The sequence below is a fragment of the Salmo salar genome, chromosome 22, assembly GCF_965601325.2.
Source record: "Salmo salar chromosome 22, fSalSal1, whole genome shotgun sequence".
Classification (NCBI taxonomy): domain Eukaryota; kingdom Metazoa; phylum Chordata; class Actinopteri; order Salmoniformes; family Salmonidae; genus Salmo; species Salmo salar.
The window spans coordinates 55646668-55718756 of record NC_138312.1 but is presented as its reverse complement, the minus strand read 5'-3'; the positions used below and the strand labels follow the sequence as shown (position 1 = coordinate 55718756).

The 72089-nt window shown below is 42.7% G+C and overlaps 2 protein-coding genes across 2 annotated transcripts in view; one reads left to right on the top strand and one right to left on the bottom strand.

The window, feature by feature from the left end:
• Positions 1-12199, top strand: part of grip2b (glutamate receptor interacting protein 2b) — a 202976-nt gene extending 190777 nt beyond the window's left edge. Inside the window, 2 exon segments of the mRNA XM_082967512.1 lie at positions 8936-9082; positions 11342-12199. Of these exon segments, the coding sequence (XP_082823638.1) occupies positions 8936-9082; positions 11342-11569 (375 nt within the window). The 3' untranslated portion in view covers positions 11570-12199.
• An 18819-nt stretch (positions 12200-31018) lies between these two features.
• slc6a6b (solute carrier family 6 member 6b) lies at positions 31019-66708 on the bottom strand. Its single transcript, NM_001139800.1, is given in 14 exon segments — positions 31019-31396; positions 32216-32386; positions 34134-34234; positions 34631-34733; positions 37515-37652; positions 40994-41106; positions 43506-43630; positions 43822-43925; positions 44378-44512; positions 45379-45511; positions 47060-47294; positions 49943-50077; positions 51845-52074; positions 66647-66708. Coding segments are annotated over 13 exon segments (1881 nt in total). The 5' UTR covers position 52074; positions 66647-66708; the 3' UTR covers positions 31019-31237.
• Positions 66709-72089: the final 5381 nt, after the last annotated feature.

Here is a 72089-nt window from a genome sequence, read left to right as displayed (position 1 = left end):
CCAGCTATATCCAGCTATATCCAGCTGTCCATCTATGTTAAGCTATGTCCAGCTATATCCAGCTATGCCCAGCTATGTCCAGCTATATCCAGCTATGTCCAGCTATGTCCAGCTATGTTCAATTATGTCCAGCTATGTTCAGCTTTGTTCAGCGATGTCCATCTATGTTGAATTATATCCAGCTATTTCCAGCTGTGTTCAGCATGTCTAGCTACGTTTTTTATTTATTTATTTCACCTTTATTTAACCAGGTAGGCAAGTTGAGAACAAGTTCTCATTTACAATTACGACCTGGCCAAGATAAAGCAAAGCAGTTTGACATCATACAAAAACACAGAGTTACACATGGAGTAAAACAACATACAATCAATGATACAGTAGAAAAAAATAAGACTATATACAATATGAGCAAATGATGTGAGATAAGGGAGGTAAAGGCAAAAAAGACCATGGTGGCAAAGTAAATAAAGTATAGCAAGTAAAACACTGGAATGGTAGATTTGTAATTTGAAGAAAGTTCAAAGTTAAAATATAAATAATGTGGTGCAAAGGAGCAAAATAAATAAATACGGTAGGGGAAGAGGTAGTAGTTTGGGCTAAATTATAGATGGGCTATGTACAGGTGCAGTGATCTGGGAGCTGCTCTGACAGCTGGTGCTTAAAGCTAGTGAGGGAGATAAGTGTTTCCAGTTCCAGAGATTTTTGTAGTTCGTTCCAGTCATTGGCAGCAGAGAACTGGAAGGAGAGACGACCAAAGGAGGCGTTGGCTTTAGGGGTGACCAGAGAGATATACTTGCTGGAGCGCGTGCTACAGGTGGGTGCTGCTATGGTGACCAGTGAGCGGAGATAAGGGGGGACTTTACCTAGCAGGGTCTTGTAGATGACCTGGAGCCAATGTGTTTGGCGACGATTATGAAGCGAAGGCCAGCCAACGAGAGCGTACAGGTCACAGTGGTGGGTAGTATATGGGGCTTTGGTGACAAAACGGATGGCACTGTGATAGACTGCATCCAGCTTGTTGAGTAGGGTATTGGAGGCTATTTTGTAAATGACATCGCCGAAGTCGAGGATTGGTAGGATGGTCAGTTTTACGAGGGTATGTTTGGCAGCATGAGTGAAGGATGCTTTGTTGCGAAATAGGAAGCCAATTCTAGATTTAACTTTGGATTGGAGATGATTGATGTGAATCTGGAAGGAGAGTTTACAGTCTAACCAGACACCTAGGCATTTGTAGTTGTCCACAAATTCTAAGTCAGAACCGTCCAGAGAAGTGTTGCAGGACAGGCGGGCAGGTGCAGGCAGCGATCGGTTGAAGAGCATGCATTTAGTTTTACTTGTATTTAGGAGCAGTTGGAGACCACGGAAGGAGAGTTGTATGGCATTGAAGCTCGTCTGGAGGTTAGTTAACAGTGTCCAAAGAAGGGCCAGAAGTAAACAGAATGGTGTCGTCTGTGTAGAGGTGGATCAGAGATTCACCAGCAGCAAGAGCGACATCATTGATGTATACAGAGAAAAGAGTTGGCCCAAGAATTGAACCCTGTGGCACCCCCATAGAGACTGCCAGAGGTCCGGACAGCAGGCCCTCCGATTTGACACACTGAACTCTATCAGAGAAGTAGTTGGTGAACCAGGCGACGCAATCGTTTGAGAAACCAAGGCTATTGAGTCTGCCGATGAGGATGTGGTGATTAACAGAGTCAAAAGCTTTGGCCAGGTCAATGAATACGGCAGCACAGTATTGTTTCTTATCGATGGCGGTTATGATGTCATTTAGGACCTTGAGCGTGGCTGAGGTGCACCCATGACCAGCTCTGAAACCAGATTGCATAGCGGTGGGATTCGAAATGGTCGGAAATCTGTTTGTTGACTTGGCTTTCGAAGACCTTAGAAAGACAGGGTAGGATGGATATAGGTCTGTAGCAATTTGAGTCAAGAGTGTCACCTCCTTTGAAGAGGGGGATGACAGCAGCTGCTCTCCAATCTATGGGAATCTCAGACGACACGAAAGAGAGGTTGAACAGGCTAGTAATAGGGGTTGCAATAATTTCGTTAGATAATTTTAGAAAGAAAGGGTCCAGATTGTCAAGCCCAGCTGATTTGTAGGGGTCCAGATTTTGCAGCTCTTTCAGAACATCAGCTGAATGGATTTGGGAGAAGGAGAAATGGGGGAGGCTTGGGCGAGTAGCTGTGGGGGGTGCAGTGCTGTTGAATGCAGTAGGGGTAGTTAGGTGGAAAGCATGGCCAGCCGTAGAAAGATGCTTATTGAAATTCTCAATTATAGTGGGCTTATCAGTGGTGACAGAGTTTCCTATCCTCAGTGTAGTGGGCAGTTGGGAGGAGGTGTTCTTATTCTCCATGGACTTTACAATGTCCCAGAACTTTTTAGAGTTTGAGTTGCAGGAAGCAAAGGAAGCAAATTTCTGTTTGAAAAAGCTAGCCTTGGCGTTTCTAACTGCCTTTGTGTATTGGTTTCTAACTTCCCTGAAAAGCTGCATATCGCGGGGGCAGTTCGATGCTAATGCAGAACGCCACAGGATATTTTTGTGTTGGTTAAGGGCAGTCAGGTCTGGGGAGAACCAAGGGCTATATCTGTTCCTGGTTCTAAATTTCTTGAAAGGGGCATGCTTATTTAAGATGGTGAGGAAGGCATTTAAAAAAAATAACCAGGCATCCTCTACTGACGGGATGAGGTCAATATCCTTCCAGGATACCAGGGCCAGGTCGATTAGAAAGGCTTGCTCGTTGAAATGTTTCAGGGAGCGTTTGACAGTGATGAGTGGAGGTCGTTTGACCGCTGACCCATTACGGGTGCGGGCAATGAGGCAGTGATCGCTGAGATCTTGGTTGAAAACAGCAGAGGTGTATTTAGAGGGCACGTTCAGCTGTGTCTAGCTTTATGCAGTTCTATCCAGCTATATCCAGCTATGTTCAGCTATGTCCAGCTATATCCAGATCTATCCAGCTATATCCAGCTATGTCCAGCAATATTCAGTTATATCCAGCAATATTCAGTTATATCCAGCTATATCCAGCTAGATCCAGCAATGTCCAGCTATATCCAGCTATGTCCAGCTATGACCAGCTATGTCTAGCTATATCCAGCTATATCCAGCAATGTCCAGCTATATCCAGCTATATCCAGCTATGATCAGCTATGTCCAGCTATGTCCGGCTATGTCTGGCTATGTCCAGCTATATCCAGTTATGTCCAGCTATATCAAGCTATATCCAGCTATGTCCAGCGGTGTCCAGCTATATCCAGCTATTTCCAGCTATGTCCAGCTATATCCAGATATATTCAGCTATGTCCAGCTATATCCAGCTATATCCAGCAATGTCCAGCTATATCCAGTTATATACATCTATGTCCAGCTATATCCAGCTATATCCAGCTATGTCCAGCTATATCCAGCTATGTCCAGTTATATCCAACTATGTTCAGCTATATGCAGCTATGTCCATCTATGTCCAGTTATGTCCAGCTATGTCCAGCTATGTCCAGCTATATCCAGCTATATCCAGTTATTTCCAACTATGTCCAGCTATGTCCAGCTATATCCAGTTATATCCAGCTATGTCCAGCTATATCAAGCTAGATCCAGCTATGTCCAGCTGTGTCCAGCTAAATCCAGCTATATCCAGCTATGTCCAGCTATTTCCAGCTATGTCCAGCTATATCCAGCTATATCCAGCTATCCAGCTATGTTAAGCTATGACCAGCTATATCCAGCTGTCCAGCTATGTTAAGCTATGTCCAGCCATATCCAGCTATGCCCAGCTATGCCCAGCTATATACAGCTATGTCCATCTATATCTAGTTATGTCCAGCTATGTACAGCTATATCCAGCTATATCCAGGTATATCCAGCTATGTCCAGCTATGTCCAGCTATGTCCAGCTATATCCAGTTATATCCAGCTATGTCCAGCTATATCAAGCTATGTCCAGCTATGTCCAGCTATATCCAGCTATATCCAGCTATGTCCAGCTGTGTCCAGCTATTTCCAGCTATATCCAGCTATGTCCAGCTGTGTCTAGCTATTTTCAGCTATGTCTAGCGATGTTCAGCTGTATCCAGTTATGTCCAGCTATGTTCAATTATGTCCAGCTATGTTCACTTATGTCCAGCTATGTTCAGCTATGTTCAGCTATGGCCAGCTATATCCAGTTATATCCAGCTATGTCTTGCTATATCAAGTTATATCCAGCTATATCCAGCTAGATCCAGCTATGTCCAGCTATATCCAGCTATGTTCAGCTATGTCCAGCTATATCCAGCTTTATCCAGCAATGTCCAGCTATATCCAGGTATATCCAGTTATATCCAGCTATATCCAGCTATTTACATCTATGCCCAGCTATGTCCAGCTATGTCCAGCTATATCCAGCTATGTCCAGCTATATCCAGCTATATCCAGTTATATCCAGCTATGTTCAGCTATATGCAGCTATACCCATCTATTTCCAGTTATGTCCAGCTATGTCCAGCTATATCCAGCTATGTCCAGGTTTATCCAGCTATATCCAGCTATATCCAGCTATGTCCAGCTATGTCCAGCTATATCCAGTTATATCCAGCTATGTCCAGCTATATCCAGCTATGTCCAGATATGTCCAGCTATGTCCAGCTGTGTCCAGCTATATCTAGCTATGTCCAGCTATTTCCAGCTATGTCCAGCTATATCAAGCTATATCCAGCTATGTCCAGCTATGTCCAGCTGTGTCCAGCTATGTCCAGCTATATCCAGCTATATCCAGGTATATCCAGCTATGTCCATCTATATCCAGCTATGTCCAGCTATGTCCAGCTATATCCAGCTATGTCCAGCTGTGTCCAGCTATATCTAGCTATGTCCAGCTATTTCCAGCTATGGCCAGCTGTGTCCAGCTGTATCCAGCTATATCCAGTTATATCCAGCTATGTTCAGCTATATGCAGCTATGTCCATCTATGTCCAGTTATGTCCAGCTATGTCCAGCTATATCCAGCTATATCCAGCTATATCCAGCTATGTCCAGCTATATCCAGCTATGTCCAGCTATGTCCAGCTATATCCAGCTATGTCCAGCTGTGTCCAGCTATATCTAGCTATGTCCAGCTATTTCCAGCTATGTCCAGCTATATCAAGCTATATCCAGCTATGTCCAGCTATGTCCAGCTGTGTCCAGCTATGTCCAGCTATATCCAGCTATATCCAGGTATATCCAGCTATGTCCATCTATATCCAGCTATGTCCAGCTATGTCCAGCTATATCCAGCTGTGTCCAGCTGTGTCCAGCTATATCTAGCTATGTCCAGCTATTTCCAGCTATGTCCAGCTATATCCAGCTGTCCAGCTATGTTAAGCTATGTTAAGCTATGTCCAGCTATATCCAGCTATGCCCAGCTATGCCCAGCTATGCCCAGCTATATCCAGCTATATCCAGCTATCCAGCTATGTTAAGCTATGACCAGCTATATCCAGCTATATCCAGCTGTCCAGCTATGTTAAGCTATGTCCAGCCATATCCAGCTATGCCCAGCTATGCCGAGCTATATACAGCTATGTCCATCTATGTCTAGTTATGTCCAGCTATGTCCAGCTATGTCCAGTTATATCCAGCTATATCAACCTATGTCCAGCTATGTCCAGCTATATCCAGCTATATCCAGCTATGTCCAGCTGTGTCCAGCTATTTCCAGCTATATCCAGCTATGTCCAGCTGTGTCTAGCGATGTTCAGCTGTATCCAGTTATGTCCAGCTATGTTCAATTATGTCCAGCTATGTTCACTTATGTCCAGCTATGTTCAGCTATGTCTTGCTATATCAAGTTATATCCAGCTATATCCAGCTAGATCCAGCTATGTCCAGCTATATCCAGCTATGTTCAGCTATGTCCAGCTATGTCAAGCTATATCCAGCTTTATCCAGCAATGTCCAGCTATATCCAGGTATATCCAGTTATATCCAGCTATGTCCAGCTATTTACATCTATGCCCAGCTATATCCAGCTATGTCCAGCTATATCCAGCTATGTCCAGCTATATCCAGCTATATCCAGTTATATCCAGCTATGTTCAGCTATTGCAGCTATGCCCATCTATTTCCAGTTTTGTCCAGCTATGTCCAGCTATATCCAGCTATATCCAGGTATATCCAGCTATGTCCAGCTATATCCAGCTATGTCCAGCTATGTCCAGCTATATCCAGTTATATCCAGCTATGTCCAGCTATGTCCAGCTATATCAAGCTATATCCAGCTATGGTCAGCTGTGTCCAGCTGTATCCAGCTATATCTAGTTATATCCAGCTATGTTCAGCTATATGCAGCTATGTCCATCTATGTCCAGTTATGTCCAGCTATGTCCAGCTATATCCAGCTATATCCAGGTATATCCAGCTATGTCCAGCTATATCCAGCTATGTCCAGCTATGTCCAGCTATATCCAGCTATGTCCAGCTGTGTCCAGCTGTGTCTAGCTATCTCCAGCTATTTCCAGCTATGTCCAGCTATATCAAGCTATATCCAGCTGTGTCCAGCTATGTCCAGCTATGTCCAGCTGTGTCCAGCTATGTCCAGCTATATCCAGCTATATCCAGCTATGTCCAGCTATATCCAGCTATGTCCAGCTATGTCCAGCTATATCCAGCTATGTCCAGCTGTGTCCAGCTATATCTAGCTATGTCCAGCTATTTCCAGCTATGTCCAGCTATATCCAGCTGTCCAGCTATGTTAAGCTATGTTAAGCTATGTCCAGCTATATCCAGCTATGCCCAGCTATGCCCAGCTATAAACAGCTATATCCAGCTATGTCCAGCTATGTCCTGCTATATCCAGTTATATCCAGCTATGTCCAGCTATATCAAGCTATATCCAGCTATATCAAGCTATGTCCAGCTATTTCCTGCTATGTCCAGCTATATCCAGCTGTCCAGCTATGTTCAGCTATTTCTAGTGATGTTCAGCTATATCCAGTTATGTTCAGCTATTTTCAATTATTTCCAGCTATGTTCACTTATGTCCAGCTATGTTCAGCTATGTTCAGCGATGTCCAGCGATGTTCAATTATGTCCAGCTATGTTCAGCGTGTCCATCTATGTTCAATTATGTCCAGCTCTGTCCAGCTGTGTCCAGCTATGTTAAGCTATGTCCAGCCATATCCAGCTATGCCCAGCTATGCCGAGCTATATACAGCTATGTCCATCTATGTCTAGTTATGTCCAGCTATGTCCAGCTATGTCCAGTTATATCCAGCTATGTCCAGCTATATCAACCTATGTCCAGCTATGTCCAGCTATATCAACCTATGTCCAGCTATGTCCAGCTATATCCAGCTATATCCAGCTATGTCCAGCTGTGTCCAGCTATTTCCAGCTATATCCAGCTATGTCCAGCTGTGTCTAGCGATGTTCAGCTGTATCCAGTTATGTCCAGCTATGTTCAATTATGTCCAGCTATGTTCACTTATGTCCAGCTATGTTCAGCTATGTCTTGCTATATCAAGTTATATCCAGCTATATCCAGCTAGATCCAGCTATGTCCAGCTATATCCAGCTATGTTCAGCTATGTCCAGCTATGTCAAGCTATATCCAGCTTTATCCAGCAATGTCCAGCTATATCCAGGTATATCCAGTTATATCCAGCTATGTCCAGCTATTTACATCTATGCCCAGCTATATCCAGCTATGTCCAGCTATATCCAGCTATATCCAGTTATATCCAGCTATGTTCAGCTATATGCAGCTATGCCCATCTATTTCCAGTTTTGTCCAGCTATGTCCAGCTATATCCAGCTATATCCAGGTATATCCAGCTATGTCCAGCTATATCCAGCTATGTCCAGCTTTGTCCAGCTATATCCAGTTATATCCAGCTATGTCCAGCTATGTCCAGCTATATCAAGCTATATCCAGCTATGGCCAGCTGTGTCCAGCTGTATCCAGCTATATCTAGTTATATCCAGCTATGTTCAGCTATATGCAGCTATGTCCATCTATGTCCAGTTATGTCCAGCTATGTCCAGCTATATCCAGCTATATCCAGGTATATCCAGCTATGTCCAGCTATATCCAGCTATGTCCAGCTATGTCCAGCTATATCCAGCTATGTCCAGCTGTGTCCAGCTATATCTAGCTATCTCCAGCTATTTCCAGCTATGTCCAGCTATATCAAGCTATATCCAGCTGTGTCCAGCTATGTCCAGCTGTGTCCAGCTATGTCCAGCTGTGTCCAGCTATGTCCAGCTATATCCAGCTATATCCAGGTATATCCAGCTATGTCCAGCTATATCCAGCTATGTCCAGCTATGTCCAGCTATATCCAGCTATGTCCAGCTGTGTCCAGCTATATCTAGCTATGTCCAGCTATTTCCAGCTATGTCCAGCTATATCCAGCTGTCCAGCTATGTTAAGCTATGTTAAGCTATGTCCAGCTATATCCAGCTATGCCCAGCTATGCCCAGCTATAAACAGCTATATCCAGCTATGTCCAGCTATGTCCTGCTATATCCAGTTATATCCAGCTATGTCCAGCTATATCAAGCTATATCCAGCTATATCAAGCTATGTCCAGCTATTTCCTGCTATGTCCAGCTATATCCAGCTGTCCAGCTATGTTCAGCTATTTCTAGTGATGTTCAGCTATATCCAGTTATGTTCAGCTATTTTCAATTATTTCCAGCTATGTTCACTTATGTCCAGCTATGTTCAGCTATGTTCAGCGATGTCCAGCGATGTTCAATTATGTCCAGCTATGTTCAGCGTGTCCATCTATGTTCAATTATGTCCAGCTCTGTCCAGCTGTGTCCAGCTATGTCCAGTTATGTCCAGTTTTGCCCAGTTATTTCCTGTTATGTCCAGCTGTGTCCAGCTATGTTCAGTTATGTCCAGCTATGTGTGTGTTGAATCTACTGTATGTGTTTGCAGCACTAAACTATCGGGTTGTATTCCCCAGGTGACGGTGATGAAGGATCCAGAGAGCGATGACTTCGGCTTCAGCGTATCTGACGGGTTCCTAGAGAAAGGTGTTTATGTCAACATGATCCGTCCCGAGGGCCCGGCGGACCGCGCAGGCCTGAAGCCATATGACAGGATCCTACAGGTGCCTACTGCATCTGTAACTACCCATCAGCCTGTATCTGCCCATCAGCCTGTACCTACCCACTAGCCTGTACCTACCCATCAGCCTGTACCTACCCACCATACTGTACAGTAGATAGACGGACGGACGGACGGATGGATAGATGGATAAAAGCGTCTGCTAAATGGCATATATATATTATTACACACAGATACAGACACACAGACACACAGACAGACACACAGCATGGCACTAGCAGTGTTAGTATCTAATGATCATGTCTGTGTTATTTCACTGGGATTTTCTTCAGCTAGCCTGGCGAGTAACACACACACACCCACCCACCCACCCACCCACCCTCTCTCTCTCTCTCTCTCTCTCTCTCTCTCTCTCTCTCTCTCTCTCCCCCCTCTCTCTCTCTCTCTCTCTCAATTCAATTCAATTCAAGGGGCTTTATTGGCATGGGAAACATATGTTAACATTGCCAAAGCAAGTGAATATACAAAAGTGAAATAAACAATAAAAATGAACAGAACAGTAAGCATTACACTCACAGAAGTTCTCTCTCTCCCTCTCTCCCCCCCTGACTCCCTATCCACCCCTCTCTCCTTCTCCCCCACCCTGCCTCCCTCTCCCCCCTGCAAACTGTACACAATCTGGCTCTCAATACAGACCGCTGGCAAGTTAATAAATGATCAGCGTATTAACAGAGAAAACATGGAGAGACAGGTTGGGTTGTGACCACTGGGAGATGGCAATAGCAACCCCACTGGTGGGAATACAGTACAGTTATTATAATATCTACCCTTTCATACCCATGAGACAGAAGAAAATAAATAAAAAAGCAAGACATTTTTAGACCAGAAGAAGTACAGTATCTATTTCAACCTTTAATACCCATGAGACAGAAGAAAAGATGAAGTACATTTTTAGACCAGAATAGGACAATGGGTATGGTTCTGATTAAGCCAAAGCCACAGTTTAATAAAGTCCACTTATTGAAGGTACTTACTATAAAAACTCACATTCAACGTGTACGGACACGCCCAAGATAAAAAGGTAAATATGCACACGGAGCACATATACCAGTGCTCCTAACATCCAGATCTCAGTCACCTAGCTGTCTTCCAAGCCAAGCCTGATTCTCACTATACGGCCAACCCAAGCTGTACTGTGCTTGCTCTGATATTTTCCTTTCACATTGTCCTTCCAGCCTGGTTTCCAACTGCCACGGTGGATGTGTAACCAGGCCAGAGCAGTACAGCACGGCTTGGCTCAGTTTGGTTCGGTTTGGGCCATATAGTGTGAACCAGAAGAAAACACTATACACTGATGTGGTTAGAAAGCGGAATTAACAGTGCTGTTGCTATGTTGCTATTGACTACGGTGTTTGTGGAGTTTATTCCTAGAAATCAGTCCTTGGTTACAGTGTTTTATGGTTTAGAATCTGATCTGTCTGTGAGTAATCTACAGTGATAGCAGAAGTGTCCATATTGTGGCTGGAATAGGACAACTTCTTAATATGGATGGCGTATGTATGTCTATTTTGACACCCTCCATTTACCATCCCTGTTGTAGTGAGTATTATGCAACACATTAATAAACAACTGTTTCAACATGCACATAGGTCTGAATCCTAACTCACACAAATCATCCTACTGAAATCATTGAATGATTAACACAATAGTCAGAGTTGCACGTGCATATCTATAAGTCAGAATGCCACCCACATTGTGACAAATTCTATACTGTCCAAACTCCAAAGTGACTAATTCTACCGACAGTGTCAAATAATGAATGAATCCGCATGTCTTCCCATTAGTTGGGACATGTTATGTGCCATTGTAAATGTCAACAGTTCTGTAAGTCACTTTGTCTGCAAAAGTCTACAAAATTACTCTATTTTAGAGGTTGGTGAGCCACATGCGTACCAGGGACTTTGACTTTTGACTGAACTTCTAGTCTTGACTCCCAAGTTTCATTATTCAATACTTGCCATACCATCCACCGTTTTTAGGAAATTGTGCTGTAATCAACTATGTACTGAACATGAGTCTAATGAATTACTGAATAGGAGGAAAAGTGAATTACTGAATATGAGTTATTCATTATTGAATACGAGGCTAATGAATTACTGAATATGTATGAATATGAGGCTAATGAATTACTGAATAGGAGGAAAAATGAATTACTGAATATGAGTTATTCATTATTGAATACGAGGCTAATGAATTAACCGAATATGAGTCTAATAAATATCCACTTCCCCTGGGGCTGTAGGTGAACCATGTGCGTACCAGAGACTTTGACTGCTGCTTGGCTGTCCCCCTGATCACAGAGGCTGGGGACAAGCTGGAGCTGGTGATCAGCAGGAACCCTCTGGCCCAGCAACTGCACCATGAACAGGACTGTCTGGACCAGGACCAAGGCCTTCTCGTCTCTGCACTGCAGTCCAACAGTAGGGAACACCACCACTATAGCACCACCACCCGAGCCATGGACCTGTGATTACAGACACGCAGTAAAGACACACAGAACCACAGACCAGGACTAAGGACTACTGACTTCTGCACTGCAGTCCAACAGCAGAGACCACCTCTACAACTAGATCCATGGGCCTGTGATTACAGACACAGACTACAGTCCCACCAAGCCACAGACCACTACCATGGAACTGTATCTGAATTTACAACCGCACACAAAACCATGTGTTTACAGACACACTAATGACCTGTGACTTTACAAACAAAAGACACACAGTCAAAGACAAGCGCCATGGACCTATACATACTACAGATACACAGTATAGACATGCAGAGCCGCAGACCACAACTTTGAACCTGTGATTACAGACACACCATGCCTCAGACCTGTAACTACAGACCTGTAACTACAGACCTGTAACCACAGACCTGTAACCACAGACCTGTAACCACAGACCTGTAACCACAGACCTGTAACTAGAGACCTGTAACTACAGACCTGTAACTACAGACCTGTAACTACAGACCTGTAACTACAGACCTGTAACTACAGACCTGTAACCACAGACCTGTAACCACAGACCTGTAACTACAGACCTGCAACTAGAGACCTGTAACTACAGACCTGTAACTACAGACCTGTAACTACAGACCTGTAACTAGAGACCTGTAACCACAGACCTGTAACCACAGACCTGTAACCACAGACCTGTAACTACAGACCTGTAACCACAGACCTGTAACCACAGACCTGTGACCACAGACCTGTAACTACAGACCTGTAACCACAGACCTGTAACTACAGACCTGTGACCACAGACCTGTAACTACAGACCTGTAACTACAGACCTGTAACCACAGACTTGTAACTACAGACCTGTAACCGCAGACATGTAACCACAGACCTGTAACCACAGACCTGTAACTACAGACCTGTAACCACAGACCTGTAACCACAAACCTGTAACCACAAACCTGTAACTACAGACCTGTAACTACAGACCTGTAACCACAGACCTGTAACCACAGACCTGTAACTAGAGACCTGTAACCACAGACCTGTAACTACAGACCTGTAACCACAGACCTGTGACCACAGACCTGTAACTACAGACCTGTGACCACAGACCTGTAACTACAGACCTGTAACCACAGACCTGTAACCACAGACCTGTAACCACAGACCTGTAACCACAGACCTGTAACTACAGACCTGTGACCACAGACCTGTGACCACAGACATGTAACTACAAACCTGTAACCACAGACCTGTAACTACAGACTTGTAACTGCAGACATGTAACTACAGACCTGTAACTGCAGACATGTAACCGCAGACCTGTAACCACAGACCTGTAACCACAGACCTGTAACCACAGACCTGTAACCATAGACCTGTAACTGCAGACCTGTAACTGCAGACCTGTAACTGCAGACCTGTAACTACAGACCTGAAACTGCAGACCTGTAACTACAGACCTGTAACTGCAGACATGTAACTACAGACCTGTAACTACAGACCTGTAACTACAGACCTGTAACTACAGACCTGTAACCACAGACCTGTAACTACAGACCTGTAACCACAGACCTGTAACTACAGACCTGTAACCACAGACCTGTAACTACAGACCTGTAACCACAGACCTGTAACCACAGACCTGTAACTACAGACCTGTAACTACAGACCTGTAACCACAGACCTGTAACTACAGACCTGTAACCACAGACCTGTAACCACAGACCTGTAACTACAGACCTGTAACTACAGCCCTGTAACTACAGACCTGTAACCACATACCTGTAACTACAGACCTGTAACCACAGACACACAGAGACAGAAACACAGACCAGCATCACAGACCTGTGACACTACTATACAGATAAAATTAAAGGTGCACATACAAAGTTGACGTGTTTACTACGTACATCCCTGGACCTGTGACCAGGTGTTCAACTGACACGGAACCACAGACACTACCCGTGGAGGCTGGACTTGTACCAACAGCTACACCGTACAGACTCACAGAACTCTGTCTTCAGCCCTATCAAACACGGTAAAAAAAAATGTTAAGATGTTTTTACAGATTCCTTTTTACCCCAAGTCTCGTGTTTCCTGTGTTGTCATTATGTCAACCCCTTATATAAAAAAAATGAAGAAACAGTTGACCTGTGACCTATTCTGAAACTGCTTTTGTTTGTTTGAGTCTTCAAAAAGCAGAAGCCATTTCGGCATGGAAAAGCACACGCATATGAACACACACACACACACACACACACACACACACACACAGCACACACACACAGCACACACACACACACACACACACACACACACACACACACACACACACACACACACACACACACACACACATACACACACACACTGTTGACAGATGGTGAAGGAGGACAATGCAGAAGCCTGCTGCTATTGGGGGGCTGATGGGGATAATAAAACGAAAGTGTTTGGTCCTTCAGCAAAGACTTTTATATGGACATATTGTGGTCAGTCAGTGGTCAGATGAAAGACGTTTATATGGACATATTGTGGTCAGTCAGTGGTCAGATGAAAGACGTTTATATGGACATATTGTGGTCAGTCAGTGGTCAGATGAGTATTTACACTGCAATCCTTTTTTATTTGTGTGTATTGATTGATGCGCTTTCATATTTCAACGCTTTGGCCAAACGGATTTACGGATGCCCTCAAGCAACAGAGACATAATAGTAATCCAATGAGTAAAACCATTTCCAGGTTATGCTTGTTTATCCTACTGATGTATTCTTCAGTTTGTCCTCCTTTCTGTCCACTCCCTCTGTTTATCTACCCCTCTACCCCTCTGTTCATCTACCCCTTTACCCCTCTATCCCTCTGTTCATCTACCCCTCTATTCCTCTACCCCTCTATCCCTCTATCCCTCTATTCATCTGCCCCTCTATCCTCTAACCCTCTATCCATCTGCCCCTCTATCCCTCTATCCATCTGCCCCTCTATCCCTCTGCCCCTCTATCCATCTACCCCTCTGTCCATCTACCCCTCTACACCTCTATCCATCTACCCCTCTATCCATCTATGCCTCTACCCCTCTGTCCTGGCACCATGTCCCCATGTGCCATATTGGAATTGGAGGGCACATAACATCCTCTCTGAACTAAACTAAAGCCAAGCTGCCACTCCCCCACCTCTACCGGCCAAATATTACAAATGTTTCCCATGATGGAAAATGGCTGGGGCTATTTTAGACTTACAGTTAAACCTGGGCATAATATAGCAGCACCAAACCCTCTTCCAGCACAGTGTCCAGCTCCCAGCATTTTTAGCCTTGCTGTTAAGAAGTTAAAGCACAGAGGACACTGAGGCCTGCTTTCATTTGACCCCCAGGTCAACCTGAAGTAACAACCTCTCTGTTAATAGATTTGGGCTCTATTCAAGCTGTATCCATGAAGCGTTACAGATTCTGTGCTAGTAATTTAAAGGTGATTTCCGATTCAATCAATCAATCAATCAAATGTATTTATAAAGCCCTTCTTACATCAGCTGATGTCACAAAGTGCTGTACAGAAACCCAGCCTAAAACCCCAAACAGCAAGCAATGCAGGTGTAGAAGCACGTTGGCTAGGAAAAACTCCCTAGAAAGGCCAGAACCTGGGAAGAAACCTAGAGAGGAACCAGGCTATGAGGGGTGGCCAGTCCTCTTCTGATTGAGCCGACATATGTGGGAACACTACTACTGTGGGAACATTGCCTTTACATTCCAGTCTTTCTGCAACACTGAATTTCTGCGATACAGATTGAATAGTGTTCTTGGTATTAATAAACTATGTGCCATTGTACTAATGTACTAATGACCAATGGCAGCAAAGTCTTGGTTTTCATTAGGACACACAACAGAAAACATTTTCAAAACGTTTTTTACAACAGAAAACATTTTCAAAACGTTTTAACAACAGAAAACATTTCAAAACTGTTTACAACAGAAAAAAAATTCAAAAACGTTTTACAACAGACAATGAAAAAAGTCCAGCTAGTTTTCTTCTGACCACGACCCTGAGGTAACACCATATCTGCTCAGGCCACCTATTATTAACCCATATAATCAATAACTACTAGGAATATTGGTTATGAAACAGGGCTGGTAAAGAATCGGTCACGTATCATCCTTCCATCTCCTCTATGCGAGGAATCCTTCTGCTTGATTTGATATTAAGGTCGAATTATAGCGAACACTCATTAATCACAAACCAGGGACAAGAGATCAGAGCTCTCTCTCTGTGAAAAAACAACAACATTTAATGGTAGAAAGAAACAGAGAATTGAAGGATTTTTAAATGAATTACAGTACAGTGCCGTCGTCATTATACTGTAGAAAGGTAATGAATGCATGGTCTTACACACTCTCGATTGCAACGATATTTACCATTCTCAAATCTTTACATTGGTGATCTGGTATGCTCCCTTTTACACAGTATTCATCCAGTCTCCCGAAACATTCTGCAGCCCCGAAATAGTTCATATCAGTACTGCATCATATCAGCAACTAGATTAGATATACTTTGGTACAAACTTGATATGACATGTTTAGTCAACCACTCGTTAGAAATTAAGGACTGAGGACGAGGTCTTTGGGTTTCTTGGCTGACAATGCCGCAATGCTTTGAGTTTTACTGGAACTCAGCAACGTCCTTCAGTTTCTCTCGCTGGTAAACATTCTAACCTGGTACCAGTTCTGTTTGTGATGTCTTTAAAAAAATGTTTAAAAAAAACTGTGGTCGTCATGCCAAACAATGACTGTAGGAGTTGGAGCAAGAAAGCAACAAATAGATCCTGGAAGAAGTTAGTAACATTCCTCTCTGTGTTTCGTTACTTTTTTAGGTTCTCAAAAACCAGTTTCAGTACACTGCTTACAATGTGGTCAAGAAAGATAAAATAACATGCACCTTCTAGCATGTCTAGCTAGCAATGCCAGTAACCAATGCCAGTTACCTATGCCAGTTACCTATGCCAGTTACCTATGCCAGTTACCTATGCCAGTTATTAAAGCCAGGCAAGCAGAAAGATGTTTGGAAAAATTAGAAAAGCCACAACTTAGTTTCTATCCAGGCAAACAATAAGCTGTATTATCTTTCTAAGTCATCGGAGTGTATTACATATCAGTGAGTAGTCGACAAGTAAACAAGCATGGCCGTCTCTTTAAGATTTCTCAGAAAACATGTTTGCATGTGGGAAAACGTCTGCCTCCACTAGCTTGTTATTGAGAAAGAGTATATTTAGGACTATTATTAGCCCTTTATCTCTCATGTGGTCAAGAAAATTCCTGCCTTCTCTTTAAAAATCTATTTTTGAAGCTATTTTCTTGGTCCCCAGAGCAGCAACCCCTTGCCAAAACACTTTTTACTCGTAATTATCTGAGGATTACTCCAAATGTTTTCCCTGCCCCAGGATACGTTCCAAATGGCACCCTTCCCTACGTAGTGCACTACTGTTGACCAGGGCCCATAGGGTAGTGCACTACTGTTGACCAGGGCCCATAGGGTGCCATTTGGGACACATATCCAGAGTCCCGTTTATACCCTGTGTTGGAAAGCACCAGTTGGGTCTATGAAGTAGAAAGCACTCATTGTTCCACAAAATTTTAGAGAATTCTCATAAGAACAATCACCGTCTCTGTTCAGGCTTGTATTATTGCCCACGGAACTGGCTCTGGCCACAGAATTATAGACAGTTTCTTTTTCTCCTTTCTCTCTCTCTCTCTCTCTCTCTCTCGCCTTCCCTTTCTTATGTCTCTTTCCTTTCTCATAATTTCACATACCCTCTCTCTCTTTCTCTTTCTCTCTCTGTCTTTCACCTCTCTCTCTCTCTCTCCTCTCTCTCTCTCTCTCTCTCTCTCTCTCTCTCTCTCTCTCTCTCTCAATTCAACTCAATTCAAATGAAGGGGTTTTATTGGCATGGGAAACATATGTTTACATTGTCAAAGCAAGTGAAATGGAAAGTAAACAAATGTGAAATAAACAATAAAAAAACATTAAACGTTACACTCACATTTGAAATGTCATAGGTTCTTTCTCTCCCACTCTCATTTCTCTCTCTCTCTCTCTCTCTCTCTCTCTCTCGCCCACTTTCCTCTCTCTCCCTCTTTCTCTTTCTCTCTCTCTCTCTCTCTCTCTCTCTCTCTCTCTCTCTCTCTCTCTCTCTCTCTCTCTCTCTCCCACTCTCCTCTTTCTTTCTCTCTCTCTCTCTCTCTCTTCCACTCTCTCTCTCTCTCTCCCACTCTCCTCTCTCTCTCTGTCTCTGTAGCTTTTATGTAACTCCACCAAAATCTATCCCTGGTAATGGAAGGCCAATGTTAAAGGCAGTTTCATAATTCTGGGCCTGTATTCATAAATCAAGAAGACCGTTTTGTAAACGGGGAAATTCTCAATGAATTTCAATCGCATAGCAACGAGTGTTACATGTACTGTAGGTATCTTCATGTATGAATTATAAAACGTTGAGATTGAAGACAAGTGTTTTTCTACGCAATATGAAGTGGCAAAAAAAAAGGGTTTCTTAAGGTTAGAGTTTAACAAGCTTCTGAGGCATTTTACATGTGATTATCCCTATGCATTTCAAAGGTCAAAGGTCAAATTGATGTATGCAATGATAGGGTGTATTTGAAGAGTTTATTTCCAAAACCCTATATCCACCAATTTTTTTTTTACATTTGTGTTTTTCATCAGAAGTGATTGCTTGTGGGTACCTTCATGTGTTTGTAAAATATTACTGTTCTCAAATTTTTTTATTAAACATTTTTAGATGTATATGATTTGTATTATTAGTTTCATTGCCAAACACTATATATCCATTGTTTAGCCTGAATAGACTGTTCGTATCCTGTATATTTGACTGTGATATGTGGTTGTCTCACCTAGCTTCTTAACATAAATGCACTGGATAAGAGCATCTGCTAAATGACAAAAAATGTAAAATGTGAATGTTTTACATCGATATCTCATATTACTGTATTCAATTATTTGTTTAAAAAAAAATATATATATATTGATGTCACAAATGCATCATTTATACATTTGTTCATTAAAATGTGGGTTATTTGTTACATTTGACTGTGTGAAACTGGATATGTAGCATTTTGCAACAAAAATAATGATTATGTCTCTGAAAATGAAACCATCAAGTGATAGATTATTAACAAATACATGTCTGTCACTGAAGAACCCCATGCCATGATTAGGAAGTGAAAAAAACACACCAATCTCTTTCAATATTTATTTAAACAATAAACGCTAATTTGCCAACATTTCTGAAAATGGATATATAGCGTTTTGGAATGAAACTCTTCATTTTTTATGTGTAATATTAATGTTCTATTCTCTTTATAGTATTTTTATATTATATTTTCTCCCTCGATGGATCGTAGCACAATAAAAATAAGAGGCATAGGGTTATTGAGATTTTTTATGAGGAAAAAGATGAAAAAATAAACAAGGACATGTTTGTGTCATAGGTGATTCATGTAGTTCTTTAAATGTGTTTATTGCAACCAAAAGAGGAAGCTCCAGATTTATAAACATGAAATGTTGTTGTTGATAATGAATTTACATTATCCCTAACACACACACACACACGCACGCACACACACACACACACTCTTCAAATTGATTTAGGGCATCATTATATAAATATTGTTGATAACGGCTTGATTTATAAGATTAACACTTAGAGCACCAGTACTGTTTCTCTCTGCCTGTCCTAACCTGCTGTCCTAACCTGCTGTCCTAACCTCCTGTCTTAACCTGCTGTCCTAACCTGCTGTCCTAGCCTTCTGTCCTAACCTGCTGTCCTAACCTGATGTCCTAACCTGCTGTCCTAACCTGATGTCCTAACCTGCTGTCTAGCCTTCTGTCCTAACCTGCTGTCCTAGCCTGCTGTCCTAACCTGCTGTCCTAACCTGCTGTCCTAACCTGATGTCCTAACCTGCTGTCTAGCCTTCTGTCCTAACCTGCTGTCCTAGCCTGCTGTCCTAGCCCTGCTGTCCTAACCTTCTGTCCTAACCTTCTGTCCTAGCCTGCTGTCTAGCCTTCTGTCCTAGCCTGCTGTCCTAACCTGCTATCTAGCCTGCTGTCCTAACCTGCTGTCCTAACCTGCTGTCCTAGCCTTCTGTCCTAACCTGCTGTCCTAGCCTGCTGTCCTAGCCTGCTCTCTAGCCTGCTGTCTAGTCTGCTGTCCTAGCCTGCTGTCTAGCCTGCTGTCCTAGCCTGCTGTCTAGCCTGCTGTCTAGTCTGCTGTCCTAGCCTGCTGTCTAGCCTGCTGTCCTAGCCTGCTCTCTAGCCTGCTGTCTAGTCTGCTGTCCTAAGCTGCTGTCCTAGCCTTCTGTCCGAGCCTTCTGTCCTAGCCTGCTGTCTTAGCCTGCTGTCTTAGCCTGCTGTCCTAGCTTGCTGTCCTAGCCTGCTGTCTAGCCTGCTGTCTAGCCGGCTGTCCTAGCCTGCTGTCTAGCCTGCTGTCCGAGCCTTCTGTCCTAGCCTTCTATCCTAGCCTGCTGTCTAGCCTGCTGTCCTAGCCTGCTGTCTAGCCTTCTGTCCTAGCCTTCTGTCCTAGCCTGCTGTCCTAGCCTGCTGTCCGAGCCTTCTGTCTAGCCTGCTGTCCTAGCCTGCTGTCTAGCCTGCTGTCCTAGCCTGCTGTCTAGCCTTCTGTCCTAGCCTGCTGTCCTAGCCTGCTGTCCTAGCCTGCTGTCCTAGCCTGCTGTCTAGCCTTCTGTCCTAGCCTGCTGTCTAGCCTGCTGTCTAGCCTTCTGTCCTAGCCTGCTGTCCTAGCCTGCTGTCCTAGCCTGCTGTCTAGCCTGCTGTCCTAGCCTTCTGTCCTAGCCTGCTGTCCTAGCCTGCTGTCCTAGCCTGCTGTCCTAGCCTGCTGTCCTAGCCTTCTGTCCTAGCCTTCTGTCCTAGCCTGCTGTCCTAGCCTGCTGTCCTAGCCTGCTGTCCTAGCCTTGCTGTCCTAGCCTGCTGTCTAGCCTGCTGTCCTAGCCTTCTGTCCTAACCTGCTGTCCTAGCCTGCTGTCCTAGCCTGCTGTCTAGCCTTCTGTCTAGCCTGCTGTCTAGCCTTCTGTCTAGCCTGCCGTCCTAGCCTTCTGTCTAGCCTGCTGTCCTAGCCTTCTGTCTAGCCTGCTGTCCTAGCCTGCTGTCCTAGCCTGCTGTCCTAGCCTGCTGTCTAGCCTGCTGTCCTAGCCTTCTGTCTAGCCTGCTGTCTAGCCTGCTGTCCTAGCCTGCTGTCCTAGCCTGCTGTCCTAGCCTTCTGTCCTAGCCTTCTGTCCTAGCCTGCTGTCCTAGCCTGCTGTCCTAGCCTGCTGTCTAGCCTTCTGTCCTAGCCTGCTGTCTAGCCTGCTGTCCTAGCCTTCTGTCCTAATCTGCTGTCCTAGCCTGCTGTCCTAGCCTGCTGTCTAGCCTGCTGTCTAGCCTGCTGTCTAGCCTGCTGTCCTAGCCTGCTGTCCTAGCCTTCTGTCCTAGCCTGCTGTCCTAGCCTGCTGTCTAGCCTGCTGTCTAGCCTGCTGTCCTAGCCTGCTGTCCTAGCCTTCTGTCCTAGCCTGCTGTCCTAGCCTTCTGGCCAGCCTGCATGGTGCAAACTGCAGGGTCCTAGTCCTTAGTCCAAAAGGTAGCAAAACGTAGCAAAATGCTTTTCAACACACAAAATGTTTCTTATTGGACAAGTAAAGGTAGTCCCTCCATTTTTCAGTCCATTTTCTATCATTTGGTGCCTAATGAACAGCTCTCTGCCTGGCATGCTAGCTGGTCTTAAACGGTGCACACAGCAGTTCTGTGTCTTCGTCAGAAGCAGGTATGGACAGAGCAGAGTAGATCAGAATTAAACTGTCACACACTTCCTGTTTTTCACCCAGTCATAGGAAAGCAACCAGCCAACCCAGTCACATGAGCTAGAGACCACATTTTGAGGGGAGGGAAAGGGAGAGAGAGAGCGAGGGAGCAAGAGAGAGTGAGAGAGAGTGAGGGAGCGAGAGAGAGAGAGGGGGAGAGAGAGCGAGAGGGAGAGAAAGAGAGTGAGAGAGTGAGGGAGCGAGAGAGAGGGGGGAGAGAGAGAGGGAGAGAAAGAGAGCGAGAGAGAGAGGGGGGAGAAAGAGAGAGAGGGAGAGAAAGAGAGGGAGAGAGAGTGAGGGAGCGAGAGAGAGGGGGGGAGAGAGAGAGGGAGAGAAAGAGAGCGAGAGAGGGGGGGGGAGAGAGAGGAAGTTAGAACATCTGAGTTGTATTAAGACAAGATCACAAATGCCAAATCTTTCCAAGAAGATATTCTCTGCCATAAAAAGCTATATCTGGAGAATTCTGGCAGACACAGAATGGAAAACTTAACTTAACCTTACTTAAAGAAATAACTTGCAGTTATTTTAAGGATGGACTGTCTTCCCCAGGGCAAACAGATCTCGCCAGCCAGAGATCAGTGCTTGTGTTCACAGAGTAGGAGTGTTGATATAGGATCAGTTTCACATTCTAGGTTCTAATAAATAAGATTATGGACAGAGGGGGCCTGGTCCTACATCAACACTCCTGCTTCTAAGTTCTAATAAATAAGATTATGGACAGAGGGGACCTGGTCCTATATCAACACTCCTGCTTCTAAGTTCTAATAAATAAGATTATGGACAGAGGGGGCCTGGTCCTATATCAACACTCCTGCTTCTAAGTTCTAATAAATAAGATTATGGACAGAGGGGACCTGGTCCTATATCAACACTCCTGCTTCTAAGTTCTAATAAATAAGATTATGGACAGAGGGGACCTGGTCCTATATCAACACTCCTGCTTCTAAGTTCTAATAAATAAGATTATGGACAGAGGGGGCCTGGTCCTATATCAACACTCCTGCTTCTAAGTTCTAATAAATAAGATTATGGACAGAGGGGGCCTGGTCCTATATCAACACTCCTGCTTCTAAGTTCTAATAAATAAGATTATGGACAGAGGGGACCTGGTCCTTGATCAACACTCCTGCTTCTAAGTTCTAATAAATAAGATTATGGACAGAGGGGACCTGGTCCTATATCAACACTCCTGCTTCTAAGTTCTAATAAATAAGATTATGGACAGAGGGGGCCTGGTCCTATATCAACACTCCTGCTTCTAAGTTCTAATAAATAAGATTATGGACAGAGGGGGCCTGGTCCTATATCAACACTCCTGCTTCTAAGTTCTAATAAATAAGATTATGGACAGAGGGGACCTGGTCCTATATCAACACTCCTGCTTCTAAGTTCTAATAAATAAGATTATGGACAGAGGGGGCCTGGTCCTATATCAACACTCCTGCTTCTAAGTTCTAATAAATAAGATTATGGACAGAGGGGGCCTGGTCCTACATCAACACTCCTGCTTCTAAGTTCTAATAAATAAGATTATGGACAGAGGGGACCTGGTCCTATATCAACACTCCTGCTTCTAAGTTATAATAAATAAGATTATGGACAGAGGGGACCTGGTCCTATATCAACACTCCTGCTTCTAAGTTATAATAAATAAGATTATGGACAGAGGGGACCTGGTCCTTGATCAACACTCCTGCTTCTAAGTTCTAATAAATAAGATTATGGACAGAGGGGGCCTGGTCCTATATCAACACTCCTGCTTCTAAGTTCTAATAAATAAGAGTATGGACAGAGGGGACCTGGTCCTATATCAACACTCCTGCTTCTAAGTTCTAATAAATAAGAGTATGGACAGAGGGGACCTGGTCCTATATCAACACTCCTGCTTCTAAGTTCTAATAAATAAGATTATGGACAGAGGGGACCTGGTCCTATATCAACACTCCTGCTTCTAAGTTCTAATATATAAGATTATGGACAGAGGGGACCTGGTCCTATATCAACACTCCTGCTTCTAAGTTCTAATAAATAAGATTATGGACAGAGGGGACCTGGTCCTATATCAACACTCCTGCTTCTAAGTTCTAATAAATAAGATTATGGACAGAGGGGACCTGGTCCTATATCAACACTCCTGCTTCTAAGTTCTAATAAATAAGATTATGGACAGAGGGGACCTGGTCCTATATCAACACTCCTGCTTCTAAGTTCTAATAAATAAGATTATGGACAGAGGGGGCCTGGTCCTACATCAACACTCCTGCTTCTAAGTTCTAATAAATAAGATTATGGACAGAGGGGACCTGGTCCTATATCAACACTCCTGCTTCTAAGTTCTAATAAATAAGATTATGGACAGAGGGGGCCTGGTCCTATATCAACACTCCTGCTTCTAAGTTCTAATAAATAAGATTATGGACAGAGGGGGCCTGGTCCTACATCAACACTCCTGCTTCTAAGTTCTAATAAATAAGATTATGGACAGAGGGGACCTGGTCCTATATCAACACTCCTGCTTCTAAGTTATAATAAATAAGATTATGGACAGAGGGGACCTGGTCCTTGATCAACACTCCTGCTTCTAAGTTCTAATAAATAAGATTATGGACAGAGGGGGCCTGGTCCTATATCAACACTCCTGCTTCTATGTTATAATAAATAAGATTATGGACAGAGGGGGCCTGGTCCTATATCAACACTCCTGCTTCTAAGTTATAATAAATAAGATTATGGACAGAGGGGACCTGGTCCTATATCAACACTCCTGCTTCTAAGTTCTAATAAATAAGATTATGGACAGAGGGGGCCTGGTCCTATATCAACACTCCTGCTTCTAAGTTCTAATATATAAGATTATGGACAGAGGGGACCGGGTCCTAAATCAACACTCCTGCTCCGAGACTCATTGTGAATACGAGCCCAGATCAGTGTGTGACATCTTTTATCATGAGGCTTCATCTGCCCATATTCTTGTGTTCACTGAGCTACTGCTGCCTCTCTGCCCCTAATCTCTGTCTGCAGCAAAACAACTTCCAAGTCTGCAGCAACTGTAAAGCTACACGTAGTGAAATAGAGTGTCAGGGGCTGTTGCCTGGTGGAATGGACGTAAGGGTGTACTTGGAAGTTGTTGTTGTTTGTCCCTATGTGTTGTTGAACCATGCACCTCTGTTGTGATGCAGTTTGCTTTTAGTATTCTGATGTTTATATTTACCATGTTATTGTCACGTCCTGACCATAGAAAGCTGTTATTTTCTATGGTAGAGTAGGTCAGGGCGTGACGGGGGGGGGGGTTTCTAGTTTAGTTTTTCTATGTTGTTATGTTCTAGTTATGTTCTTGTATTTCTATGTTGGGTTTTGTTTGGGATGATCTCCAATTAGAGGCAGCTGGTCCTCGTTGTCTCTAATTGGAGATCATACTTAAGTAGGGGTTTTTCCCACCTGGGTTTGTGGGAGATTGGTTTTGAGTTAGTGTGTTTCTACTCTGCGTCACGGTTTGTTGTTTTGTTCGTTCAGTTTATTGTGTATGTATTGCATAGTTTCACAGTGAAAATAAAATGTGGAACGACACACACGCTGCACTTTGGTCTGCTCCTTCCTATGACAACCGTGACAGTTATGTGTTACTGTGTAAGTGTCCTTGGGTATCTGGAAAGGCGCAAATAAAAGGTATTATTGCTATTATTGTTATTATTACAATACATATCCACTGGCAGCCAAAATAAACAGCGTTCATCCCATCCCACATAGTCTGCTAAAGAAATATCACCTGTATTTAACATACTGAACCAAAAAAGGTCTATTATGGCAAATGGAATCTCATATGAGTGTTTGAGGCTAGGGTTTTTATGTCAGTAAAGTTGGTCGTTCATGGTGTACATGGGTAAAGGAGTTTGATCAACTTTTGTCTCCGTGTGTTAATACAGTTGTGTCAATGTGTAAGATCATCAGGCTTCTCTTACATGAAAGACTATTATAAACCGGGTAGTTTGGGTCCTGGATGCTGATTGGCTGAAACAGAATTCAAGCCAATTGTATAGTGCATTTGGAAAGTATTCAGACCACTTGACTTTTTCCACATTTTGTTACGTTACAGCCTTACTTTAAAATTGATTAAATTGTTTTTTTCCCTCATCAATCTACACACAATACCCCATAATGACAAAGCAAAAACAAATGTATAAATAAATAAAACCTGAAATATAACATTTACATAAGTATTTAGACCCTTTACTCAGTACTTTGTTGAAGCACCTTTGGCAGCGATTACAGCCTTGAGTCTTTTTTGGTATGACGCTACAAGCTTGGCACACCTGTATTTGGGGAGTTTCTCCCATTCTTCTCTGCAGATCCTCTCAAGTTCTGTCAGGTTGGATGGGGAGCGTCGCTGCGCAGCTATTTTCAGGTCTCTCCAGAGATGTTTGATCAGGTTTAAGTCCAGACTTTGGCTTCAAGAAGCCACTCCTGCGTTGTCTTGGCTGTGTGCTTAGAGTCGTTGTCCTGTTGGAAGGTGAACCTTCACCCCAGTTCGAGGTCCTAAGTGCTCTGGGGCAGGTTTTCATCAAGGATCTCTCTGTACTTTGCTCCGTTCATCTTCCAGTCCCTGCCGCTGTAAAACATCTTCACAGCATGATGCTGCCACCACCATGCTTCACCGGATGGTGCCAGGTTTCCTCCAGATATGATGCTTGGCATTCAGGCCAAAGAGTTCAATCTTGGTTTCATCCAACCTGCGAGTATCTTATTTCTTTTGGTCTCTTGTTTCTTTTGGCAAACTCCAAGTGGGCTGCCATGGGCCTTTTACTGAAAAGTGGCTTCTGTCTGGCCACTCTACCATAAAGGCCTGATTGGTGGAGTGCTGCAGAGATGGTTGTCCTTTGTGAAGGTCCTCTCATCTCCACAGAGCTCCTTCAACCTCATGGCTTGGTTTTTTTCTCTGACATGCACTGTCAATTGTGGGACCTTATATAGACAGGTATGTGGCTTTCCAAATCATGTCCAATCAATTGAATTTACCACAGGTGGACTCCAATCAAGTTGTCGAGACATTTCAAGGATGGTCAATGGAAACAGGATGAACCTGAGCTCAATTTCGATTCTCATAGCAAAGGGTTTGAATACTTATGTAAAGAAGGTATTTCTGTGTTTTTTTATATACTGTATATACAGTATATATCAAATAAATGATTAACAATACAATTTTTTTAACATATTTTTATTTTCCCCTCACAAAGTTGTCAAATTACGAATGTCACCTATCAAAGCGAAGGACACTTACTAAAAATATGCTTTTTTTTCATCACTACAAATGTAAAAACCAGTAAATAACTGCACAAAGCAATGGTATGAAGAACAGTAGTACATATAGATGTCATATATCTCCACGTAAATCAGTTTGGTCTTTATAAGGTACGTGGGAGAGAGAAGCTGTTAGAAGCTATAGTCAACCCATCAAGTCCGTTGGCTGTTCACCATCAAGTCCATTGGATGTTCACCATCAAGTCCATTGGATGTTCACCACAGCATAGGCAGGATCAAAGGCAGAAGATGTGGTGCTGCTGTATTGTAATCTGATTGTTGAGGAATGGTTTCTCTAGCATGGTCCCCGATCTGTTTGTGTTTTTTGTTAACGCGTATGGTGAGTCGGGACCATAGGGGTTGACAAGACAGCACAAACATGATCTGGGAGTAGGCAATGGATTTTCTCCAAGGCCTCCCTGATGCCTCCATGCTTATTCCAAGACAGATACAAAGCATTAGGCTTAGTGTTCAATTTCAAAAGTAATGTGTGGCTTGCATACCTGATGTGTTTATGAATTATGATAATGGACTAAGGTGGCATTAAAGTAATGGGAAGATGTATTTTTCTTGGTTTCATCTTCCCAGTCATTCTGAAATACCATTTAGTATTTCAGCAGATACACTATTGTGTAACAAATATGTAACATTTATCCAAATGAAGATTTAGTTTGTAACCATGATTTTGTTTCATGGTTGGAAATTAACTAGCTAATCACTTCTGCCATTCCTATTTTACCATACCCTCTGCTCTAGTATGACAGTTATGGCCTACCAAATTGTATGTATCTTTATATAAAATGTGGGAGAGGTCAATTTTAAACTTCAAGCTAACAAATTTATAGGCATCCTTCATTTTCATGGTTACAGTCAATTTGATGATATAGAGGTATATTTCAATGGGATTTACCTTTATTCAAAAGACCCTTTTAAATATGCATCAACCCTCTTGTGACACTACATCACGATGTTGAATGTGTGCTACTAACTATACAGCTTAAGTGCAGAATTGAAATAGACTGCCTTGGAAACAACATTGTTGTGGGGTCATAGGGGACAAGAGGCTAAACTGCCCTGGATAAGCCTGTGGTGTAGCTGCTTTAGCCCCCTAGTGTGGGGGTTTGGGAGGGAGCACTGGGTCCATACTCCCAGCAATGGGTCTTCCTGACCTCTGTTGAGCTGTTGTGTGGTGGGATTTATTTTTCAAAATGGCTGCCATGGTTACACATTAGTGGTGGATGAGGTGAGCTTCCCCCTTACTATGTAAAGCGCTCTATAAATCCAATCAATTATTATTATTGGGGACATGAATGTCGAGTGACTAAAGTGCAAGATCCCTGCTTTATTCTGTGGTCTATAGACTCACTAAAGGACACTACACATGAGAAAAGCAAAAAGCTTTTTTCCAAAAATGTTTTTTTTTTTATTAAGAAATAAAAAGGTTTAATGTTTTTCTCAGTAAAACCCTGTTTTAAACACACATTTTTGCTTTACAGGTTATTTAGCGCCATAGAAATAAAAAATAAAATATTTCAAATTGTATTTGAAAAATGTTTCTTCTTCATGGATTAAAAACATTTCCCCTTGTACATTCTTAAAAAGGATGGGCTGGTATGTAATGACATGTAATGTATGAGGCAGGAGAGTTAAATAACTTTAACATTATGTTTTCTATCTGTAGGGATCAGTAGCCTGTCTGATTATAGACAGCTAATCTCAATGGAAATGGAGGATACGATCCAAATGGCACCCTATTCCCTATATTGTGTACTACTTTTGACCAGAGACCTATGTCAAAAGTAGTTCACTATGTAGGGAATAGGGTGCCATTTAGAATACAGTCAGAGACTTCTCCAATCTCCAGCGATGGGACTGGGTGTCAATATCTTCACTGTAATAATGTATTCTCATTTGGTTTTTCAGTAAGCTTCTTTGATACAACACCTGTAAGGTACCTAGCTCGCTAACTACTAGCATTTGTTTTTTTACAGGTATCTAGCTAGCTAACTACTAGCGGTTTGTTACAGGTATCTAGCTAGAAAACTACTAGCGGATTGTTAGAGGTACCTAGCTAGCTAACTACTAGCGGTTTGTTACAGGTATCTAGCTAGAAAACTACTAGCAGTTTGTTACAGGTATCTAGCTAGAAAACTACTAGCGGTTTGTTAGAGGTACCTAGCTAGCTAACAACTAGCGGTTTGTTACAGGTGCCTAGCTAGCTAACTACTAGCGGTTCATTTCTGTGCGACATAATACATCTTCTGTACAAACAAACAGCACTATGGTAGATAGACAGGCCTATGTTTGGCGGCAGCATCATTTCACCTATACCTCACATGCCAATTCAGATAGTCATTATAAAATGGCAGGATAACTTTTCATTGCAACTTCAGATATTTTAAAATGTTTAATATTTTTGATAAAGATGAATCAAATTCTGTGTGTTATGACAGAAAGCGATACTACTGCATTGAACGTTGTTTCTTTGTTGATATTATGGCATAAGATTTTGTGGTAGGTTTTCATTGGCCCCTGAAATTGTTGTAATTTTGTCTCTCGCATTGTTTAAGCAAGTTTTTTTTTTAAATTTCTCTCTATAAAGTTAAAAGTACCACCTATTTGAAAAACAGAGTGAAAAAATACTTATCTTTCTACGAAGTATTGCACATTACAAATTGCAGTTTTGTTGATTAACAGTAAGTTGTTAAATGACGATTCATCCTCAGGAAGTATTAGTAACTGGAGACGGGCTGGTCATTTTACATTTTGAATACAAAAAGGCAAAAACGTGATTGAAAAACAATCAAAGTACAATAAACTAAACGTTCTGATTTTATACCCCCAGAAAAAAAATAGATTTTTTTATTTTTATGTAATAGAATCAATAGAATTAAGCGAAGCTTCAGTTTCACTACATGGGGTTTCACATTTCAACATTCCATTCTAAGAAGAATATCTTTGCATTGTGAATCATAACGCTTCAAATCCCAACAGGCTTTTGTTTGAATTGTTTCTGCCTCTTTGAAAAGCTGTAATAATATAATATTTAAAACTAAACTAAGATATGACGACTGATAGATAGGGAGTGTGAAAAGGCTGGAGGAAGTGGATAGTATAAGTTAGTATATTAATCAATTACCATATGTATTATCATTACATCAGAATGTACACTGACCTAGCCTGCAGAAATTCAATAGAAAGATCTGATGATTGAGAAGCAGTCTGCTTGTATTTTGAATGGTTCCTTGATCAATATTTACGATTTATGATCAATATTTACTGTATGGGGAGTTTACATTAATGCGTAAAGTTATTATGGCAGGTCCTTTAGGCTCCTGTCAATCCATTAGAGACACAGACTAAATAGATGCTATATGCATTATATAGTGTGATGTTGTGCTTCTTATTTACTTGCCACTATGTAATGTCCTCTATCTATAGCCAGCGAGATACAACAACAGACTAAAACACTAAGAATAAAGGAAAAAACTCCCTTCATTACTTAGTGCAAATAATTCATCACAGACTTTAAACACGTATGATGTAGCTACTGTATGCACTGGGATGGATGGCATGTAGCAGTAGTGTCCTTCACCAGCATAGTATAGTCTAGTTTAAAATGGAGTTGTGCTGACTGTATGTATGTACACTAGACACTGTACAAGGAGGACAGGTTTGTACCTCCACAGTCAGAGCCAGGTACAGTTGCCGGCACTAAAAAGCTAGGTTGTACTGCAGTGTTATTTATACAGACAGAACAATTGCTGCAAGGCGCTCAAGTACCTTCTAGCAAATAGTTGCGTCAAAAACAAGTATTGGAGACCGGTGCAGGATTTTAAAAACCCTAACTTTTTAGCAACTGTAGATGAGATGCTCTGGACCCTGAACGCAGCCTAGTAGTGGAGGTACGTTCAGGTTCAGTTGTAATTTTACAACAAACATCGACGACAAACACACTGCACTAATCTCACTGTATACAAGGGGCACCACCTCCACGATATTATCGTACTATAGACATTAGTTAAGCTGAGAAGAGAGAGGGGCTAGGTTGATCTAGATACAAACATGACATAGTCAAATGTTACTGCTCAAAACATGACACACATTTAGTTCTTACGGTTTTATACGACCCTTTCTTTTGTATTATGTATTTTCTTCTCTCTTTAAAAAAAAAAAAGATTCCTAAAATAGAGACGACCGCTTATAGTTCTACAGGAAAGAAGAAGTAAAATGGACCATGTACTGATTCTGCTTGCTCCAAGTGGCTTGGAAATCTACATTTCCTTCTAACTACATTAATCGTAATAACAGTAATATTAATAACAATAGTTTAATAAAAAATATTAAAAACATAGACAGGAAACCAATAATGTAACTTCCTCTGTAGAAAACAAAACAAAAAGAAGACTCCTAGTGCAGATACATAGCAATGTAAACCTGGTCCTATAACTAGTTTAGTGATAATATAGTATAATAACATAGAAAGCGGGTCATTTTTTTTTTCTTCTTCAATTCGTTCCTCTCACAGAGAGCGCTCACATCATAGTTTCTACAATAGTGTGGGTGGGCTTGATCAGGCCGTTGTTCCCGTTAGGGTCCAGGGGGTAGGCCAGCTCGGCAGACATGCCCTTGGGACGGTGGTCGACTGGACGGGAGCTAGCACCTCCCAGCGGAGCTGCCACAGCCTTGATCCTCTGGGTGGAGACAAAAAGAAGAGATCTGTTTAATTCCACTAAATACCAATATACTGTACAAGTATGATTATATGACGGCAAGTGTACCTGTTACAGATGGATCAACTTGAAAAATGACCTCTAGACTCACCAACTTCTACTGGCTTAATCACAACTTTGTTGGGAGGTCCAGTATATCAGTCAGAGCTCAGAGGTCAAGATGAAGCTTCTGAACTACATGAAGTCCCTTGGGGTAGGAGCTAGGGTGTAGGGTCTAGAACCTAGGGGTAGGGGCTAGGGCTTAGAGGGTAGGGTCTAGAACCTAGGGGTAGGGGCTAGGGCTTAGGGTGTAGGGTCTAGAACCTAGGGGTAGGAGCTAGGGCTTAGGATCTAGAACCTAGGGGTAGGGGCTAGGGCTTAGGGTCTAGAACGTAGGGGTAGGGGCTAGGGCTTAGGGTGTAGGGTCTAGAACCTAGGGGTAGGGGCTAGGGCTTAGGTTGTAGGGTCTAGAACCTAGGGGTAGGAGCTAGGGCTTAGGGTCTAGAACCTAGGGGTAGGGGCTAGGGCTTAGGGTGTAGGGTCTAGAACCTAGGGGTAGGGGCTAGGGCTTAGGGTGTAGGGTCTAGAACTTAGGGGTAGTGGCTAGGGCTTAGGGTGTAGGGTCTAGAACCAAGGGGCTTGGGGGCTAGGGCTTAGAATGTAGTGTCTAGAACCAAGGGGCTTGGGGCTAGGGCTTAGGATGTAGTGTCTAGAAACGAGGGGCTTGGGGGCTAGGGCTTAGGATGTAGTGTCTAGAACCAAGGGTCTTGGGGGCTAGGGTTATAAGAGTTGTGTACTAACCTCTATGAGTGGTCCATCGGACTGGATGATCTTGATGACCACCACCATAGGAATACAGATCATAGAAGCCAGGGCCAGAGTCCAGCCCACACCGATGGACCAGTCGGGGTACTCGTAAACCTTGTTGTAAGTCAAAGGTTTGTATTTGACCAAGGAGAAGACAAAGCAACCCTGGAGGCAGAGAGAAAACACCAATGGAGGGTAAATGTATTAATGCTAACTCACATTCTCCAATGTCTGACAATGAGGAAACGGTTTGGCGTTCTTGTACATTTGCAGTGCCAGCTTGCACTAGCTAACTATCGGTTTCAAAACAAGGGATCTACCTGAAAACGTCCTTGTTCTCAGTAATACAATACTTGATGCTTGATGCTTTTTTAAAAAATGATGCAAACTGAGTCTTTCAATTCATTCAGACAAACAACTATTGTTTCATGAACATTTTGGAAAACAAATTCAAATGAAAACAATTATTGACGTAATTGATAATAGCGTTACAGCCATATCTAAAATTATAATAATATCAGAGCTGGTAGTAATTGACATCCACTAAGACATAGTCTCCTCAAACTCTCCTTAGTCCCTCTCATTCTCCTTGAGATCTCCTTAATCTCTCCTTAGTCCGTCTCAAGAGAACAAATAGCACTATGTTTCCTGGCCGTTAAGACACAGGAGATTCAACAAGATTAAACAGGATTAGCCTACGGACGGAGCCAAGCACCACATTTCCCAAATGCCTCAACAGTTTTAATCCAGCAAGCACACACAGCATGGGACGCCGGGCCAACGGTTACCCTTTAACCTCCAGGGAGGCAGGGCCAACGGTTACCCTTTAACCTCCAGGGAGGCAGGGCCAACGGTTACCCTTTAACTACCAGGGAGGCAGGGCCAACAGTTACCCTTTAACCTCCAGGGATGCAGGGCCAACGGTTACCCTTTAACTACCAGGGAGGCAGGGCCAACGGTTACCCTTTAACCTCCAGGGAGGCAGGGCCAACGGTTACCCTTTAACCTCCAGGGAGGCAGGGCCAACGGTTACCCTTTAACCTCCAGGGAGGCAGGACCAACGGTTACCCTTTAACCTCCAGGGAGGCAGGGCCAACGGTTACCCTTTAACATCTATCTATCTGTCTGTCTGTCTGTCTGTCTGTCTGTCTGTCTGTCTGTCTGTCTGTCTGTCTGTCTGTCTGTCTGTCTGTCTGTCTGTCTGTCTGTCTGTCTGTCTGTCTGTCTGTCTGTCTGTCTGTCTGTCTGTCTGTCTGTCTGTCTGTCTGTCTGTCTGTCTGTCTGTCTGTCTCTATCTCTCCTCTCTCCTCTCTCTCTCTCTCCTCTCTTTTACCAGGCAGATGGCCATTCCATCTTGGGTTCAGCATTGTTGAACTTACTGAGTCAATTGTGGATTTTCACAGCAAATCCAGAGGATGGACGGACGGACACGCAAACGCAAACACACACACTGCTGTTGTAGTAGTATAATGTTTGAGTGGGGGGAAGAAGGGATGACAGATGTGTACAGATATATCACTTTCTGTCCTTTACTGTAGGGTCTGCATCCCTCCTCATATCTCTGTCCTTTACTGTAGGGTCTGCATCCCTCCTCATATCTCTGTCCTTTACTGTAGGGTCTGCATCCCTCCTCATATCTCTGTCCTTTACTGTAGGGTCTGCATCCCTCCTCATATCTCTGTCCTTTACTGTAGGGTCTGCATCCCTCCTCATATCTCTGTCCTTTACTGTAGGGTCTGCATCCCTCCTCATATCTCTGTCCTTTACTGTAGGGCCTGCATCCCAAATGGCACCCTATTCCATATGTAGTGCACTTATTTTTGACTAGGGCCCATAGGTTACATTATATAGAATAAAATACAGCAAAGGTACCATTTGATACGAAAGTCAATATGAATGAACATAGACTCACCACACAAAGAAGAGGTGTGATTAAAGACCAGCTCCATTTCATCCAGGGATTTGGTCTGTAGCCAATCATGTCTTCAATCGCATCATAGAAATTATCAACGCCTGATAGGAGGAGAGAAAAAAAAATAGAGCATTTTGTCAGATTGATATAAATGGTACCCTATATTCCTTTTATAGTGCACTACTTTTAGACCAGGGCCTATAGTAAGGCTGTGGTCAAAAAGACGTCCACTATAGGGACTATAGGGTACCATTTGTGATGTAGACAGTATTCTATCTCATGTTTCTCTTTATACTGGGACACAGCCTGTCTAGGTCTAGATGTATTTTTGACGGTGTCCGGCGATATAATGCAACAATAAATTGAGACAGAACTGTAACATCTCTATACAGCTGGAGTAGTTGTGAATGTATTTCACTGACGGAGCCCGAGGACATTTAAGGACCACAGCTCCTATACAGACATACACAGACAGAGCATTATATTAGTAGACGTACCATAAACCCAGGCTACAGCAATACATTCAAAGAATGCAACCCACAAAAGGCACACACCGCTGGCTGCATAGTAGTCAAAGAGTTGAAATACATACATGCCACCCTGTGGGAGAGAGGAACAGGATTTAGTGCTTGGCTCATGTGTGAATGTAGGATTCAATGCATAGATTTACAACAACAAAAAAGGGTTCCAAAAGGGTTCTTCGGCTGTCCCCATAGGAGAACCCTACAGTGTAAAGGGTTCCACATTGAACACAAAAGGGTTCTCCCTGGAACCAAAACGGGTTCTTCAAAAGGTTTCTCCTATGTGGACAGCTGAAGAACCATTTTAGGTTCTACATAGCACCTAATTTTTCTAAGAGTGTAGTGGTGGGAGAATAACCGTTCGCATTCCAAATAGCACCTTGTTCCCTACATAGTGCAGTACTTTTTACCATAGCCCTATGGGCCCTGGATAAAGAAGTGCACTTTATATAATAAGGAATAGGGTACCATTTGTGATGCAGACATGTTCCGACACAATAGCCCAACGGAACCTTGAGCCGTCCCGAGTTCCAACTCTCAACAGAGCACTCAGTCAGAGGCAACATGAGATTGTGATGTCATGGAAAAAGAACAGGCTACTGTGGTCGAAATTACATAAAGCAGTAAGTCCCTGACTCCCTGGCTGTCTAGGGGGCTTAGTGGGGTAGGATTAGGGAGTAGGGACTGTGGTGGGTTTGGTCTTTCTGAGGGTCATCCCATGCTTCTTTCTACATTATGAGGCTGAGAGGCAGGGACACCGCACAGTATCTCCAAGTATAGCTAGCTAGCAATAACTTTTTACAGCTCATGATGCCCTGGTTTGAGATGAGCTTCCCAGAAAGTGACTGACAGTTCAGTAGGGTTTCTCAGAGTGGAGATAAAAGAGAGCGAGGTGTATGTGTGAGCCAAATATTTCTCTAAATAGACCATACAGTAGACTACTGGGAAGCTCAGGCCACACCAGAATATTTGGAGTGGTGCTATTGTGAGGTACTGGCATGAGAAGATAGGAAAATAGAAAGTGGAACTGAATGTATGGGACTCTTGTTTCTGGGGGAATTTGAGGTTTAAAAGCTCCACAAGACCATTTTCTATTCAAGTGCGGTGGGAACCACTGCCATAAGGTGAAGCTATATTGTCTACATTGCCTTCAGAAAGTATTCACTTCCCTTGACTTTTTTCCACATTCTGTTGTATTACAACCTTCATTTAAAATTGATTACATTTATATATTTTTGTCACTGGCCTACACACAATACCCCATAATGTCAAAGTGAAATTATGTTTTTCAAAATGTGTACTAATTCATTAAAAATGAACAGATGAAATGTCTTGAGTCAATAAGTATTCAACCACTCTCTTATGGCAAGCCTAAATAAGTTCAGGAGTAAAAAATGTGCTTAACAAGTCACATAATAAGTTGCATGGGCTCACTCTGTGTGCAAATTATTGTGTTTAACATGCTTTTTTAATGACTACCTCATCTCTGTACCCCTAACATTTATCTGTAAGGTCCCTCAGTCGAGCTGTTAATTTCTAACACAGATTCAACCACAAAGACCAGTTTTCCAACGCATCGCAAAAAAGGATACCTGTTGGTAGATTGGAAAAAGAAAAAAAAACAGACTTTGAATATCCCTTTGAGCATGGTGAAGTTATTTATTACACTTTGGATGGTGTATCAATATACCCAGTCACTACAATGATACAGGCATCCTTCCTAACTCAGCTGCGAGACAGGAAGGAAACCGCTCAGGGATTTCACCATGAGGCCAATGGTGACTTTAAAACAGTTATAGTTCATTGGCTGTGACATGAGTTAACTGAGGATGGATCAACAACATTGTAGTTACTCCACAAAACCAAACGAATTGATCTTGTTTGCAATAAGGCACTAAAGTAATACTGCAAAATATGTGGCAAAGAAAATAACTTTATGTTTGGGGTAAATCCAACACAGCACATCACTGAGTACCATTCTTCATATTTTCAAGCATAGTGGTGGCTGCATCATGTTATGGGTATGCTTGTAATCGTTAAGGACTGGGGAGGGATGGTACCAGGAGGCCAATGTATTCTTGGGGACCTTCAATGCTGCAGAAATATTTTGGTACCCTTCCCCAGATCTGTGCCTCAACACAATCCTGTCTCGGAGCTCTACGGACAATTCCTTCGACCTCATGGCTTGGTTTTTGTACTGTCAACTGTGGGACCTTATATAGACAGGTGTGTGCCTTTCCAAATCATGTCCAATCAATTGAATTTACTACAGGTAGACTCCAATCAAGTTGTCGAGACATCTCAAGGATGATCAATGGAAACAGGATGCACCTGAGCTCAATTTCAAGTCTCATAGCAAAGGGTCTGAATACTTATGTAAATAAGGTATTTCTGTTTTTTATTTTTTATACATTTGTAAAATGTATAAAAACATGTTTTCACTTTGTATTATGGGGTATTGTGTGTGGATTGCTGAGGATTTTTTTTTTTTTAATCAATTTTAGAATAAGGCTGTAACGTAACAAAATGTGGAAAAAGTCAAGGGGTGTGAATACTTTCCAAATGCACTGTACATCATATTCATTAGGATGTCGCTTAATTTTAGTAAGATAATATTATATTCATTAGGGTGTCGCTTAATTTTAGTAAGATAATATTATATTCATTAGGGTGTCGCTTAATTTTAGTAAGATAATTTTATATTTATTGGGGTGTCGCTAAGGTTCGGGACTGGGCTGGACACTTGTGATACTGTATCTTACATAGGAAAGTACATTAACTAGAACTTATTTAAGTAACATTAGGGCCATATGATATCAGAGTAAAAAGTTCAAGTTTACTCCCAGAAGATAGTACTTACCCTAGTAACCATGGTAAGTCCCAGAAGATAGCTTATGGAGCACACTGTAGCTATAAAAAGTTCCCGACGGTAACCCTTCCTTAGGAAGGAGGGATACAGATCCACCAAGGAGGTGATCTGTCCTTCCACTTCCACAAACTGGGGACAGGAAGACACAGAGACAAGAGATGAGAGTAGTGGTGCATACAGTAGGCCTGATAGGCTAACATTGTTGTAGGGACGTAGTCCTGTGTGGCTCAGTCCATAAAACATGTCTCTTGCATCGACAAGGGTCGTGGGTTTGATTCCCATGGTATAACTGTCTATGGATGCTATGGATGCTAGCATTTAGCTGTGGTAATGATACGACTGTCTATGGATGCTAGCATTGAGCTGTAGTAATGATACGACTGTCTATGGATGCTAGCATTGAGCTGTGGTAATGATACGACTGTCTATGGATGCTAGCATTTAGCTGTAGTAATGATATGACTGTCTATGGATGCTAGCATTTAGCTGTGGTAATGATACGACTGTCTATGGATGCTAGCATTGAGCTGTGGTAATGATACGACTGTCTATGGATGCTAGCATTGAGCTGTAGTAATGATACTACTGTCTATGGATGCTAGCATTATGGATGCTAGCATTGAGCTGTGGTAATGATACGACTGTCTATGGATGATAGCATTATGGATGCTAGCATTTAGCTGTATTGACTAACTGACTGACTACGTCAACATGTAGTTGTTTTTTCATAAGCAGTTAACATCCAGCATTAGAACCTGGGGTGATGTGTCCGTGTCCTGGCTTGCCTCTGTGGATTGACAGTTTTTATTGACTGACTGTTTAGTCCTGTTTAGGCCTGTATTGATCACATGTGTATGGGGGCAGGAGTTTTTCCTCCTGATCACATGTATATGGGCCACAAGTTTTTTCCTGGCCATGTGACCATGAATTTCCCCATGCAGGTTAATAAAGCTGACCATGTGACATTCAGGAACTTGCTTAGTTATAACTTCCCTATATTAATATACTGACTGTGGCCACGCTCTAATGCCATTGGATCTTGAAAATTGGAACAAAGCACCTCTATCTCTTAACATGCTTACAACCCTGTACATTTACCCTACAAAGTGTATATTTTTCACCATCTCAGCAATTGTATCACTCATATCAATAAACTGACTTACTGTCTCATAATAAAACATACAACTTCCATTAACAAGACAATAAAATGTGTATAATTTCATAATCTTAGTGCTCATATGACTGATATCAATAAACTTCCTTACCACTGTGTTATAACGACCTGACCTGACTTCCTCAGATTCAGATTTTTGATTAATTATGACGATACCACTGACCTATCCTAACGTAGCAGTCGTAAAAGGAACGCCTGAACGGGTTCGTCAGAAAGCAGAAACATCCGGTTTTCAGGCTTCTCCTCTTCCTCTATGCTTTTCCCATAAACCGTATGCTTCCGGTTTCCTTACGTCCCCGCTGAAGGTGCAACTGACGTGACTGTATCAAATTCAGAGTCAGATCCTTGATTCATTATGAGTATACTACTGACTGTTTCAGAATCAGAGTCAGATTCAGATCCTTGATTCATTATGAGTATACTACTGACTGTTTCAGAATCAGTCAGATTCAGATACTTGATTCATTATGAGTATACTACTGACTGTTTCAGAATCAGTCAGATTCAGATACTTGATTCATTATGAGTATACTACTGACTGTTTCAGAATCAGTCAGATTCAGATACTTGATTCATTATGAGTATACTACTGACTGTTTCAGAATCAGAGTCAGAGTCAGATACTTGATTCATTATGAGTATACTACTGACTGTTTCAGAATCAGAGTCAGAGTCAGATACTTGATTCATTATGAGTATACTACTGACTGTTTCAGAATCAGAGTCAGATTCAGATCCTTGATTCATTATGAGTATACTACTGACTGTTTCAGAATCAGAGTCAGATTCAGATCCTTGATTCATTATGAGTATACTACTGACTGTTTCAGAATCAGAGTCAGATTCAGATCCTTGATTCATTATGAGTATACTACTGACTGTTTCAGAATCAGAGTCAGATCCTTGATTCATTATGAGTATACTACTGACTGTTTCAGAATCAGAGTCAGATTCAGATACTTGATTCATTATGAGTATACTACTGACTGTTTCAGAATCAGAGTCAGATTCACATACTTGATTCTCAATTCATACTGAATATACTGACCTGACTGTCTCAGATTCAGACTCAGATACTCGTCGCCAAACCCACTGGCTCCAGGTTATCTACAAGACCCTGCTAGGTAAAGTCCTGCCTTATCTCTGCTCGCTGGTCACCATAGCTGCACCCACCCGTAGCACGCGTTCCAGCAGGTATATCTCACTTGTCACCCCCAAAGCCAATTCCTCCTTTGGCCGCCTCTCCTTCCAGTTCTCTGCTGCCAATGACTGGAACGAACTACAAAAATCTCTGAAACTGGAAACACTTATCTCCCTCACTAGCTTTAAGCACCAGCTGTCAGAGCAGCTCACAGATCACTGCACCTGTACATAGCCCATCTATAAATAGCCCAAACAACTATCGCTTCCCCTACTGTATTTATGTATTTATTTTGCTTCTTTGCACCCCAGTATTTCTACTTTGCACACTCATCTACTGTCAAATCTACCATTCCAGTGTTTTACTTGCTATATTGTATTTACTTTGCCACCATGGTCTTTTTTGCCTTTACCTCCCTTATTTCACCTCATTTGCTCACATTGCATATAGACTTATTTTTCTACTGTATTATTGACTGTATGTTTGTTTTACTCCATGTGCAACTCTGTGTTGTTGTATGTGTCGAACTGCTTTGCTTTATCTTGGCCAGGTTGCAGTTGTAAATGAGAACTTGTTCTCAACTTGCCTACCTGGTTAAATAAAGGTGAAATAAAATAAAAATAAAATAAAGATACTTGATTCTCAATTCATACTGAACATACTGACCTGACTGTCTCAGAGTCAGATTCAGATTCAGATACTTGATTCTCACTTCATACTGAACATACTGACCTGACTGTCTCAGATTCAGACTCAGATACTTGATTCTCAATTCATACTGAACATACTGACCTGACTGTCTCAGATTCAGATTCAGATACCTGATTCTCAATTCATACTGAACATACTGACCTGACTGTCTCAGATTCAGACTCAGATACTTGACTCTCAATTCATACTGAACATACTGACCTGACTGTCTCAGATTCAGATACTTGACTCTCAATTCATACTGAACATACTGACCTGACTGTCTCAGATTCAGATACTTGACTCTCAATTCATACTGAACATACTGACCTGACTGTCTCAGATTCAGATTCAGATTCAGATTCAGATACTTGATTCTCAATTCATACTGAATATACTGACCTGACTGTCTCAGATTCAGATTCAGATACTTGATTCTCAATTTATACGGAGTAGACCACTGACCTGACTGTCGAGACCCAGTAGCAGAAGCATGATGAAGAAGAGGATAGCCCAGAAGGTTGGCAGCGGCATCATAGACACAGCTTTAGGATAGGCAATGAAGGCCAAGCCAGGACCTAGAGAGGAACAAGAAGAGAGAGGGGGATGGGGAAGTGGAGAAAACACAATTAGAAACCAGGGTTCTATCGTTTGATCTGGTCTGATGCCATCTTGGTGCGTCCAAGTATAACACAGACCAAACTAATTTTAATAAGAAATAAGAAATCCTCAAAGTGTAGATCTATCTCGTCTCATCTTATCCTTACGATCATATACCGTAGGCCATTTAAGTGTAATGTATTGTCAATGCCCTTTTAACTTATGGTTCCTGGTAAGACTAGGGATTCATGTTATGACAAGAACTATCAAAGAAGGTCAACATAGCCTTACAATAGAACAGCTTAAAATGTTCATCCCCTATCAATATGTGTATATAATAACTATACTAAACTAGTAGAATATATAGGCTAGTATATAACATAACTAGTTTAGTATATAGTAGAATATATAGTGTATAATAACAACGACAGGATCAGAGGCAACATACGTCGCCTCTTCTTGATTGTAACTATAGCAACGTCACGATAACGTGGCATTATAACAATGGGATAACCTGTTACAACAGAAGTTAAAAAACAAAACAGGAAAAACAGCAAACACATAGAATAAAGTTGGTTTAGCTGTGAAATATATGACAAGGCATCCAACCAAACACGACATGACTAGCTAGCAGACTGCCTAGTGAGCTGGCTTTGAATCTTCCATAATAATAATAAAATAAAATCCTCTGTCGTGCTTGAGGCTGGTCTAGCAGGTAATGCCGTCGCCATCAGCACATATGTATCATCCTCAGCGTGGGTGCACATCTGGAACTACTCTGCATTTCTACCCCAAAAAGAAAACCTCTCTCCTCAGAATCAAGTTGCTGCAGTTTAAGGCAAAGACCAAGTTGTCTCTTTCTCAGTGCACTATGCACCTTATTTCACTGCTTACAGCACAAGGTGTAAATTAGAACATGGTATCACAGACCATCTACAGTACAGTGTACCAAAACTCTCCCGTCGAAACTCATTGAATTACTTATTCTATTAAACTGCTTACAGTAAATAGCATTAATCTAGATCAGTATACTTATCAACTAAATTTGTTTCATCATATGATGTAATATATACAGTGGGGTCTGAAATTATTGACACCCTTGACAAAGATGAGTAATAATGACTGTATAAAATAAACATTTCAAATACTGAGCTATATGTTATAAACAAAAATATGGGGGAAATGATATTATTTTATACTAATAGAATTTCTCAGAGAAAGAGATCGCTCAGACAGCTGAGATACTGAGATAGATTACTGAGATAGCTCAGTATTTAAATGATTTATTTTCTACAGTCATCATTTCTCATGCATTCACTGTATCTCTGTACTCCAGCAGGAACACCCTGCACAGTCTCCTCAGAAGGATAGGGATAGAGATATCGTTCAAGGCTAGAGCAGACTGACTACACACTGCAAGAGGGAGCCAGTGATGCAGAATCTCAGTTAATACCATCAAAAGACCCATCTTTCATATCAGAATGTACAGTATAGTATATCTGCTGTAATAAAAGTAGAAATTAAGGGTGTTTTTTCTCAATTACAGAAAAATCACCTAAAAACATCACCACATTGATGCCTCCTTGTAGTATACACAGCAGTAGAAGGAGAATGACATAACAAGTGCAATAGTTAAAAACATGCTTATAATTAGAAACTTACAGAACAAATAGAATCCGCCAAGGGCATCAACCATTGAACTGATCACATTGTAAAAGACGGATAAATATGCTAGACCCATCTAAAACAGCCCAGAGTTAAGTGTCATAAGTGAGACTTAAGTCATACTTGCTTATTTTAACTTGGCACAAGATGTCCTGGATTACTGACATTATGCTTCGCCCTCATACAGTAGATACAGTATCTGTTGGAACAGGCTGGAGCAGGACTCTTAAATCTACTGGTTGGTCGTGAGAAGAAAAGGTCATGATGGGATCTCTCATGCATGGCTTGACTCTTCGCTCCCTAGCGTTCTGGATAAGATCCAATTTAACAGTAAAACTTTTTTTCTTTCCACCAGCATGTTCCTTGATACTCGATTGCTTGAAGAATCCAACCAGATCCAAATATGTGATATCCATGATATAGAGGTGCACTGAAAGGTTTTACCACAGTAAGCTGTTTTTTTATACTGTAACTTGGTATTTTTATTTCTGTCAAGCAGTGTTTGATTGCCGAAACTTCCATATTTCGATGCCGTCTTTCATGAAAATAAATCCATTTCATTCTTTACATTTAACTTTATCTAGTGTCTTTCGGATTTTGTCTTTTTTTCTGTTGGATAGAACCAGCAACACTGTTGTTTTTGCTGTTGTTTATTGTTTGTTTATTTTAAGTAGCAGCGCCCACCATCACTGCCACTTTGACCACCTCGTACCTGACTCTGCCACATCGGCAATGTCCACCCCTTGCTCTTGTGCCATGAAGCCCAGGACGGAAAATATTGCGAAGCCAGACACAAAACTGGTACCGCTGTTGAGGCCTCCCAGCAGCAAACAGTCCCTATATCACACATGTCATGGAGGTTGTTAATGAACACAAAAGGAACCTAGGTTCCCCACTTTTTTCTTTTTTTTCTACCCATTTTTCTTTAACCACTGGATTAGGTCCCACCACCACCATCACCTCCCTCCCTCCACCCCCCCCCCCCCCCCCCACCCCCCCCACCCCACCCCCCTGGCGTGGATGCTCACCTATAGCAGTTGTATTTGTATTTGTTGTAGCTCCCCAGTGACGTCATAGCTCCCAGACAGATGGCATAGGAGAAGAAGATCTGAGTCCCTGCATCAATCCAAACCTGGAGGTAGAAGGGGGGAAGACATAAAGGCTGAGACGCAAGCTTTGGGAAACACTGAGTAGTATTTAGACTATTTGAGGTATTATTACATTGGACAATATTTTGACTGACTTTGTCTACACAATTTTCCTTATCCCAGGAGAATCACGTTTACCCAAGGACTACTAATGAAAATTAGCTTTACAGCCAACTACACCACATTAACATTATCTTGGGGCGTAAGACAAGGATGTCCTTTAATCCCCTTTCTATTCATTATGGCGATTGAAATATTTTTTTCTAAAGATAAGATCAAATATTAAACTCAAAGGATTTGAAATTCAAGATTTAGGCCAGGATTCTGTGTGGTTTGTTTGAATCCCAGCCACAGTTGCTTAATGAATAGATTTAAAAGGTTCCAAGACAGGACAGGGCAGGGTGGGGAGTGGTGGGGCAAGGCAAGGTGGTTCTACCTCAGGGTCTTTGAGACGTTGCAGGTCTGGGTACAGGTAGAACTTGATTCCTTCAGATGCTCCTGGCAGAGTGACGCCGCGGATCAACAGAATGATCAGCATGACGAAGGGGAAGGTAGCAGTGACGTACACAACCTGTTGGGAAACAGAGGACAAACCGTCGATGTATCAGCAGATTTACACATCGATAGTGTCGATCTCATCCACATACATTTCTTTGTCTAAAGAGACAGACTTGACACATTCTCAGTTGTCTGTCAGAATCGTAACCCTGTCTTTTATCAGAATCCAATCCTCTCTGTTATTCTCTTTCCTTTTGTTTTGTGAAGGCTGACACCAAGCTTCCCTTTCTAGGAAGCGAAGACTGCAGATACCGAATGATTTATAGCTTAGAGGGACAAGGAAACATAAATCAGGCTAAACCAATCAATTGGCTCAATTAAACAAGGTTTCTGGGATCGATCCAGCTCCCTGACTGGTCCCGGGGGTGTTGCTGTGCCTGGTCTGGCTCTTGTTTACACTCGTTACGGAGAGATTTAATTGCACTCTGGAACACTGCTCTTGATTTATGCCGATAGTCTGTCGTATAGTAGTAGCCTGTTCAACTTGGCATCGTTGCACTTTGAGGTGTGTCTCATTAAGATGTATGAATCCGTGCAGGCAGTGGCAGGGGGGAATCCATAGAATTAGAATCTCTAGAAAGGACATTCAATTATCCATTCAATTATCGTAAATAAAATGTTGGCCTTTTGGTGTACAAGTTAACATTTGTTGCACTTTCATTTCTCCTTGCTGTGGATATATTTGACCAATAATTTGGCTTCAGGGTGTGTTTGCGTAAACGCCGAATGGTACGTGGTCTGACAGAAAATGTCCATTACATTAAATCTTCAGGGTGTGTTTACGTGAACGCCGAATGGTACGTGGTCTGACAGAAAATGTCCATTACATTAAATCTATTTATATATGGAAAATATAAAGTACTTCCCAGCTAAGCTCACCTTCCCAGTGGATTTGACTCCCTTCCAGATACAGAAGAAACAGATGACCCAGACCCCCAGCAGACACAGAGCAAGGTCCCACTTGACCTCCCCGATTTCATCGATGCCACTGGAGATGCTAAGGACGTTACGTCTGTTGGAGAGAAGACAAAAAGTAATGTTGGGGAAAGAGAGGGTCAGTTGTCCTATAACTGGGGCCCAGAATTTTACCAGGTCAGTTCAAGTAGTGATTTTTACCCCCTTTTTCTATCTTGTCTCATCGCTGCAACTCCCCAATGTGCTCGGGAGGCGAAGGTTGAGTCATGCGTCCTCTGAAACATGACCCGCCAAACTGCGCTTCTTAACAAATGCCCGCTTAACCCGGAAGCCAGCCGCACCATAGTGTCAGAGGAAAAACCATTCACCTGATGACAGTGGTCAGCCTGCAGGTGCCCGGCCCACCACAAGGAGTTGCTAGAGCACGATGAGCCAAGAAACCCCCCCCCCCCCCAGCCAAACCCTCCCCTAACCCGGCCGACGCTAGGCCCTAGGCCCTATGGGGCTCCCAATCACAGCCGGTTGTGATGGGGGAGGTTCATACTAATTGTTTTAAGGTGGTCATACTATGGATCATTTAGCTATTTGATTTTGAATTTTAAGACCCCTTTAGGTATAAAAAAAAATGTATGATAAAATATAGATTTTGGCCTACTACTAAAGCCCATAGAAATGCATTGAATAACACATTCATAAATGGCAAAAAGGACATAAAAAAAGAAAATCATAAGAAACAAGGTTTTGAGTGTCTGTCCTTAATCTAGGAGATATAAAAACACTCCAAATTATAATTTTTTAATTTTTTAATAACATATATAATTTTTTTACACATATTTAACCCTTTTTGGGGGTAGTCACAAAACTACCCTCATACTTCCGTTTGGTTTTTTAAACCAGTACCGGTTACCTTCAGATGAGTCCCGTGACACTTGTGGGGGTCGTAGAGCATAATAGTTTATAGGTCAAACCGTTCAGACGTTTACGTAAGAAGACAGATTATCTGTCACCTTTCACTGCAGATGCGGAAGTGCGAATGGATTGAGATGCATCCAATGGCAAAAAAACAGATATCTCTAGTTTAAACTTACACATTTAGATAGGGATTTCTTTATGTAACCGGTGCGTCAATCGACTCTAGGGGGATATCTGAATTTAAACTGAATTTAGCTTCAACCAATCCCATACTATAGTCGCGCCAAACTATAGTATGGGATTGGTTGATAAATTGGTTTATATAATCATAATAATTATTAGATATTATTATACTATATTCCAGTGCTGTACTAACTCCCAGAACTCAGTGAGACTATTCTGTACAGATGCCGTATCTTAATTGGACAATCCTGTTGTTGCAAGAATCGTCCTGCACAGCAGGAAATGCAAACTTGTAGTGTATTCAAGGTTTAAAAAAGGCTCCTAAAGTTTGTAATTTCCACTTTAAAATGTAAGACTTGATTTGCCCTAACAAAAAAATGTATTAACCCCCTTACAAAATATGTCCATTAATTATAATCACATAATAATTCACATTTCTTGTTGCTGCAGGATTATGTTCCTGCTGTGGTTAAACTGGGTCAAATGAATATATGTCACCTGTATACAGTAGATAAAAGTGAAATACATTTTTAAAAGTTACTGTACTCACTCCCAGAACTCGGTGACGGGCGAGGTGAAGTTGGTGATGTTAGCGGCCAGCATCAGAGTCTTGTTCTTACGTACGGTGTCCTCCACACAGCGGTCTGTGTTCCAGGGGTTCTTACACTTGGCCCAGGGCAGCTCCGGCTGGAAGCACTGGAACAGGTAGTACAAACCCCAGGCCAGGATCACTATGTAGTAGATGTTCAGGAGGGACACGATCACAATCGAAGCATAGCCGATACCTAGGAGGAAAGGTCACATAAATGTTAATCTTGCATGCCAGACATCAGAGACAAATGTATACTGTACAAAAACACTTACAAAGGGAGATTTGATATAAAGGAATCCAATGTAGCTATATTTTGCAATGAACATGTGTATGTTTTGAATGCTGTTGTAATCGTTTGGCTGTAGGACATGAAAATCTCCTCTCCTCTCCCCTCCTCTACCTCCCCCTTCCCTCCACTCTCCCTTCTACTCTCCATCCTCTCCCTCCCTCACTATGTCTCCCTCCATCCCTCCCTCCCTTTATCTCTCCCTCCATCCTTTCCCTGCCTCCCTCCCTCATCCCACTGTCACCCTCTGTTACTTCCCCTCCCTCCAACTGTCCCTCCCTCCCTCCCTCGTCCCATTGTCACCCTCTGTTACTTCCTCATTCCTTCTCCAACTGTCTCTCCCTGCCTCCCTCCCTCCCTCGTCCCATTGTCACCCTCTGTTACTTCCTCATTCCTTCTCCAACTGTCTCTCCCTGCCTCCCTCCCTCCCTCGTCCCATTGTCATCCTCTGTTACTTCCTCATTCCTTCTCCAACTGTCTCTCCCTGCCTCCCTCCCTCCCTCGTCCCATTGTCACCCTCTGTTACTTCCTCATTCCTTCTCCAACTGTCTCTCCCTGCCTCCCTCCCTCCCTCGTCCCATTGTCATCCTCTGTTACTTCCTCATTCCTTCTCCAACTGTCTCTCCCTGCCTCCCTCCCTCCCTCGTCCCATTGTCATCCTCTGTTACTTCCTCATTCCTTCTCCAACTGTCTCTCCCTGCCTCCCTCCCTCCCTCGTCCCATTGTCATCCTCTGTTACTTCCTCATTCCTTCTCCAACTGTCTCTCCCTGCCTCCCTCCCTCCCTCGTCCCATTGTCATCCTCTGTTACTTCCTCATTCCTTCTCCAACTGTCTCTCCCTGCCTCCCTCCCTCGTCCCACTGTTACTTACCCTCCCTCCTCCAACTGTCTCTCCCTGCCTCCCTCCCTCCCTCCTCTTCTCCCACTGTCACCCTCTGTCACTTCCCTTTAATGAAAATGAAACTGGGCCGCCCCCACCAATCCATTCAGGCAGGCAGCCACCAGGGCTGAAAAGTAACAGCTTGTTTTTCTGACAACCAGTCTCATCTTATCTGAATGTATTATACAAATAGAGAGAGTTAGAGTGAGGCTTGGCCTGGTTTGGTTTGGCTGGAGGTGAGTGCCTGTCTGCGTCCCAAACAGTTCCCCTATTCCCATAGGGCCCTGGTCAAGTAGTGCACTACCCTACAGGCCCTGGTCGAGTAGTGCACTATGTAGAGAATAGGGTGCCATTAAGACTCAGCCTATAGGGTTCCATTAAGACTCAGCCTATAGGGTTCCATTAAGACTCAGCCTATAGGATGCCATTAAAACTCAGCCTATAGGATGCCATTAAGACTCAGCCTATAGGATGCCATTAAGACTCAGCCTATAGGATGCCATTAAGACTCAGCCTATAGGATGCCATTAAGACTCAGCCTAAAGGGTGCCATTAAGACTCAGCCTATAGGATGCCATTAAGACTCAGCCTATAGGATGCCATTAAGACTCAGCCTATAGGGTGCCATTAAGACTCAGCCTATAGGGTGCCATTAAGACTCAGCCTATAGGGTGCCATTAAGACTCAGCCTATAGGATGCCATTAAGACTCAGCCTATAGGATGCCATTAAGACTCAGCCTATAGGGTGCCATTAAGACTCAGCCTATAGGGTGCCATTAAGACTCAGCCTATAGGGTTCCATTAAGACTCAGCCTATGTCTACAGACAGAGCATGTCAGCCTATAGCGTACCATCTAGACTGATACATACACAGCTTACTAGCGCTGTCTTCTTTTCTGTTTATAAGATGTCTGTTTGTCTCTCTCCTTCTTGGGTCAGACCTCATTGATAGGCATCTCTCTGATGTTTTCCAGCTCTGGTGCCATAGCAACCTCTAATTCAACACACTATGTACACGGCACGGCTGAGTCTCAAGGGCTCAGTATGTGTGTGGGGGGACGACGACATTCCCTAAGAAAATATCAGAAGATAGCTGGGTAGTAAGACAAAGCACATTGTTTGAGTGGCATGAGTAAAGTACACTTTCAGTTTCCTTCAACTCTCAGTACAGAGTGTGTAATGTCTAATGAAGCCAGGGCATATCAGCTGGCAGTGATTTGCAGTTAGTTGGCAGTTAGGTAGGAGGGGAGTCCAAAGGGAACAGGATGCAACTGCAGTATAGGGTGCCTAGCAACCAGGCAGTATCAAAATAAGGCTAGTTGTTGGTTGGACTACCATGGAGTCGGTGTGGGCGAGGCAGAGCCAGTGTAATGAAATGTGTGGTATCTTTCCTGGCCTGGGCTGGTATGAATAAGATGATTGACCTGTGCAACAATTATTTACTATTCATTTGATTTCGGCTGAAGGTCATTGACCCGATTTGACCTAGCATGTCCCTCTCTTCTAGCTACTCTTGCCAGGTCGTCATTGCAAATAAGATTCTGTTTTTTGATTAGCTGACCTGTATAAATAAAGATTTTATTAATTTAATATTTATTTAACTAGGAAATAACCTTGAGGGTAGAAACGTATTTTGTGAGGGAAACCTTAAATAATAACTAAAAATGTACTCACCAGTAAAGATGGGGCAAAGTTTTTCCCAGCAGGTGATTCCACCCTCGGAGGTGTACTGTCCGAGGGCCACCTCCAGGAAAAACACAGGTAGACCTCCGCCGAAGAGGAAGATGAAGTACGGGATGAGAAATGCACCTGGAGGAGGAGAAGACGAATATATAAACAAATGTGTCAGGTTCAAGAAAAACAAATGTGGTCAAAACCAATGAAGTATGTGTGAATCAAGAGAGTAACTACGGTAAATCATTTTACGTCAGTAATGTTAGAAGGGAGTGAGATGGAGGACATTCATTTGTTAGTCAAGTAAGTCAACCATGGAATGGTTAGTCAATTGGAATGGCTTTAAGCTGTAAAACCTTCATGTTCTAGACCTAGATAGCAGCTGTAAAGGAACCATGGTTGCATGCAGAGAGACTGCCCAGATAGCACATTTGATTCCTTGGAAGTTGTGAGAACGTACGTTTTTGGTTTCCCATTGGTTCTGGGAACGAAGCCATAATTTTCCTGACCGGTAAAACTGAACTTTTTTTTTATGTTCTGAGAAAAGAAGTGAACATTTCGCCTGTTCTGGGAATGTACATTTTTAGCTTGCAGGGAAGTTCTGAGAACATTTTACTATGGTTCCCTGAAAGTTTTCCTGGGAGGTTTCATTAACGTTCTGAGGAAGGAAATTATAGGTTATTTTAAGGTTTTTGAATAACTTCCTTAAAACTTTCACTGAATGTTTGAATAAGACTTTTAATAACACTGCTAGCTAAGGTTAACTGTTTTTAACTACAAGCACAGATAGGACACATGCAAACACATGTATTTTTTAAATCATGGAAACACGTGTATTTTAATCATGGAAACACGTATTTTTAAATCATGGAAACACATGTATTTTTAATAATGGAAACACATGTATTTTTAATCATGGAAACACATGTATTTTTAATCATGGAAACACGTATTTTTTTATTGTGGCACGGCATCAATGAGATTCGAACCTATGATCTTCTGTTGGATGGCTCTACCATGCTTTTTTAACTCATACAAAGCTGTTAATTTTTCTCTATTCAATCAGACCCCATTTCAAAGGAAACACGCACTCAATAAGATCAGGTGTGGCCAATTACTGGGCGTGGCCAACACAGCTGAACACACTTAACAAGATAGAGGATAGAGAGAGTTTTGTTGATGCTAAGAACGGAATATATATGTTTTTAAATAACATTCTTAGTACGTTGATAATGTTTTCTTGTGTTTTTTTTATGGAAAGTTTTCGTAATGCACTGTGAACATTACTTTATATAGAATCATGAGGAAACCTGTAGAAATGTTATGCTGAAGGTCTGAAATTCCCACAGAAGAACGTTGTTTCTTAACGTTCTCGGAACTATGTGAGAACATTCCCAATGTCAAACCAGTTGGAGAACGTTCCTAGAACATGACGATTTTTTAAAAATTAAATCTAAACATGTTTGAACTTTTAGGAAACATTCTGTTAAAGTAATGAAATACCAAGAAAATTACATTTTTTTGGTCAAGTTCCTTAAATGTGCTGCGAATGTTCCAAATCCAAGCAACTATCCTACACCATTCCCAGAAAGATGTGGGAAGGTTGTATGCAAAATAACCATAGAACCACGCTCTCACCAAACTCTAAGAAACATATGGTTCTCAGAACATAATGTGCTAGCTGGGTGCTAGCTGTTGACCTGTACTAACCCACTCTCATGACTTGAATTAATAACCCCCTTGAACACAGCACTCTGCATCTTCTGTTTACATGAATATGTCACAGTGCAATAGCGTCATTGACCCCGAACATCTTAGAGTACAGAGTTGGAATTGGAATGGCTTCATTCCCTTTCACCATTCATGTCCTAGTCAGTAGCTGTATAGGAGACAGAAACTCACCTCCGCCATTCTTATAGCAGAGGTATGGGAAACGCCAGACGTTCCCCAAACCCACGAAGCCGCCAGCGACGGACAGGATAAAGTCAAGCTTGGAGTTCCACTTCTCCCTCTGGACGGGCTTCCCCTCTGCCTCGTCCTCGGGCCGGGTGCCCGGGCTCTTCCCTGGGGAAGGCTTCAGCGTGTCCTTATGGAAGTCCTTCAGACACTGGAGCTTCTCTTTCTGTGCCATGCTGCGGGAGGGAGGGAGAGAGAGAAGGAGTGGGGGGGAAGTCAATTATTAGATAGAGTTCATCTGAGGTGAGTTGATATCGTAATGACCTTAACACAACTCCTAGCATCCTTGTCAATTGGATTTATGGGTTCCTGGGTTTATTCCCCCCCAAATTTGCTGCAATATGTTCAAGAATAAAAAACACCACACTTCATGGTGAACGGGGGTCCATCTGTATAAATGACTGACCTACATAGACGCCTGAACAACTTCTTCACACAGTCACGGACATGAGGGTCTTATTCATTAGGCACCAAACAGAAGAAAACAGACAGATAAAGGGAGGGACTAACTCAACTTGTCCAATAAGAAACTCTTATTTTCTATGGTGTGAGCGAATGAATACGACCCAGTTTGGGCTGCTCGGTGATCTGTCCTTTGAGGAACGAGCTGAAGTGAATATCTCAAGTATTTGCTGTTGAGAGCAGGACACAGACTGACTGAAATACAGTGTCTTACAAAAAGGTGTGGGTGTGTATGAGGCAGAAAAAGGTGTGTATGAGGCAGAGGAAGGTGTGTATGAGGCAGAGGAAGGTGTGGATGAGGCAGAGGAAGGTGTGGATGAGTCAGGTGTGGAAGAGGCAGAGGAAGGTGTGCATGTGGCAGAGGAAGGTGTGGGTGTGTATGAGGCAGAGGAAGGTGTGTGTGTGTATGAGGCAGAGGAACGTATGTATGAGGCAGAGGAAGGTGTGGATAAAGCAGAGAAAGGTGTGTATGAGGCAGAGAAAGGTGTGGATGAGGCAGAGGAAGGTGTGTACGAGGCAGGGGAAGGTGTGAATGAAGCACAGAAAGGTGTGTATGAGGCAGAGGAAGGTGTGAATGAGGCAGAGGAAGGTGTGGATGAGGAAGGTGTGGATGAGGCAGAGGAAGGTGTGGGTAAAGCAGAGGAAGGTGTCTATGAGGCGGAGGAAGGTTTGGATGAGGCAGAGGAAGGTGTGTATGAGGTAGAGGAAGGTGTGTATGAGGCAGAGGAAAGTGTGTATGAGGTAGAGGAAGGTGTGTATGAGGCAGAGGAAAGTGTGGATGAGGTAGAGGAAGGTGTGTATGAGGCAGAGGAAGGTGTGGATGAGGCAGAGGAAGGTGTGGATGAGGCAGAGGAAGGTGTGGATGAGGCAGAGGAAGGTGTGGATGAGGTAGAGGAAGGTGTGTATGAGGTAGAGGAAAGTGTGGATGAGGTAGAGGAAGGTGTGTATGAGGCAGAGGAAGGTGTGGATGAGGCAGAGGAAGGTGTGGATGAGGCAGAGGAAGGTGTGTATGAAGCAGAGGAAGGTGTGGATGAGGCAGAGGAAGGTGTGGATGAGGCAGAGGAAGGTGTGGATGAGGCAGAGGAAAGTGTGGATGAGGTAGAGGAAGGTGTGTATGAGGCAGAGGAAGGTGTGGATGAGGCAGAGGAAGGTGTGGATGAGGCAGAGGAAGGTGTGGATGAGGCAGAGGAAGGTGTGGATGAGGCAGAGGAAGGTGTGTATGAAGCAGAGGAAGGTGTGGATGAGGCAGAGGAAGGTGTGGATGAGGCAGAGGAAGGTGTGTATGAGGCAGAGGAAGGTGTGGATGAGGCAGAGGAAGATGTGGATGAGGCAGAGGAAGGTGTGGATGAGGCAGAGGAAGGTGTGGATGAGGCAGAGGAAGGTGTGGATGAGGCAGAGGAAGGTGTGGATGAGGCAGAGGAAGGTGTGTATGAAGCAGAGGAAGGTGTGGATGAGGCAGAGGAAGGTGTGGATGAGGCAGAGGAAGGTGTGTATGAGGCAGAGGAAGGTGTGGATGAGGCAGAGGAAGATGTGGATGAGGCAGAGGAAGGTGTGGATGAGGCAGAGGAAGGTGTGGATGAGGCAGAGGAAGGTGTGGATGAGGCAGAGGAAGGTGTGGATGAGGCAGAGGAAGGTGTGTATGAAGCAGAGGAAGGTGTGGATGAGGCAGAGGAAGGTGTGGATGAGGCAGAGGAAGGTGTGGATGAGGCAGAGGAAAGTGTGGATGAGGCAGAGGAAGGTGTGTATGAAGCAGGTGTGGGTGTGTGTAAATATATATCTCATCAATAAATCAATTATCAATTATTGATTAACCCATAATTTCTGTGTGTGTGTCTGTGTGATAAAATAATTTGGTGGATGCTTATATTTGTCCTATGACACACGTACACATGTGAATTGGAAATTGACTTCCTGCATATCCCAACTCCCCCTGAGACACCCTGGGAGAGTGGGATCACGGCCAGGGTGTCAGACTTATCAACGGTGACCCTATGGGTGTCTGTGTGTGTGTGTGTGTGTGTGTGTGTGTGTGTGTGTGTGTGTGTGTGTGTGTGTGTGTGTGTGTGTGTGTGTGTGTGTGTGTGTGTGTGCGTGCGTGCGTGCGTGGGTGTAAATTTAACCTGTCAAACCCCATGGCTATAATTCACATACACACTTCATACAGTCATCTCAACACAAATTCCTAGAGGGGCATATAATTGATGGCTTGGATATCCTGTTCTCATTTTCCAACCCTGGTACAGAGTAACTGAACTTACAGTAGATGCATCAATCAATTATCCCATGTCTATAATACTTTACTAATGTTTTTGTAATTCACAAAATAAATATGAGGGGAAATGCTTGGTTTAATAAAGCATTGAAGTATGTGTGATAGCATATAGGCCTACATAATCATGATATTTAGCACATCAGAATTGAACTGTATTGCCTCTTGCCTCTTGCTAGGCAGTCATTGTAAATAAGAATTTGTTCTTAATTTGATCTGCCTGGAAAAAACATAAATGTTTCAAAAATCATAAAATTGCTCTGTCACTATGTACAACTGGTTAGGCCAGCCAAGTCAAAAGCAAACTTTACACACATCACAAAAACTACTGTGGACATTACGAGCCGAGGGTTATGAGGGATGGAGGACTCACAGAGGTGAGAAGCCAAGATGTAACACTCGATCCACAGTGGTGTACACTTGATACCCCGAGCCCTCGCTCTGAACGAGGCTCTCTAAAGCAGTTTCCATTTGTCAATGTCTCTCTCTACTCTCTCTGTGTCCTCTATGTACTTCCTAATAGGACTAGTGTATGTTGAAATGTAAACAGATATTGAATCTCCGTCCAAAAGGAAACATACACATTATTTACACTGTACACACTGTACAGTAGGCTACACATTATTTAAACTGTACAGTAGGCTACACAGTATTTAAACTGTACAGTAGTCTACACAGTATTTAAACTGTACAGTAGTCTACACAGTATTTAAACTGTATAGTAGTCTAGTAGGCTACACAGTATTTAAACTGTACAGTAGTCTACACAGTATTTAAACTGTACAGTAGGCTACACAGTATTTAAACTGTACAGTAGTCTACACAGTATTTAAACTGTACAGTAGGCTACACAGTATTTAAACTGTACAGTAGTCTACACAGTATTTAAACTGTACAGTAGGCTACACAGTATTTAAACTGTACAGTAGGCTACACAGTATTTAAACTGTACAGTAGTCTACACAGTATTTAAACTGTACAGTAGTCTACACAGTATTTAAACTGTATAGTAGTCTAGTAGGCTACACAGTATTTAAACTGTACAGTAGGCTACACAGTATTTAAACTGTACAGTAGTCTACACAGTATTTAAACTGTACAGTAGTCTACACAGTATTTAAACTGTACAGTAGGCTACACAGTATTTAAACTGTACAGTAGTCTACACAGTATTTAAACTGTACAGTAGGCTACACAGTATTTAAACTGTACAGTAGTCTACACAGTATTTAAACTGTATAGTAGTCTAGTAGGCTACACAGTATTTAAACTGTACAGTAGGCTACACAGTATTTAAACTGTACAGTAGTCTACACAGTATTTAAACTGTACAGTAGGCTACACAGTATTTAAACTGTACAGTAGGCTACACAGTATTTAAACTGTACAGTAGGCTACACAGTATTTAAACTGTACAGTAGTCTACACAGTATTTAAACTGTACAGTAGTCTACACAGTATTTAAACTGTACAGTAGTCTACACAGTATTTAAACTGTACAGTAGGCTACACAGTATTTAAACTGTACAGTAGGCTACACAGTATTTAAACTGTACAGTAGGCTACACAGTATTTAAACTGTACAGTAGCTCAGTTTCCACCTCATTTTATGGGCAGTGTACACATAGCCTTGAGGGCCAGGTCTGACTATGGCTGTCTTTCTCAATAGCAAGGCTATGCTCACTGAGTCTGTACATAGTCAAAGCTTTCCTTAATTTTAGGTCAGTCACAGTGGTCAGGTATTCTGCCACTGTGTACTCTCTGTTTAGGGACAAATAGCATTCTAGTTTGCTCTGTTTTTGGTTAATTATTTCCAATGTGTCAAGTAATTATCTTTTTGTTTTCTCATGATTTGGTTGGGTCTAATTGTGTTGCTGTCCTGGGGCTCTGTGGGGTCTGTTTGTGTTTGTGAACAGAGCCCCAGGACCAGCTTGCTTAAGGGACTCTTCTCCAGGTTCATCTCTCTGTAGGTAATGGCTTTGTTATGGACGGTTTGGGAATCGCTTCCTTTTAGGTGGTTGTAGAATTTAATGGCTCTTTTCTGGATTTTCATAATTAGCGGGTATCGGCCTAATTCTGCTCTGCATGCATTATTTGGTGTTTTACGTTGTACACCGAGGATGTTTTTGCAGAATTCTGCATGAAGAGTTTCAATTAGGTTTTTCTCCCATTTTGTGAATGCTTGGTTGGTGAGCGGACCCCAGACATCAACCACTCTCTCTCCCTCTCCTTCGCTCTCTCTGTCTGTCTCTTTCTTTCTCCACCTGCTCTCCGCACTCTAAATAGCCTTTGAGAGACATCTGTCGATAAAGCTGTTTGTCGATAAAGTTTACAAGGATATTTTAAAAAATGGAGTAAGTACCTCCACTTAATAACCTTCAAACAGCCACATAACAGGAAGAGAGGCAGACCAAACCAAGACATAACCTTGTACAGCTGTGTTCCTAACACTAACAAAGACATTTGGATTAAATCAATAATGTCAAAGAAAATAATCAACTATCTATTCTACTTTAATTCTCAAATATTTAGAACTACATCGTGTATAAAGTTACACATGTACCAACACATACTGTTTAACAACTGTTATAACTGTATATAGAAAAAAACGACCAAAACCAGTTATTTATTGGGTAAAACAACAACGTTTCAGCGTCACTGTGCCTTCTTCCGTGTGATGTCATGAATGCTTGAACCAGGTTATGTGCTTTTTATTAGTGTTTCACCTGTCACCGTGACTCTGGCCAGCTTCTTTATTTGTAGTAGTATATCACCTGTCACCGTGACTCTGGCCAGCTTCTTTATTTGTATTAGTATATCACCTGTCACCGTGACTCTGGCCAGCTTCTTTATTTGTATTAGTATATCACCTGTCACCGTGACTCTGGCCAGCTTCTTTATTTGTATTAGTATATCACCTGTCACCGTGACTCTGGCCAGCTTCTTTATTTGTATTAGTATATCACCTGTCACCGTGACTCTGGCCAGCTTCTTTATTTGTATTAGTATATCACCTGTCACCGTGACTCTGGCCAGCTTCTTTATTTGTATTAGTATATCACCTGTCACCGTGACTCTGGCCAGCTTCTTTATTTGTATTAGTATATCACCTGTCACCGTGACTCTGGCCAGCTTCTTTATTTGTAGTAGTGTATCACCTGTCACCGTGACTCTGGCCAGCTTCTTTATTTGTATTAGTGTATCACCTGTCACCGTGACTCTGGCCAGCTTCTTTATTTGTATTACTATATCACCTGTCACCGTGACTCTGGCCAGCTTCTTTATTTGTATTAGTATATCACCTGTCACCGTGACTCTGGCCAGCTTCTTTATTTGTATTAGTATATCACCTGTCACCGTGACTCTGGCCAGCTTCTTTATTTGTAGTAGTATATCACCTGTCACCGTGACTCTGGCCAGCTTCTTTATTTGTATTAGTATATCACCTGTCACCGTGACTCTGGCCAGCTTCTTTATTTGTATTAGTATATCACCTGTCACCGTGACTCTGGCCAGCTTCTTTATTTGTAGTAGTATATCACCTGTCACCGTGACTCTGGCCAGCTTCTTTATTTGTATTAGTATATCACCTGTCACCGTGACTCTGGCCAGCTTCTTTATTTGTATTAGTATATCACCTGTCACCGTGACTCTGGCCAGCTTCTTTATTTGTAGTAATATATCACCTGTCACCGTGACTCTGGCCAGCTTCTTTATTTGTAGTAGTATATCACCTGTCACCGTGACTCTGGCCAGCTTCTTTATTTGTATTAGTATATCACCTGTCACCGTGACTCTGGCCAGCTTCTTTATTTGTAGTAGTATATCACCTGTCACCGTGACTCTGGCCAGCTTCTTTATTTGTATTAGTATATCACCTGTCACCGTGACTCTGGCCAGCTTCTTTATTTGTATTAGTATATCACCTGTCACCGTGACTCTGGCCAGCTTCTTTATTTGTATTAGTATATCACCTGTCACCGTGACTCTGGCCAGCTTCTTTATTTGTATTAGTATATCACCTGTCACCGTGACTCTGGCCAGCTTCTTTATTTGTATTAGTGTTTCACCTGTCACCGTGACTCTGGCCAGCTTCTTTATTTGTATTAGTATATCACCTGTCACCGTGACTCTGGCCAGCTTCTTTATTTGTATTAGTATATCACCTGTCACCGTGACTCTGGCCAGCTTCTTTATTTGTAGTAGTATATCACCTGTCACCGTGACTCTGGCCAGCTTCTTTATTTGTAGTAGTATATCACCTGTCACCGTGACTCTGGCCAGCTTCTTTATTTGTATTAGTATATCACCTGTCACCGTGACTCTGGCCAGCTTCTTTATTTGTAGTAGTATATCACCTGTCACCGTGACTCTGGCCAGCTTCTTTATTTGTATTAGTATATCACCTGTCACCGTGACTCTGGCCAGCTTCTTTATTTGTATTAGTATATCACCTGTCACCGTGACTCTGGCCAGCTTCTTTATTTGTATTAGTATATCACCTGTCACCGTGACTCTGGCCAGCTTCTTTATTTGTATTAGTATATCACCTGTCACCGTGACTCTGGCCAGCTTCTTTATTTGTATTAGTATATCACCTGTCACCGTGACTCTGGCCAGCTTCTTTATTTGTATTAGTATATCACCTGTCACCGTGACTCTGGCCAGCTTCTTTATTTGTAGTAGTATATCACCTGTCACCGTGACTCTGGCCAGCTTCTTTATTTGTAGTAGTATATCACCTGTCACCGTGACTCTGGCCAGCTTCTTTATTTGTAGTAGTATATCACCTGTCACCGTGACTCTGGCCAGCTTCTTTATTTGTAGTAGTATATCACCTGTCACCGTGACTCTGGCCAGCTTCTTTATTTGTATTAGTATATCACCTGTCACCGTGACTCTGGCCAGCTTCTTTATTTGTATTAGTATATCACCTGTCACCGTGACTCTGGCCAGCTTCTTTATTTGTAGTAGTATATCACCTGTCACCGTGACTCTGGCCAGCTTCTTTATTTGTATTAGTATATCACCTGTCACCGTGACTCTGGCCAGCTTCTTTATTTGTATTAGTATATCACCTGTCACCGTGACTCTGGCCAGCTTCTTTATTTGTAGTAGTATATCACCTGTCACCGTGACTCTGGCCAGCTTCTTTAAGTGCTCTGGCTGCTCACTCAGACTAAACAGAGCAGACACCAAGGGACCACCCATATGCACCAGCTGTGTCCCAAATGGCACCCTATTCCCTGCACTACGACCCATAGAGCTCTAATCAAAAGAAGTGCACTTTGTATGGAATAGTGTTCCTATTGGAATGCAGCCTAAGACAATTAAACGCAATGTGCAGATTGGACAGCGCTCCCGAGCCGAAGATGACACAGCCGACTGTGAGTCTGTGACTGTGAGGCTGTTACTGTGTGACTGTGAGGCTATGACTGTGAGGCTGTGACTGTAAGCCTGTGACTGTAAGGCTGTGACTGTGAGGCTGTGACTGTGAGGCTGTGACTGTGAGGCTGTGACTGTAAGGCTGTGACTGTGAGGCTGTGACTGTAAGGCTGTGACTGTGAGGCTGTGACTGTAAGGCTGTGACTGTGAGGCTGTGACTGTGAGGCTGTGACTGTGAGGCTGTGACTGTGAGGCTGTTACTGTGAGGCTGTGGCTGTGAGGCTGTTACTGTAAGGCTGTGACTGTGAGGCTGTGACTGTGAGGCTGTGACTGTGAGGCTGTTACTGTGAGGCTGTGGCTGTGAGGCTGTTACTGTGAGTCTGTGACTGTGAGGCTGTGGCTGTGAGGCTGTGGCTGTGACTGTGAGGCTGTGACTGTGAGGCTGTTACTGTAAGGCTGTGACTGTGAGGCTGTGACTGTGAGGGTGTGACTGTGAGGCTGTTACTGTGAGGCTGTGGCTGTGAGGCTGTTACTGTGAGGCTGTTACTATAAGGCTGTGACTGTGAGGCTGTGACTGTGAGGCTGTGACTGTGAGGCTGTGACTGTAAGGCTGTTACTGTGAGGCTGTGACTGTGAGGGTGTGACTGTGAGGCTGTTACTGTGAGGCTGTGGCTGTGAGGCTGTTACTGTGAGGCTGTTACTATAAGGCTGTGACTGTGAGGCTGTGACTGTGAGGCTGTGACTGTGAGGCTGTGACTGTAAGGCTGTTACTGTGAGGCTGTGGCTGTGAGGCTGTGACTGTGAAGCTGTGACTGTGAAGCTGTTACTGTGAGGCTGTGGCTGTGAGGCTGTGACTGTGAGGCTGTTACTATAAGGCTGTTACTGTGAGACTGTTACTGTGAGGCTGTGACTGTGAGGCTGTTACTGTAAGGCTGTGACTGTGAGGCTGTTACTCTAAGGCTTCGGCTGTGAGGTTGTTACTGTGAGGCTGTTACTGTGTGACTGTGAGGCTGTGACTGTGAGGCTGTGACTGTGAGGCTGTGAGACTGTGACTGTGAGGCTGTGACTGTAAGACTGTGACTGTGAGGCTGTGACTGTGAGGCTGTGACTGTGAGGCTGTTACTGTGAGGCTGTTACTATGAGGCTGTGACTGTGAGGCTGTGACTGTGAGGCTATGACTGTGAGGCTGTTACTGTGAGGCTGTTACTGTAAGGCTGTGACTGTGAGGCTGTGACTGGGATGCTGTAAATTTCCACTCACTACCCAGAAAGGAGAGGGCTGTGTGGGCTGTGTCTGCATGCGTTTGTGTGTGTGTGTGTGTGTATGTGTGTGTGTGTATGTGTATGTGTATGTGTGTGTGTGTGTGTGTGTGTGTGTGTGTGCGCGTGCGCGTGCGCGTGCGCGTGTGTGTGTGTGTGTGTGTGTGTGTGTGTGTGTGTGTGTGTGTGTGCACCTTCCTGGAATCATCCACTTTACATGTAACAAGAACACTGGTAAGTCAAGGCAAAGACTGATGGACTCAACAAGAACCTTACCAGTCCTGGGCAGCGATCCACACCTCTGTGCATCACCATTGGTACAGCAAGGTACTTGGGGTCTAATTCAGCACGACAACACCTTTCCCTTAAAAGTAAACTTAAATAACTGTAAACTTCCATTTCCTGAAATCGTACACTAATAGAATCTCAGTTCAAAAACCAAAAGAGAGGCTATGATTGGCTTCCTATTTGCAAGTTTATATCTGAATTCTGTAAAATCCCAAATCATCTTATCCGATGGCTTGGTAAATAGAGAATTGTCTCATTAAATGGCACCGGTACAGTGTATTATCCCAGCACAATAGGCACTTTCTCCACTGTATCCAATGTATTCTCTATCTCTATAGCCCACAGCACCACACAGACCAGCCTGGTCTCATCAACTAGACGTAACATAGCCCACAGCACCACACAGACCAGCCTGGTCTCATCAACTAGACGTAACATAGCCCACAGCACCACACACAGACCAGCCTGGTCTCATCGACTAGATGTAACATAGCCCACAGCACCACACACAGACCAGCCTGGTCTCATCGACTAGACGTAACACAATCCATACCACCCACACACAGACCAGCCTGGTCTCATCAACTAGACGTAACATAGCTAACAGCACCACACACAGACCAGCCTGGTCTCATCGACTAGACATAACATAACCCACAGCACCACACACAGACCAGCCTGGTCTCATCGACTAGACGTAACATAGCCCACAGCGACACACAGACACAATAGTCACACATGTTTGCATAAGCAGTTCCCTTCTTGTACAGCTGATTCAGAGGTTGGAAATAGAAAGGAATGCTCACACTCAAACACAACTGTTGAACGTGTGTGTGTGTGTGTGTGTGTGTGTGTGTGTGTGTGTGTGTGTGTGTGTGTGTGTGTGTGTGTGTGTGTGTGTGTCCTTGTTTACACCTTGCCCTAACATGTGAGTTTCCATCTGTTAACGCTTGATTGATATCCAGACACAATACGTGTCTGACTACCGGAGGAAGTGGTCAGAAACATCACATTCAGATCACAATGTGTCTTTTATTCGTCTACAAATGTCTAAAAATGGGGGCTTAATCAGAATGTGACAAAGATCAGGACAAAGGATGTTAGCACCAGAAATGAACACTGCTAAAAACAGTTGAGTCACAGCACTTTCTCCCTCTCTCTTTGATCTCTGCCTCTCTCTCTCTGACTCTCTCTCTCTCTGACTCTCTCTCTCTGACTCGCACTCTCTCTGACTCTCTTCTCTCTGACTCTCACTCTCTGACTCTCGCTGACTCTCTATCTCTGACTCTCTCTATCTCTGACTCTCTCTCTCTCTGACTCTCTTCTCTCTCTCTCTGACTCTCACTCTCTCTCTCTGACTCTCTGTCTGACTCTCTCTCTATCTGACTCTCACTCTCTGACACTCTCTCGCTGACTCTCTCTCTCTGACACTCTCTCTGACTCTCTCTCTCTCTCTCTCTCTCTCTGACCCCCTCTCTCTTTCTGACTCTCTCTCTGACTCTCTCTCTCTTTCTGACTCTCTCTCTCTGACTCTCTCTCTATCTATCTGACTCTCACTCTCTGACACTCTCTCGCTGACTCTCTCTGACACTCTCTCTCTGACTCTCTCTCTCTCTCTGACTCTCTCTCTCTCTCTGTCTGACTCTCTCTCTCTGTCTGACTCTCTCTGCTCTAGTTATTATTGTCTTGGGTTGGGGGGATGGGACCTACATTGCATGCTCTCCTCTCCAACTGTAAACCACAGAGGACTTTGTCATGCTATTGAAATGCATCATGCAACATTCTGTGGTCCGGGGCCAGGGCCTTTCAGCAGACCTGGGTTCAAGTAGTATTTGAAATTAGTCAGCGTTGGCTTTAGCCTACCTGGTGGCCAGAGAGGCAGAGTTTGGCAGTTGTGTCACTACTGTATTGATTGTATTGTGCCAGCCAGGCTCAATCAAGTGCTAGGTAATGTATCAGAAATTATTTCAAATACTATTTGAACCCAGGCCTTCCGAGGCAACTGAAACTTCAGGTCTGGAGTCAGAGAAAGCAAGACATATTTATGTTGATTTATTTTCCCTTTTGTACTTGAACTATTTCCACATCGTTGTAACACTGTAGCCATAATATGAGATTTGAAATGTCTCTATTCCTTCAAAACTTTTGTGAGCGTAATATTTATTGTTAATTTTTTATTATTTATATTCTATTTCCCATGCCAATAAAGCCCTTTGAATTTAATTGAATTGAGAGCAGGGACAGAGAGAAAGAGAGAGAGAGAGTCAGTCTCAGGGACCTTACATAATGGCCCTACTTAAGACCATGGGCATTTCCACCGGGCCCTCACATTGAGATTTCCATTCCTCCCCTGAGTCCATGTTAACCTGCTATGATCTCTATTAGAGTTTTCAAATCTCTGTGATTAATTCAAGGAGAAGAAAGGAAGGAAGGATGGATGCTTTCAAAGTATTTCAACAAGGCCCCTGGCTCTCATGCTCAGCTGAGCTCCTCAATTAGACAGAGAGAGAGGGGGGGGGGGGGGGGTATAGGGAGGAAGCGCGAGAGGATGGAGAGGAGGGAAAGAGCGAGTGAGAGAGAGAGAGGGTGGAGAGGAGGGAAAGAGCGAGTGAGACAGAGAGAGGGTGGAGAGGAGGGAAAGAGCGAGCGACAGAGAGAGGGTGGAGAGGAGGGAAAGAGTGAGCGAGTGAGAGAGATAGATATTTACACAAAGTAACTATGAGGTGAAATAATGATTTACAGAGCTTCCAGGCACCCTGGGTATACGGCGTTATCTTAGTCGGGTGGATGAACGTTAGTAGTAGAACCCTTAGTTTCACCAATCCATGTGTGTTGACAAGTGACTCGGCTGCTTAAAGAGGAGAGGGGGAAGGAAGGATTTCAGAAGTATTCATACAGAGCTCGGCTTAATCTTGATCATCATTACAGTAGCCTAGATATTGTTCAACCTCATTAGACTTTATTGATAATGACAACCATTTTGGAAATACCCACAACGACCTCAAAACCCAATCACAAAGTAAACAGGGACTTATTGAATCATTAAACTAATTCTAGATATTCAAAGACCACATGCATCATGAGAAAAGGTTATTTCTGCCAGGAAAGTGGACATAAGGTAAACTATAGCGAAGATATATTTGCTTTTGCACATGTGATAGGGTAACATTATTACCCAAGTCAAAGCAAAGGAAACAAACTGCCAACAATGTTTCACTACAATTTTTATTACAATCATCAGGTATGGATATGGTCTTATCTATCCGTTTCAAACGCCCTTTATATTGCACGCTGCTACATTCCTTCCTCAAGGACACACGTTCAACCTCCAAGCTCCGATATAATCAACATAATTCATTATCTTTGTTCTACAACTGTTCCAATTATAGCGACAGAAAGAAGAAGTGGCCTTCACTGACACCGCTATATTCAACCATTTTTACCAAAGTTAAAGAGAGACGCAAACGTAGCTTCTGTAGCCTATTGATTAAATGTAGACTAGTGATTAAATGTAGACTAGTGATTAAATGTAGACTCGTGATTACCTGTAGCCTAGTGATTAAATGTAGACTAGTGATTACCTGTACCCTATGCAGGAGGGCTATAAACTGGGTCCTGGGAATAGTCTGTTTAGCCATTTTTCTCTCATTCCCAGCTACGCGCAAACTCGGTGACACGGGCGGCATTTAACGGAATATCGTTTTTTTTTTATCTGCAATGTAACACATCGCTGGTAGGCTAAACACGGAGTTAAGACTCATAGAGCTGTGTCTTCAGTTACCTTTCTGGGCATACTGAGAACGACAGAAATGAATGTAGGAAATGAAATAGAAAGTAGCCCCGTTTCTCGTGGTAAAGGATTGTATGGCAACGCCAGAAAACGACGCTGTTTTAACCTATAAACCCAAGTGCCGTGACTGTCTGAGGTAGACTGAATTATCATCAGACATATAATATCAGGCGTTGTTACACCGTTACACCATGCCAACACATAACCCATCTATGGCATAATCGTTTGATCACACAATGGACACCCACTATCGATTGAAGGAGAATATATTATGCCAGCCATTTGCAGGCTGGCTACACGACCGCAGACACTGCTCTTTATGTTCACCCACACACCAACTCAATTATTTATGTCCCCTGCCAGCCTTGAAGATCAACTCGTCTTTCGGAGATGCTATTCATCACACCGGATCGAAATGTGGGCAAGGCTATATGATGACACAATCTGGTCTACTTTAGCCTATGACAAAGAGAAAAATCAATTGCGCACATAAAATCAACTACACGAGGATAATGTCGGGTTGAATGTCTATGAAACTACTGTAAAATGAGCGACAATCACCACAACGTGTCGCCTATTCAAAATATGTTCATCTTCGTCTAGCTTAGCCTACTATATGACTGAGGAAACAATAGGCAGCATTTGTAGCCGAGCCTCAAGGAGGATGTGAGAGAGTTGATGTATGAAATGTAACATGAGCGAGCCAACCGTGCACCGTGCCCGCCACTCAGTAGCTGCTCTCTGTTCCGTTAGTCAGACATTAACCGCCCGGTGGTGGCAGAAAAGGAAATCATTCAGAGCCCCCCAAAAAACACACCTTACCAGTGGAATCACCTTAAAGTGAATTCATGTGTAAATGTAAACCTACGAAGTTATTCACTGTAGCCTAGGGTTGTCACAAAATAATATAGATATGATTTGCGTATAATTTGATTGAGTTTGGAGGAAAATGTAGGCTTCATCCCTTCTCTGATGCGAGGATATTTGCATGAGGTGTAAATAACAAGACTCAACCTTTAAGCGGAAATGTGTTCTGAACGTTCTGTTTTCAATAACGTAACAGAAAAATCATTATATGAACATGCAATAATGATTCATTCTCAAATGCTACTTTTTAAGCATTAAACGCCATAAATGAGATTGAACAACATATTGTGACACAGAAATTACAAAATTCACAATCGGAAATAAAATACTATAATTAATCTAATAGTATATGAACTCTAATCATTTGCATATAGCCTAGCTCATATAGCTGTAACCTAGGTGATGATGATGATGATTCCTTAGCCTACCTGTATTGGCTTGAATTTATTTTATTCCTTTAGAACTGATCAGTCCCTTCAGTGTAGTACGGTGGACGGCGTGTTGAATAGTGAGACTTACGGCGGTAAATGTTATTTATAAGGTTTTCTTTCTGACCTTTGTCTCTTAAAATGGGTGACCATGTGTGGAAAAACACCGGCCAACCTCCCAGTGCAACAGGAGAGCGTCTTCTTAAAGAGGCAGGTTTCGCTAGAATCAGCTCGGCGCTTGTTCCGCGCAGCAACATCACGTTGTGCTGTACGCACGCGCGCACAGAGAGCCCAAGAGATCCGAGGGAACGGAAAGCACACAGAAACAGCACATAGCCTTCCATGCGTGCCTGATAACAAATAGAATTGCCACTCAAGTATACTTAAATTCATTAACTTTTTTTTTCTATGCATTTATACTTGTTTAGCATTTTTTTCAAATGCATTTTTTTAAACAAACACTTTCCATTCTAAGAGTTTTCTGCACCGTCAGCTATGATTCACACATTGACATGTAGCGTAATATGTTGACATAAGCATAGCTGTTTACAGTAAAGCCTATTTGCAATTACCAACATCAACATCTAATGTGTTTTGGAAAAGACACCAGCCTATGCATTCAACATGCAATGTGTGTTATGAGTAAGTTCCATATAAGGACAGCCCATCCTAAGTAGTCAGTTTGAGGAAACAACCTAGATATTTTTTTTAAAGTGGCTTGAATGCCATTTGTTATAGACCTAACATGATTTATAACACGATTTTTATAGGCTACACAACATGGCAGGCTTATGCTCTCCTCTGCCAATTTGTAACACGCATCTTGAACAAAACTCAGTAGTTAGACATTTTATTATTGGGACTCCACAGGATGCTCTACTGTATTTGTCTCAAGTAATGAGTTATAGGCCCTAGGGAACTGCTGTATTTCCATAACCAGTTACTACACATATATTGTCATGGTGTATACATAGAAACAAGGTAGAAAACGAGGAGTGTGCTTCAGCCAACATTTCAACAGAAGAAGAGAAGCGGAAGAACAGTCCCTCTGGGTAAGAGCGTCTGCCAAACGGACTAACTGTAACTATAGAATAGGAGTAGGTCTTTGTGTAGAGTTCAACAGGTTGTGACATTGTCTTGGCCTACACTCAAATCTCTTTGTAGATTAAAAAAAAAAAAAAAAAAAAACTAAAAACTAAAACTAAAACAAGATTACATTTTCGTAGTTCTTTTGAGGCCGCAGAATCAACTGTATGTTGTGAGATAACAGTATCAGAATGGTATAAACAGTATGTACTGTACTGGAACTAGTCATATGAGGCATCAGAATATGTGAGTTGGGGAGGGGAGTAATACAGGATGTGATAGTTCTTTTAAGGTCATTGTGAATTATCTGTATGCTGTTAGATAAGGACAGTGCCAGAACTTTATATGGTCCAGAACTATATCTTCAGCAGGTCTATATTTTTTTTATTTAACCTTTTATTTAACTAGGCTATATGAGGCATCAAATGTGTGTGTGAGGTGAGGGGAAGGGATGGGATGGAACGGCAGTGGATAACGGATGTTTTACTGGCTCCTGACGAAATCTGCTATTTTGTGTGTATTTTTTTATTTTTTTTAACGCTGATCTTAACTTTATTTTGTACATAATGTCTCCGCCCTCATTTTCTATGACTAAAAACCTCTTCTGGACATCAGAACAGTGATCAATAACCTCGATTTGGATGACGATTTCTACTTCAACGAGTAGGAAGTTCTGGACGTTCTGCTTACTCCGGACCAGGCCCTAATGCCCGGGACTCGAAAGGGGAAGCGAAGGCGCAAGAGAGGCAGATTAGCCGGCATCCTGACGAGACTACATTGGCAAGCAAATAAACCACCTCTATCCTATGTTCTGTTGGCGAACATACAGTCACTAGAGAACAAACTGGACAAGCTTCGTTTGAGACTATCCTATCAACGGGACCTGAAGAACTGTAATATTATATTTTTCAGAGTCATGGCTGAACAAGAACATGGATAACATACATCTCACTAAGGGAACAACAGCTGGTGTGTGATCTCTAATATTAAGGAGGTCTCAAGTTTGAGTAAGAATACATCATCATTAGCTGCAGACTAAACTATTTACCAAAATAATTTTCATCTATACTTTCATAGCTGTGTATCCACAAACCAATGCTCAGACTAAGACCACACTCAACGAGCTGTATAGGGCAATAAGCAAACAAGAAAGTGCATATCTAGAGGCTGCGGTCCTAGTGGCCAGGGATTTTAATGCAGGGAAACTGAAATCCCATTTACCAAATTTATACCAGCATGTCACCTATGCAACTGGAGGAGACAAAACTCTTGACCACCTTTACTCCACACACAGAAATGCATACAAGGTTCTCCCTCACCTTCCCTTTGGCAAATCTGATCATAACTCTATCCTCCTGATTCCTGCTTACAAGCAAAATCTCAAAGAGGAAGTACAAGTGACCTGCTCAATACTGAAGTGAAGTGAAGTGGATGCTAAGCTACTGGACTGTTTTGCTAGCACAGACTGGAAACCCAGCCTTGAGCTGCCCAGTGACGCTAGCCTTCCAGACAAGCTAAATGCCTTCTATTTTCACTTTGAGGCAAGGAAGACTGAACCATGCATGAGAACACCAGCTGTTTCGAACGACGTGTAATCTCACTCTCTGTAGCCGATGTGAGTAAGACTTTTGAACAGGTTAATATTCACAAGGCCGCGGGGCCAGACTGTTTACCAAGACACATACTCAGAGTGTCTTCACTAACATTTTCAACCTCAACCTGACCCAGTCTGTAATACCTGTACATTTTTCATTTAGCAGATACTATTATCCAGAGCAAATTACAGTAGTGAGTGCATACTTTTTCGTACTGGTCACCAATGGGAATCAAACCCACTACCCTGGCATTGCAAGCACCATGCTCTACCAACTGAGCTACATGTTTCAAGTAGACCACCATTGTCCCTGCGTCTAAGAATGCCAAGGTAACCTGTCTAAATAACTATCGTCCCGTAGCACTCACATCTGTAGCCATGAAATGTTTTGAAAGGCTGGTTATGGCTCACGTCAATACCATCATCCCAGACAGCCTGGACCCATTCCAATTCGCATACTGCCCCAACAGATCCTCAGATGACACCATCTCTATTGCACTCCACACTGCCCTCTTCCACCTGGATAAGAGGAACATCTATGTGAGAATGCTATTCATTGACTACACTCAGCATTCAACACCATAGTATCCTCCAACTCATCACTAAACTCAGGACCCTGGACACTGAACACCTCCCTCTGTAATTGGGCCATATGCCCAATTTATTTAACTAGGCAACTGACTTGCCTAGTTAAATAAAGGTTCAATTAAAAAAAAGAATAATAAAAAAGAAATTCGATCCTGGACTTCATGACGGGCCGCCCCAGGTGGTGAGGGTAGACAACAACACATCCGTCACGCTGACCCTCAACAAAGGGGGCCCTCAGGGGTGCGTGCTTAGTCCCCTCCTGTACTCGTTGTTCACCCACAACTGCATGGCCGTGCATTACTCCAACACCATCATAATGACGACACGACAGTGGTAGGCCTGTTCACTGACAACGATGAAAAAGCCTATGGGGAGGAGGTCAGAGACCTGGCAGTGTGGTTTCCAGGACAACAACCTCTCACAATGTCAGCAAGACAAAGGAACTGATCGTGGACTACAGGAAACGGAGGGCCAAGTATGCCCCCATCGACATCGGCAGAGCTGTAGTGGAGTGGGTCAAAAGCTTGAAGTTCATCTGTGTCCACATCACTAAAGAATTATCCTAGTCCACATACACCAACACAGTCGTGAAGAAGGCACAACAACGCCTCTCGCACCTTCTGGAAGCTGAAATGATTTGGCATGGGCCTTCAGATCCTCAAAAAGTTATTACTGCTGCACCATTGAGAGCATCTTGACTGATTGCATCACCGCTTGGTATGGAAACTGCTTGGCATCCAACCGCAAGGCGCTACAGAAGGTAGTGCATACGGCCCAGTACATCACTTGCGCCGAGCTCCCTGCCATCTAGGACCTCTATACCAGGTGGTGTCGGAGGAAGGCCCTAACAATTGTCAAAGACTCCAGCCAACCAAGTCATAGACTGTTCTCTCTGCTACCGCACGGCAAATGGTACCCAAATGGTACCCAGTCTGGAACCAACAGGACCTTGAACAACTTCTACCTCCAAGCCATAAGACTGCTAAATAGTTAACCAAATAGCTAACCCGACTGTCTTCATTGACCCTTTTTACACAAAATCTTTTGACTCGTCAGGCACGCTGCTACTACTGTTCCTTATCTATCCTGTTGCCTAGTCACTTTACCCCTACTTACAGTATATGTACATATCTATCTCAATACCTCGTAGCCCTGCACATCAACTTGGTATTGGTACCCCGTGTATATAGTCCAGTTATCATTACTCACTGTGTATTTATTACTCATGTTATTATTTTGTATCTATTTTTCCCTCTGCATTGTTGTGAAGGGCCCGTAAGAAATTCACTGTTAGTCTACACCTGTTGTTTACAAAGCATGTGTCAAATACAATTTTATTTTATTTTATTTATACAGAATATGTACACTTTCATAGTTATTTTAAGGTCATGTTGAATGATATGTATGCTGTCAGATAACTGTATCAGATTCTGAACTATATATTACCGTAACCATAGCTATAATATGAGCCAATGTGTGTGTCCAGTTAGAGGAGGGGAGTTATACACAAACACTGACTTGTTCTGTCAATCAAGCTAACTTATGGATGGATAGAAACCACTTGTTTTTCTGAATTTTTACTTGGTGAAAATATGGATCATACGACCTTACATATGACTCATCAACAAAAGTAACGTTTACAAATGGCACATTTCGCCAGGACTCCAACTCTATGCCAAAAACTGGTGCTTTTATCTCTTCAAAACAACTGGTACACGTGTCATTGAAGTTAACGGTGTAACACAACTGAAACTAAATTTCCAAATAATATGAAGCCCTATCGGAGTAATTAGATACTCTGTTATTTTCTAGAAATTTCTTGAGAAGCATTTCCAAATTACATGAAGCCAATCGGTGTAGAACATTTTTAATTTTTAATTTCTCGAGTTGAATAATCATATGAGGGCCCACCACCACCACCTGCCACCTGCTAGCTGGAGATAAGGTAAAGAGATGATGGGTTGTCACAGCTGAAACCACATGGCCTGTAGGTGACTGTTGCATCGTTAGATTTAACCCCATTATAGAACCAACATGCTGGGACTTGTACGAGGTGGGTGTGTGGTGGGTACTGTAGAACATTCTAGAAGTAAATAGTTCTAGAATGATCATTGCCATAGCTAAAGTATATAAAGGCAATCACTGAAGCTAAACTAACCTTAACCCTGAGGAGGT